Below are 72,089 nucleotides of genomic sequence, written 5' to 3' on the forward strand. Positions count from 1 at the left end.
ACCTTAATAATAAAACTAATTTTTGTCACATAAAGGAGTACTTGAATATTATTACTATAACCATAAAATCTTTAAATTTTATTCATTGCAACAATAAAACTTACTTACAAGACAGATTTTACTGTTAGAATAAATAATCAAAAGTAGCCCGTGATTTGCTGGATTTTGACATCCAAGTAATGAAATAAAGGCCATTGTACGTAGTTATACAAGACATATGTCATTACGATTACTAACACTAATTAGGACGTAGTCGGGAAACCATTCTTTATTATTGAGCATTTTATACTACTATTAATAAGCGAGAACCGAGAGGAGCTTCCGGTTCAAGTGAATTTCCGAAAAAACTCATAGAATTTTACTTTATTCCATTTTTGTCCATGTTTTCTATTAGCACCCCCAACTTATACAAAAGCCCAACACCTGTGAATTCATATGGACAATTGTGTCGTATAAGAAGTCCTAATCATCTGCTCATCTTCTCTCCACCGTGGTCTCTATTTTTTTGTGTCATTTTTTGATCTGCTCGATTGTCTCAGTTGCTTCTCTTGCCAGGTGAGTGCTAAAATTTGTTATTCACTGTTCAAATTGACAATTATTTGGGTCCTTTGTTGGGTTAACTCTGTTTTTGCTGATGTTTGTGTGGTTACTTCTTTTATGATTACTGCAATTTGTAGAGTCTTATATGTTTGAGTATAATGGGAAAAAAATTAAATCTGTGTTGATCAAAACTCTAGGAGTTGATTTTGCCTTTGTTAAAGTATTGGGTTTTTTCCCTTTCGATAAGTAGAGGGATATCAAAGTATTGCGCTTTCCTCTGCCATGAAGTAGTAAATTAGGAAGTTGATTTCAGCTTATCTTCTCAACAAAAGGGAGAAATTGCAGTATTCTTTTCAACACAAGGGTGGAATCTTTTCCCAAGAAGGGATTTTAATGATTGGGAAGTGGAAAGACTATGTATTCTGCTTCAGAGGTTAAACAACATAACCTTGGATCAAGTTTGCACTATACCTGATGCCTCAAAGTATTACCTGATAGTCTCTACTGAGTCTATTTATCCAGCGGAAAGCTGTAGCAATACAAGGATTGTTTGCTGACATAAACTAACTACTTAATCTCTAATAAAGGCCAAACACTGTGTGTATCGAATTTTAGCTTAATATGCTCATCCAGCCCAAAGATTTCAAGTAGAAGAGTTTACCAAGAGATAAGTGTTAAAGATAAGCAATTTTGTAGTTTATCCTTTTTAAATATGCTCATCCAGCCCAATTACAATTGAGAAGATGACAAATGGGCATACTCATAGCCATTTGTATTTGTCAACGTAAAACTTTTTCAGGAATTACTTGAATGACATCTTAAGAGTTAATACAGTATCCTTTTTGTATCCGCTGCAATATTTCGCTCACCTGTAGTACAGTAAATATCTAACTTTGCCAAGTGCGTGTCCTCATGCTGAAGTTTCAACTGAGTTTCTGTATTGACATAATGATCTACCATGAAGTTGAGAAACTTTCAAGGAGTAAGCTAAATATCTATACCTATATTATATTAAAAGCACCAAGGCCCTTAGCGAAATATTGTTCGCCTTTTTTACCCTTTAAAATTTAATTTACAATGAACAAAATAGTAATTTAAGTTACTTTTCTAATATTTAGGACTTTAAAATTAATAAATTTACTTTTCTAATATTTAGGATTTTAAAATTAATAAATTTTGGTTATTATATCTTTCATTATTGAATTAGGTCCTGATATTTAGGAGTTAAATTCAATTGAGATTTTACTTCAAATAAGGAAATGATTCCTTTTATTTTAAAATAGTACTATTTCGTATTATTCTACGAACACTAAAAGATCTAATATCTAAGGTTTCTTTACAATGCAATATAACTAAATCATTATCGGCAAAATACAAACAACTCTACATAATACAAATAAAATATATAAACATATGTAATAGGAAAAACTCTAAGTACCTGCTACTAATATTTTTAGGAGGTGCGTGTATGGCCAATCTTTTCATTCCCAATCTTTAAAAGACCAAAATATTTGATTTTTTATTTGTATTGTTTGATAAATATTTAAAAATCATGCTAAAAGCATTTTTATTTTTTGTTTTCAAGTCATATGAACAATATAATTTTTGTAAAATATTCCGACAGATGTCCCCTTAAATTACATTTAGGCATCTAAAAACTTTGGTGAGACATAATTTTTTCATTTATTGAGCTAATTAATGAGAACAATATCCATTATTTTTAGGAATTTTTCTTTGAATTTCATTTTATAATCTTATATAACTCAATACATAGTCTAATATTTACGTGATTCTTAAAAAGTATGGGGTACACGCGCAAAGCGTGTACCCTGAGACTAGTAGACATAATGGGTAAAAGCACCAACTGTCACACCTCCTTTTTACTACACCCCCGAGAAAGGGGTGTAAATATAAGGGAGTTTTTCCAATTAAAGGACAATCAAAACGGGATTATTTATATTAAATTCAGAGTCGCCACTTGGGAGATTTATGGTGTCCTAAGCCACCGGTTTAAAATCCCGAATCGAGGAACGATTGACTCTGTAATACAGTCCGCGAACCAGAAATCCGGATAAGGAATTCTGTTAACTTGGGAGAAGGTGTTAGGCATTCCCGAGTTCCGTGGTTCTAGCACGGTCGCTTAACTGTTATATTCGGCTTAATTATCTGATTTAGAACGATTTGAACCTACGTGCAATTTTAACTTTAACCGCTTTTTAATTAAGAAAATTATATTGAAACGGGTTACGCGCACGTATACCCATTTGTTTGGCGCGTCAAAAATCATGTCACGCGTACGTGTCCACGATTAATAACGTTTTATTAATGTTAAGAAAATTGGGCCAAAATTGCGCATACTCCGATTTTGCTTTTAGAATCGTAATTATGTCACGCGAACATGTACACAACCACGATAGTATTTTATTAAGATTAAGATTGTTTTGCCCGATGTTGCGCGAACGCATACGTTGGTCTTAATTCTGGAACCCGTAATCATGCCACATGAAATGCACCCGCGATTCGCGACATATTTTATTTAACGTTGTTAAGATTTGGATTTGGGTCACATAAATGTGCACCCGAGTTTAGGATTAAAATGCGCGCCTAAAGCAACTACGCGTTTTAACTTTGCGAGTGCCATGGAGTTTTGCTGAATGGCACGCCTCGAATTCTAAAGTTGAGTTGAAAATTAATTAAAGCGAGGGTCACGCAATTGTCATTTTTGTTCGGCATGACTCAATTAAATTCTTACATTAATTAGTTAATTCGCTCCCACCTATGAAACTGCGCTTACTATTCTAATTTGCAGCCTTAATTACTCATTAATTAAATAGCCATTTGCAAGAATAACTAGCCTTACACTAAAGTAGAGATATTTACGAGAATAACCACCTTTTGCATTCTTGAGCCTTAGGCTTGAAATGTGAAATTTCAACAATTAAATGACTTTTATCATGGCATTACAACACCCAGATTTTATTACATGGACTAGCCTAAACCACTTAAAGCAAACTTGCATAATTAATAAACCAAACAATATTCAACATTCGAATGCAAGCAATTTACCTTAAATAAATATACTACTAGTGTAAATGAAGAAAAAAAATGAAGTTGATATTAAGCCCAATGCATAACATGACCAAAACTCAAACCGTTCATTCTTCCGATTACCCGGATTCCTGTCTCATTCAGCAGTAATCCCAACAACCCAACTAATGACTATTCTTTTATACTTCTTCAATTAACGAATTGATGGTTTAATTAACACAAGGCTGCCCAGTTTAGGCTCAAACCTGAGCCCATCAGCCTACCTTATTTTAATTACTAATGAGTCGAGATACTATCTAAATCCTGAGCCCAAAGGGAGCCCAGTATCATGTTACAAATGCCAGCCCAATTCAATGACACAGTGTAATGGCCACGCAGGGATTCAAGGTCGAATCCCTGCGCAACATGATCGACTCATAGGTTTTCCAAATTACACCAATGGCCCTTTGAACATATAAAAGTAAATAAATTTGCAACATTGTATAAACATAGATACCACTAAACTAGAAACACCCCTGAAATTAATAAACCAAATTCCATTTTTAGTAATTACACATCCATTATGCATAGCAGATCCAAATATATTACGGCAAACTAAGAAGCTCTTACTTAATACATGTTTAATGGAAGGTACATTTAGATCAAACTCACTAAATTACTGCAGATATGGATTGGAATGAATATCATGCAATCCACAGCCATGAAACACATTCACAAGATGTTATTCACATATTAAGAATTGAAACACTACTGAAATAACTAACTATATAATCACATCTCTCCTTTCTAGCACGGATTTTATACTGAATCACATTTACAACTTAACTTTGAACACACTCCTTTCAACAATATAAATATAGAAACAGGCATACATGCTGATCACCAAATGTACTAATTATCCAATCTCATAGATACCTACGACTTTCAAACATTGCCAAACATTTAACATGACCTTTTATGCACCTTTGACGCCCCACAATGAACTACCCAACTAATACTACAACAACAGTCCATACTCAGATCAAACAGAAAGAAATATAAGAAGATCAAGCTAAGCTAAACAATTCCGAAAGTGCAGAAACATTGAATAACCAACTGCATTAGTACAAATCTCTATTTAAAGGAACCAATCTTCATATTTATTCATTCTCATACTTTGGAAGGTGAGATGAATACCTGGTAACAAACATTCATTCTCATACTTTGGAAGGTGAGATGAATACATGGTAACAAACAGCAACACAAAAAGAGAAAAACTGAGTTGAGATCAGAACATAAACAGCAGAAATCGACAGCAGCGACAAAACAGTCCCAGTTTTAATCCAAGAAAAACAGCTATTAACCCCAGATAGTTCAACGAAACAGTATATGGAAGATGATTTCAGCCAATTCGAAATTGAAAACCAGAAAATAGAAATCAATGAAATAGTAATTTCCAGTATTTCCCCCCAGTATTTTCAGAGTTATTTTCTTTGTATTCTTAACTACCAGCCTCTCTCTTCTGTATCTTAAGCTCTATCTCCCCTTTCTTCTTCTGATTTTCAGCTCCCTTAAATGGGCATTCAATTAGTGCATTTTCCACTACAACTTATCTTCTCCATTTTAAATTATCCACTCAAATTAGTGCTTTTAGTTAATTCAATAATGCAAATACTACCCTACCACTATTAGAAGCTTCTCAATTAGTGACCACTTGCAATAAACTTATAATAATCAATTCTTATCAACACAATTAAACAAGAATTTAAACCAAATTATTAAACTAATCCTAATTATTCTGACTAAACCTAGAATACGAAGGACTCAGAGGTTACCATAATTAACAGAAGAAATCAAGAATTCAAATGACATGAATAATAGCTAAAGAAGCTCATGAATAAACCAGACCAAATCGACGAACAATTTTTAGTTCGACACAGAAACTAAACTAAAAAAACAAGTCGAATCCGACCAAATAACCATTCTAAAAATAAAAGAAAGGAGTAGAGGAAGATAATAAAAAAGAATTAGAAAAACTAAAATCAGGACACCTACCTCCAAATGATTGAACCCCATCTTGAATTAGATCTTCAATTTTTGAATATGAAGCCGGAATAGACCATAATCGAGTGTTCTCGACTGAGAACACACAACTAAGGTCGATTTCGAACTCAAACCTTCTAATATTTAACCGATTTGAAATTTGGGATTTTAGGGTTCCTTTAAGATTCGAACAATTCTGGTGTCATTCGAAGGGTGTGAAGTGGGGATTTGGAAAGAGGGTAGTGAGATGGTCCTGGGGTATCGATTTGGGGCTGGTTGGGTAGGCTAGGGTTCGGGGTCCGATCTTCGATCCAAGATTCGAAGAGTTATGGGGTGATTCGAGGAAAAGGGAGTGTGGATTTGGCATGAGGAGATAAAAGGGAATCGATGGTGTTAATTTGGGGTTGTTTCGGCCACCGGAACTGCCGTGAGGCGATTTCTAGTGGGCGGAGGGCGGTGGTGTGAGGTGGTGGGAGATAGGGGTGTCTCTGAAGAGAGACAAAAGAGGGGGGGTTCTGAGAGGGGTAAGGGTTTGGGGGGTTTGATATATTAAATGTTTGATTTAATTAGGGCCGTTGGATGATTGGAAACCAACGGCTCCGATTAAATCGTAAATGGGAACGGGGTCGTTTTGGTTTCAACTGGGGCGGTCCGGGTGTGGGAACGGGTCGGGTTGTGGGTGAAGCTCTGGACCGTTCGATCAAATTAATTCAATAGCCCAGATTAAAGCATGTCCAAACGACGTCGTTTGGTTTAGTCTGGTGATGGACCGGGTTAGGACGGGTTTGGGCCGGACTGGGGGGGGGGGGGGTTTCAGGTGTATTTGATTTGGGCCTCTTGAATTAAATTGAATTTGGCCCAAATTTGACTTCCTTCTCTTTCATTAATTCTTTTTCTTTTCTTTTCTTCCCTTTTCTTTCAAAAATTAAAACTTAAAAATCCTAAATTAAATTATAAAAGACCTAAATTAGCTTAAAAATATTAATTAACTTTAAATAATACCTATCACAAATAATTAAACACTATATTAAAAGAAAATCACACAATTTGACCAAAATACAAAAATATGTTATTTTTTGTGAATTTTCATTTTTGTAAAACATCTAATTAATAATTAATTCCAAAAAATATAAAAAATCAAATCTTAAATGCAAATGCTATATTTTTTGTATTTTTAATGCATTAATAAAATTAAACATGCATACAAACATATGCAAACAATTAGGAAAATCGCACAATAATTCCTAAAAATAACACACAATTTTGGGAATTCTTTTGGAGTAATTCGTATGAGGCAAAAATCACGTGCTCACAGCTGCCCCTCTTTGTCCGAAAACACGAAGAGTTTTCGTGTAAAGATAAAGTGAGCGGATACGAGCGATTTTTGCTTGTTTGAACACTCCGTGGGAAGCATTTTTTGAAAGATTTGACCAAACCTCTGCTTCAAAGGTTTCCTACATATCCTTGGCTATAAAAGAATCAGGTCAATATAGTTCGGGAAGTTTTGGTAGCTGGGACTACCATGAAGATGTGGTTTTACTGTTACTGTTGTTGATGCTGCTGATACTGCCTACTGACCTCCCTATTACACCATGACAAAAATGAAGAAGCTAGACTAAGCTATAATCTATGCTTTACAAAGATTTATTTCCAAACTTGATCTTGTGACTGATGTTGCCTCGTTGACTTGTATTTTCCTCAGAAGTTCCTTTGTGGCTGACTTGAATGGTATTCTTTGAAATGCTTTCCCTTCTTCTCCAGGCGGGCACCTGATTGCTGAACCTTTTAAATGTCTTCATTTAACTATTGTTTCCTTTCCTCTGTTTCCCAGGCGGGCTCCTGATTATTTGAAATTTGAATTGCTTCTTCCCTTCGTTCTCCAGGCAGGCTCCTGACTACTTGAAATTTGAATTGTATTCGCTTGTTCTCCAGGTGGGCTCCTGATTGCTGAGACTCGAAATGTATTCCCTTGTTCTCTAGGTGGGCTCCTGATTGCTAAAACTTGAATTGTATTCCCTTGTTCTCCAGGTGGGATCCTGATTGCTGAGACTCAAAATGTATTCCCTTGTTCTCCAAGTGGGCTCCTGATTACTGAAACTTGAATTGTATTCCCTTGTTCCCCATGTGGGCTCCTGATTTCAACAAAATAGACAAAAGCAAAGAAAAATTTCTGCCCCAGTTTGGTAGCTGGGTATATATATGAGTGTAAACTAAATCATGTTACCAAACATCAGTAAGAACTTGAAAGCTGAAACTTGAATTGTACTCCCTTGCTCTCCAGGTGGGCGCCTGATTGCTGAAACTTGAATTGTTGTTCCTTGTTCTCCAGATGGACACCTGATTACTGAATCTTCAACTGCTTTTCCTTGTTCTCCAGGTGGACGCCTGATTGCTGATACTTTAACTGTTGTTCCTTGTTCTCCAGGTGGACGCCTGATTTCAACAAAAATAGACAAAACAAAAGAAAATTTCCTGCCCCAATTTGGTAGCTGGGCGCATTTGTGAGTGTTAAACTGAATCATATTACCAAATATTACTAAGAATTTGAAAGCTATGTCCCATTATACAGGGGGGTCCTGACAACTCTTAACTAAACGATAATTTTAAATCTAAGATATATCTTTTAAAGGTGTGACTTCCGCTAAATCTTGTTATCTAAGAGGGTCTTAAACTACTCCCCATTATCCAGGAGGGTCCTGACAATCAAAAATCAAGTCTTATCTTAAGAGTGATAATTTTACAGCTAAATTATATTACCTTACAACAAAACTTATGCTAAACCTCGTTAATGGAAATCTTAAAGCTAGGTCTCATTATTTATGAGGGTCCTGAAAACTCCAAATTGAATCATATCTTAAACATGCAAACTTTGAAATCAACTTATATTCCTTGGGGTACATTTATGCTAGATTTTGCTACTTATGATTGTTTCGATTTTTAAACTAGGGCCCATTTTCCAGGAGGGTCCTGAGAATTTATACGATCAAACCTGCATGGTACTTGCTTTCTTCACAGGGTGCTTCCTGAAATAAACGTCATCTTTGCCCCTGTTTCAAATCAAAGAAAATCTTGTCCGTTTAAAACGTGGTGGTTAGTTGTGGCATTCTTGCTGGGGGTGGTTTTCTCTTTGCCATGCTTTGCTTCGTCCGACTGCCTTGAACTGGTCAAAAAGACTATTTTGACCTTCTGACTGATCCCGGACTGTGGGGTTCCCCAACTGTTATTTTTCACTTCTGACCCTTTTATTCGTAACCATACATCTCTCATGACATTACTGAACCATTCCACCGATTTAACCTTTGCTTACACCCTAGGTCCCAATTTTCATCATACTATCTCCAGCATGTCCTAGCCGTATTTTGCTTTGTGCAATTTTGAATCTGGTAGTATACTTTGATATTCCTTCTTATTTGTTGGAACAAGGCTAACCTTGGAAGAGCTTTGGAGGAGTAAAAATTAACAGCAATGAAATGCGACGATTTTGAGAATTAAGAATAAAGAAGAAAATCCAAATTTGGATGACTGTTGGAGATAGGAAAAAGGAACTTATCTGAGTGGAGTCATTGGCACCAATGATCATGGTATGCATTTTGGATTAATCAGCCCAGTCTATTTAACCAATCTCCTTTCCAATTGTTTTACTTTGTTCTCCAAAATTTCCACAACCCAATTTTACTTTCCGCCAACTTACGGACCTTGTTCGACTTGTAGTGCCCTGAAGGGTTTTCACCGACAAACCTCTCTCATTCGTTTGTTCCTGAATTCATTGTCGCCTTATGGTGCCCGCGAAGGTTTTCACCGATAAGACTCTCTCATTTTTACTTTTCCTCAGCTTTCGTCGCCTCATGGTGCCCGTGAAGGTTTTCACCGATAAGACTCTCTCATTTTTATTTTCTCTCAGCTTTCGTCGCCTCATGGTGCCCATTAGGGTTTTCACCAATAAGACTCTCTCATTTTTATTACTTTTCCTGCTTGGACCAGAGTGTTATCCTGATATTAATCATCTCTATTTGCTTAACTTGGCATCTCTCGAAGACTGATCGGAAAGGTCTTTCTTTGGATCGTAATGTGGGATTTTGGATGGGGTTAGAAAGAAAGGGTATCAAAGGCTCAAAACAATTTGACAGGGGTTTTAAAAATTACAACTCTTGGAATCACATTTCTTAGTACAACTTCTGCCCCAGTTTCTCGCTTGGGGATCTTTTGATATTTTATTTTACTATGACCGAGCCGTGAGGCTGCCTACGTATCCTTAATAGGAATCAGGTCAAACGTAGTTCACACATGAATTTCCTTGTTGTTATACTTTCTCTTTTCACTTCTTTTCTTTTCTCTTTTCTCTTTTTCTTTCTTTTCTCTTTTCTCTTTTTCTTTCTTTTCCCTTTTCTTTTTGTTATTGATTCCAAAAGAGGGGTATGAAAGAAACAAATGCGGCTCAAAAGGGGGAACAAAGGATAAAGTGTTTAGATAGCAGAACGAATTGCCTTTGTCATTTCAATCTTCGAAACAATGCCAAATACAAACAATCAAAATACAATGCCAAATACAAACAATCAAAAATTATAACAAAGAAATCATACATAATATCTCTTGACTGCATCGGAATTGATGGTCATGTCTATGCATTTTCCTTCGATATTTGTCAAATATAGAGCGCCATTGGACAATACTCTGGTTATAATAAATGACCCTTGCCAATTCGGGGCAAACTTGCCTTTTGCTTCAACCTGATGTGGAAGGATACGTTTCAGCACTTGTTGACCCACTTCAAACTTTCGGGGACGCACCCTTTTGTTGTATGCTCTTGCCATTCTCTTTTGATATAACTGGCCATAACATACTGCTGCCAATCTTTTTTCATTAATCAAGTTCAATTGCTCCAAACGGCTTTTGACCCACTCATCATCATCAATCTTAGCCTCAGCGACAATCCGAAGGGAAGGAATTTCAACTTCTGCAGGTATTACTGCTTCAATGCCATATACCAATAAATAAGGAGTTGCGCCTACCGAAGTACGAATAGTAGTGCGATATCCCAACAATGCAAATGGTAATTTTTCGTGCCATTGCCTCGAACCTTCTACCATTTTCCGAAGTATCTTCTTTATGTTTTTGTTGGCTGCCTCGACTGCTCCATTCGCCTTGGGACGATATGGGGTAGAATTGCGATGTGTAATCTTAAACTGTTGACATACCTCTTCCATCAAGTTACTGTTAAGATTAGCACCATTATCTGTGATGATCACCTTTGGGATTCTAAATCGACAGATGATTTTGAGTGAACAAAATCGGCCACTGCTTTCTTGGTCACTGATTTGGAAGTTTTGGCCTCAACCCACTTGGTGAAATAATCAATGGCTACAAGAATAAATCTGTGCACGTTGGATGTTGCTGGCTCAATTGGTCCAATGACATCCATGCCCCAAGCAACGAAGGGCCATGGTGCCGACATTGTGTGCAATTCCGATGGTGGAGAATGAATCAAATCTTCGTGTATTTGACACTGATGACATTTGCGCACAAAATTGATACAATCTCGCTCCATGGTAAGCCAATAATAGCCTGCTCGGAGAATTTTCTTTGCCAACACATATCCGCTCATATGTGGTCCGTAGACTCCCGAATGTACTTCGGACATGATAGTCGTAGCTTGTCTAGCATCTATGCATCTTAATAATCCAAGGTCTGGTGTTCTCTTATACAAAACTCCTCCACTTAAGAAGAATCCATTTGTCAACCGTCGAATTATTCTCTTTTGACCCCCGTGGCTTGCACTAGATATATCCCCATTCTGATGTACTCCTTGATATCGTGGAACCATGGTTCGCCAACAAGTTCTTCTTCAATCATGTTACAGTAAGCATGCTGATCTCGGACTTGAATATGAAGAGGATTGATATAAGCTTTGACCGGATGGTGCAACATTGATTCCAGAGTAGCCAAAGCATCGGCGACCTCATTATGGACCCTTGGAATATGTCTGAACTCCACTGATCGAAACCGTTGACAAAGATCATGCAAACATTGTCGGTACGGTATGAGCTTCAAATCTCGCGTTTCCCATTCTCCTTGAATTTGATGTACCAGAAGATCCGAGTCTCCCAAGACCAAGACTTCCTGGATATCCATGTCTGCAGCTAGTAGACCCAAAATACAGGCTTCATACTCAGCCATATTGTTGGTGCAATAAAACCGAAGTTGAGCCGTAACAGGATAGTGATACCCTGTTTCAGAAATAAGCACAGCTACTATTCCGACTCCTTTCATGTTGGCAGTCCCATCAAAGAAAAGTTTCCAACTTGGTTTTTCAATTTGATCCAGTTCATCGATATGCATCACTTCTTCATCGGGAAAATAAGTTCTCAATGGCTCATAATCTTCATCGACCGGGTTTTCGGCTAAATGATCGGCCAATTCTTGGGCTTTCATCGCAGTCCGAGTCACATAGATGATGTCAAATTCTGTGAGCAATATTTGCCACTTCGCAAGTCTCCCTGTCGGCATAGACTTTTGAAAGATATACTTCAACGGATCCAAGCGCGAAATGAGGTAAGTAGTGTAGGATGACAAATAATGTTTCAATTTCTAAACCACCCAAGTTAGGGCACAACATGTCCTTTCCAGATGAGTGTACTTAACCTTATAAGCCATGAACTTCTTGCTAAGTTAGTAGATAGCTTGTTCTTTTCTGCCGATAATGTCATGCTGCCCCAGTACACAGCCAAATGAATTTTCTAAGACTGTCAAGTAAAGAATCAAAGGACTCCCTGGTTCTGGCGGAACCAGCACAGGTGGGTTTGACAAGTATCCTTTTGTCTTATCAAATGCTTCTTGACACTCATCAGTCCATTTGACCGCAACATCTTTCTTCAGCAATTTAAAAATAGGCTCACAAGTTGTCGTGAGCTAAGCAATAAACCTGCTGATGTAGTTCAACCTCCCTAACAGACTCATCACTTCAGTCTTGCTCCTCGGAGGTGGCAATTCTTGGATGGCTTTGATCTTTGATGGGTCCAACTTGATGCCTCGCCGGCTGACTATGAATCCCAACAGCTTTCCGGATGGAACACCAAATGCGCACTTGGCAGGGTTAAGCTTGAGGTTGTACCTGCGAAGTCTCAGGAAGAATTTCCTCAAATCCCCAACGTGGTCGGCTTGACGCTTTGACTTTATGATCACATCATCCACGTATACCTCAATCTCTTTATGTATCATATCATGAAACACCGTAGTCATTGCTCTCATGTAAGTTGCCCCGACGTTCTTTAAACCAAATGGCATTACCCGATAGCAATAAGTTCCCCATGGCGTGATGAATGTCGTCTTTTCTACATCTTCTTCATCCATTAGAATCTGATGATACCCGGCATAGCAATCCACAAAAGATCCTATCTCATGCTTGGCACAGTTATCGATCAAAATGTGGATATTGAGTATTGGGAAGTTGTCCTTCGGACTTGCTTTGTTGAGATTGCGGTAATCGACGCATACTCTAATCTTGCCGACTTTCTTTGGCACATGCACGACATTAGCCCACCAAACAGGATATCGAGTGACCCGAATGACCTTTGCATCCAACTGTTTGGTGATTTCTTCTTTAATTCTCACACTCATATCAGTTTTGAATTTCCTCAACTTTTGCTTGACGGGAGGAAACACTGGATCAGCGGGCAATTTGTGGACCACTAAATTAGTGTTGTAACTCGGCATGTCATCATATGACCACGCAAAAACATCTTTGAATTTGATGAGTGCTTTGATTAACTCTTCCTGGATCTTTGGCTCGAGGTGGACATTTATTTTAGTCTATCGGATATTATCTGTGTCTCCTAAATTGATGGCTTCTGTATTATTCAGGTTGGGTTTGGGTTTTTCTTCGAAGTGAATTAACTCCTTACTAATCTCTTCCAAGGCCTCATCCTCATCGTATTCTGATTCGTAATCACAATCTACTTCTTGAACTATTATTTCGGAATCAGATTGATTTTTAAGACTGGGCTGAGGATTCCTTATGCATGCCATATCACTAGAGCCAGCGTAAAAAGAACTGTACAAAAAAGAAAAACAAAAGAAAAATTATCAGGAATGATAAAGAAAGGGAAACTGCATTTCATTGAATGAAACAAGGTTTGCACACTTCAAACAGAATGAAAGATAAAAATCTGGATTACAACCCTGGAATAATCCAGACAAACTGAAGAAAAATCAAAATAAACTACCAAGACTCCTTTCGAATGGGGAGAGGAGTGACTTTCCAATTATTAAGTTTTGTTTCTGGCCCAACAAATTGAATTTCTGCGTTGCTAGGACCTTCACCACTTTCCACCATGTTCACACCGTCATACAACTTTTCAAATCTTTCAATTAACTCCTCGTCAGGAGTAATCATAGAATTAGGATTTGTTGTTACTGGGCGACTTCTGGTACTGGACTTGACAAATGATTTGGAAAGACGTGGGACTGGCTTTGGAAGGACCCATGCCTTCTGTTTTAGCTTTCTGGCCTTTCTTATGTCTGCGGCAGTGGGCTTGAATCCCAAACCAAATGTTCCCAAGTTTTCGGGAAGAGACACCGGCTGTATGATGCCTTGCAAAGATGAGACAAAATCTTTACCCAATACAAAACCATTCTTCAACATCTCATAGGCTACCATGACTGATGCGGCGGTTATCTTTGGATTTGGAATGTATTTCCCCTCCGGAACTTTCTCTACCGACATCGAGTCAGAAACCTGGTAGACCCCTGGTCCCTGGTCATCTTCCACCTCAATGACTGGTACAATGGCATTGCTGTGAGCACATAAACTGTCTTCCTCATGCACAACTATTTCTTGTATATCCCATTCAAATTTGACTACCTGGTGTAATGTTGATGGGACTGCTTTAGCGGTGTGGATCCATGGTCGACCTAACAGTAGATTATAGGAAACAGCTATATCCAGCACCTGAAACTCCATTGTGAACTTGACTGGCCCTATCGTCAGCTCCAGCATTATGTCCCCAACCTAATCTTTACCTCTTCCGTCAAATCCCCGCATGCAAATAATGTTCTTATGGATCCTCTCATCTTCTATTTTCAACTTGCTTAGAGTGGAGAGAGGACAGATGTTTGCGCTTGACCCGTTGTCAACCAATACCCGGGTCACCACAGAGTTTTCACATTTTAATGTGAGGTAAAGAGCTCTGTTGTGCTCAGTACCTTCTATAGGCAATTCATCGTCAGAAAACGTGACTATGTTTGCTTCGAAGATTTTGTTGGCTATTTTTTCCAAGTGATTCACGGAGATCTTATCGGGAACGTGCGCCTCATTCAAGATCTTCATTAAAGCTTGACGGTGCTCATCCGAATGGATCAATAATGACAATAGGGAAATTTGAGCAGGCGTCTTTCTTAATTGTTCCACGATAGAGTAGTCCTGTAGCTTCATCTTCCTCAAGAATTCTTCTACTTCTTCTTCATTTACGGCTTTCTTTACGAATGCTGGATTATTTTTAGCTCTTCTTAACTCCTCGGGAGCAAAACACCTTCCCGAGCGAGTCAAACCTTGTACTTCACAGATTTCTTCTTTGACTTCCTTCCCTTTGTACATCACTGTTACCCGTTTGTAATTCCATGGAATAACCTTGTTGTTGATTATTGGTAATTGGGTTACTGGCTTGATGATAACCTGATCTGCGCGGGCTCCTTCCACGATTATGATGGGTTTGCTGGCCGCTCCCGGTACAATCACCTTTACCCCTTCCTATTTTGTTGCAACTTTGCTTAAAGACCCCTTCTCAACTGCCACAGATGGCTCAACACTCTTTTTCCTCTACTTGAGCACCAACTTCTCATCTGCTGATTGTTCATCTGTCTTGACTCCACTAGACTGAATCATCATGATGGTCTATGATGGCTTCTTGGGTTCCCCCTCCGCATGCATTATTTCGATCATATTTGCCTCCTGATGGGCTGGCATCGGATTCCTGTTGATATTGGGTGCTTCGGGAGCTTGAACTTCAATTCTATTGGTATCAATAAGCTCCTGTATCGCACTTTTCAAGTGCCAGCATTTTTCTGTATCATGACCCGGAGTACCAGAACAATACTCACAGCTGACAGTATAGTCAAGATTCTTTGGATGAGGATTTGGCAGTTTGGACTGTATCGGCCTTAGCATATCTAGTTGTTTTAGCATGTGGAACAGACCAGTGTATGATTCTTCCGACGGAGTAAAGATTTTCTTTTTCTGCAACCTTTCACCCTTGAGTGCTTGACTAGGCCTGAAACTTGGTCCGGGAGTGTTTTGGTAGGCTCGTGAATGTGGATAAGTATTTGGTAGGACAGGAGCACGCCATTGAGTGTGGGCAGGAGGTTGGTTGTATGCTTGTGCATGGTGGACGAAAAAATGAGGTTCTGGTGGGGGATAGTAGTGTTGGGGTGGATTGTGGTGATAAGTTTGTTGGTGGGGTCGAGGTTGATTGTAGTGGTAAGGTGAACCTCTGGATCCGGACCAAGTTCCTGAATCAACCATTGCTGCTTCCTCTCTTTTCTTCTTCCCAATCCCTCCTATGCCGCCCTGAATAGCCTGAGTAGTTGCTTTGATAGCCGAATAGCTCATGATTTTATTCGACTTGAGGCCTTCTTCTACCATGCCCCCCATCTTTACTACTTCTTTGAATGACTTTCCCACAACTGAGACCAAATGACCATAGTATGTAGGTTCCAAAGCCTGTAGGAAGTAATCTACCATCTCACTTTCCTTCATTGGGGGATCTACTCTTGCTGCTTGCTCCCTCCATCGGAAACCATATTCTCTGAAGCTTTTACTGTGCTTCTTCTCAAGTTTAGTCAAGTACTGTCGATCTGGAATGATCTCAAGATTGTATTGGAAGTGACAAGCAAATGCTTACGCCAGACATCCCAGGTGTACCATCACCCATGCTCTTGGCGGGTATACCATTCCAATGCTGATCCACCCAAACTCTGACTGAAGTAAGCCATTAACAATTCATCTTTTCCTCCAGCTCCCCTCATCTTGCTACAAAAACCTCTTAAGTGGGCTACTGGATCATCGTGCCCGTTGTATAGATCGAACTAGGTCATCTTGAAACCTGCCGGTAATTGCACATTTGGGAACAGACATAAGTCCTTGTAGGCCACACTGACTTGCCCCCAACCCCCGCATGTCTCTGAATGATTGTTCTAAGCTTTTAACTTTCCTGAACATCTCCTCATGTTCGGTATTTTTGACTGGTTTATCAGCTTCTATCGGGAGGTCAAAGCGAGGAGTATAGGAATGGGTTTCTGGAGCTTTGAAAGTGGGCTCCGAGGAGTAGTATTGGTTGTCCTGGGCCTGGAACATAGGCTCGCTAGGAGATTTGTGGAGTGTAGCTGGTGGAGGTGCTACGAAGACAGGAGTTACTGGTGGAGGAGGGTATGGAATTGGTTTAGGGGGTGGAGATTGTAGTGTATAAGAAGTGGTGCCCCGGTAGTGTTGGTAAATGGGAAAGCTCGGGGATAGAACGGTGGCAGGATGATCCTGAGTTTGAGCCGGTGGTGGAGTGAAGGTAGTGTTAGCCGGGTAGGCGGATGGCGGTTGTCCTTTAGCCCAAGCCTGATACATTTCAGCCATTTGTTGTTTTAATTTGTACATCTCTTCTTTTATGGCGTTAACGTCCAACTCTTCTCCCTTCATGACACTAGTGTCTACATTTGGGATAGACATGATTATTTCTCCTTTGGATCTGGTTTGGTAGGGGTGGGTTGCCAGTATGCTTAGGTGTACTAACTGCTTGAATTCTGGATAATGACAACCAAACTTGTTAGTGATCAGAGTTTAACAAATAGACAACCACACATAGGGATGCAATGCACCTAGGCAATTAGTCATTTCTACCATGTATTTGCTCGGTTGTTTGTGCCATCCCAGCTTTTCCTGACCTTTTCCTTTTATTGTCACTCACGCCTATCTTTTATTTCCCTCCCTTTTTTCATTTTATTCCTTTCTTTTGGTTGTGGTCGAATCTTATGAAGATTGCCTACGTATCATGACCCTGCATGAATCAGACCGAGCGTAGTTCTGGTGGACACAATTATTTATTATTTTTTAATAAACGAACAGTACAAAGACAGAAATGACATTACATTTGGACAACACTTTAAGAAAATGGTTTAAAAAGACTCAACATGGACTTAAACTAAAACATGACTATTATATGAAGAGTTCCAACAACTATGACTACGCTTCACTCCACAATCTTTTGCTTTTAATCACTGGAACATCTGCTCACGGTGGGGCTTGACCCGGCTGACCTCCTAGTGTACGGTACATCCTCTCTAACTCCATTGCAAGATGACGGGCAAAAGTAGGTGCATGCTCTATAAACCTTTCATAATCCATCCCTTGGAAGTTTACGTAACTTTGAGAAGTATAAACGGCCAAATCATGGATTTGTGCTCTGAAATCTTGGAGATTTTGGTCTTGATTTTGCAATTGCTGTTGGCGAGTGGTGGCTATATCTCTTATGTGGTCTTCGCGATCTAAAGCTGACTCCAATTGAGCTCGAAGTCTGGCCTGATCGAGTCTTGCATGTGCTCTCTCCCTATCAATATCTGTGTGCTGATGTTCTCTATTGTACCTTCTCATTTCTTCCAACTGTGCATGGAGTTGAGCTTCTGAATGTATCCAATGGTCCTTCTCTCTCTTGAATTGAGCCATTTCTTCTTCACATCTCATTACTTGGCGTTCCTTACTAGATTTGGCCTCCTCATTTAACTGTATGATTTTCTCCTTAGCTTTGTCTAACGCCTTTTCAGTCTTTCTCAAAATGGAGTCATAATCTTGTATTTTTTCCATCATATTGGCAATGATTTTCTGATCTTTCCAACTTCTCACTGGCGCTTCAGAGGCTTTCTTCATCAGTTGAAACTGAGCGCGGAGAGTTTTATTCTCGCTAATCACACTATTCTTTTCACCTTCTGCTTCTTGTGCTTGTAAGTCTTTTTCCAAATTGAGGTTCCTCAGGCTTTCTTCTAAGGCATGAATAGTTGCTTTGTACCCTTTTTCCTTTTCACCCCAAGCCAACCGTTCTTGGATTGTGTCATCAAAGGCTTGAACATGCGATCTTTTTATGGGCCTTCTAGGATCAGGTTCTGGTTCATCATCCACACAGGATCTTTTCTCAAACCACCTAGCATATCCCGGATTTATCTCGCCTTTCGCAGAATCTGGAACTTGGGTATCATCTTTCAAGTATCGACAACCATTCCAAATCCGCTGTATTAAAGCCTCATGGAGAGTGGCTTCGGGGTGTAGCTCAATCACTTGCACACTCAAATCTTCATCATCAGGAACCACTTGGTATCTCCCTAGTTGTCTTAGAACTCTCTGTGGCGCATATGGCTGGATGCTTCTTAAACCCAACAGCAACAAATAACTCTTTAAGGTTGACATGTGTATCACCTCTCTTACCGGGAGCCATCCCAAAGTCCACTCAATTTGACTTGCCATTAAAGATCTTAAATGGGATATCCAGGCTTCCACCCCTTCTGGAAATTTATAATCTTTTATTCTTTCTTCATAACTCTCAATAAAATTGTCCTTGCTCGGACCATACTGCATGAACTTGGGGTGATGTCGGAGATGTTCAGTCAACCACATTTGCAATAAAATATTGCACCCTTCGAAGAATTTTGCCCCGGATTTACACAAAGTCAACGCCCGATAAATGTTTGAGAGAATGATCAGGGCAAGAGTGTGATGTTCCTTGGTAGTGAGGACTTGTACGACTCTGGCTATGCGAATATCAATCGTCCGCTCTTTGTTTGGGAAGACCTTGATTCCCAGAAAAGCCACCATGAAAGCGAAGCGTCGGTGAATCTGCTAGGTGTCTTTGTTTTGTTTGTTAGTAAGGCCCTTCTCATGAATTTCAAATCCATCCGGCTTTCCGAACCTTGAATATAGGAAGTTGAAAGAACATCACCCTTTGACAATGTTGCTTTTTCTGATTTGATTACTGATATTCACAAGACCAAAGAATCGGTGTACTGAAGGGAGCCTTTGGGAATATAAGATTCTGGTTTCTCAAATCTCCGTCAAAACCGGAATATCCAGCTATTTCTTCTAATGCGGGAGTAAGCTCGAAATCAGAGAAGCGAAAGACATTGTGAACAGGGTCCCAAAAAGTCACTAGTGTCGTAATCAAATCATCGTGTGGTTTAACTTTCATAATATCTGTGAGAGCTCCCAAATACTTAATGACCCATTTCTGACCATCTCCTCCTAACTCACGCCACCACATCTGAAGCCGAAATAGAAACTCATCTGCATCTGTGAACGGTGGGTTTTGGACGGTGCTCATTTTGTACCTGTGAGTGATTTTAATTTTTTTTTAAAAACCAAAATCAAGACTCATTTTGAAAAAATCATTAATATAAAAAAAACACTTCGATGAAGAAGACTTAAAGGCTGTGTTTGCTAACCGGCAAAAAATTTTATTTTTATTTTTTTTTGAAAAAAAAAAAAGACCAAAGGCGGTTGTTCTTGCAAAAACAGCCTTCCGGCGCCCTTTTGGGGACGTTCGGCATATCTTGGACAAGAATGGCATCGCCTTACTTATGAAAACACAATAAAATTTACGCACCCACATTTTAATTATTTATTATCTATTTTATTTTTTTATATTTTTTTTAAATAGTTGGGCCCGATGTGGGCTGCCTACGTATCTTACATCCGGCGAGAATCAAACTTACGTAGTTCGTAATAATAAAACTATTTTTAAAAGAAACACAACATTTCCTTTTCTTTTTCAAAATTTCGACAGAATTTCAACATATTTTGGAATATATTTTTTTTCGAAAACAACCAATTTTCTTTCTCGATTCTCACATTGATTTTCCTTTTCTAACTTTTTCCTATAAGCTGGTCAACATGCAAATCCAAAACAAATGAATGCACAAGTAGCAAGTAAGATGCATTAGGATGGTCTTTTCATTTCGGGTATACCTGTCCTAGACAGACCCAATCCCTGTGTTGAGTCTCCGAAGTCAAATGCACATGATACAAACAAACGTTCCTACTAGAGATCCGGCATGAAGCTGAGTTATTTTAAGTGTAAAACCTGGGGTATACTGTTCTAGACCTGGCTTACCCAAGCGGACATCTTGAGCCGAAGTGGGGGCAACGTACCGGGAGCACGAAAGTCTACCTGACCTAGTTACTTGGCCCAACTTCGTTCTATTTGGTATGACTTTTAACAGAAAGGTCGGCCACGCGCACGTGTGCACCATAAATTCAGAAGACTCAGAAAGAAGAAGGGTTTCGTAACAGTTTATATATACAGTTCAGATAATATCAAAGCGGTAAAAAATAACATTTAGCATATTAAGACCAAACATGTGAATAAACCAGTTAATAAATAAAGCCAAATATAACAATTATTCTAAGCTCAAATTCTTGAACCCTGAACCAGAGATTCTGGTTTCTCATCTCCAGCAGAGTCGCCAGAGCTGTCACACCTCCTTTTTACTACACCCCCGAGAAAGGGGTGTAAATATAAGGGAGTTTTTCCAATTAAAGGACAATCGAAACGGGATTATTTATATTAAATTCAGAGTCGCCACTTGGGAGATTTATGGTGTCCCAAGTCACCGGTTTAAAATCCCGAATCGAGGACGATTGACTCTGTAATACAGTCCGCGAACCAGAAATCCGGATAAGGAATTTTGTTAACCTGGGAGAAGGTGTTAGGCATTCCCAAGCTCCATGGTTCTAGCACAGTCGCTTAACTGTTATATCCGGCTTAATTATCTGATTTAGAACGATTTGAACCTACGTGCAATTTTAACTTTAAACCGCTTTTTAATTAAGAAAATTATCTTGAAACGGGTTATGCGCACTGTAAGCACGTGATTTTTGCCCTATATGAGAAATACTCCCAAAAAATGCAAAATAAAATGATTTTCCTTGGTGTGCAATTTTGAGTATTTTTGTGACATTTTTGGATTATTATTTGTATTTGTCTGTGTTTGTTTATTTGCTAAATTAATAAAAAATACAAAAATATATCGCATTTGCATGTAGGATTTAATTCTATAATTGTTAGTAATTAAATTAGTTTTACAAAAAATTAAAAATTACAAAAAAATATGCATCTTTTGCATTTTTAGCATTTAATGTCCAAATGAACAATTTTATGCTTAATTATTACTTAATTGTGCGTTAATTGTTATTGGTAGTTAATTTGCACTTTTATAACTTAATTTAGTTCTTAATAATAATTTAAGTATTTTATAATTTAGTTTTAGAAAATAAAAGAAGAAAAGATAACAAAAATACAAATAAAAATCGGATTGGGCCACTTCTTCAATTTTCAACCCCAGGCCCAAACAATTGTCCACGACCCAGTCCACTTCACACGGGTCGACCCGGTCCGCCCCATTAACAAAAAACATCCGTCCAAAGTCCAAACACCCCTATCTTGCAAAAGAACGAAAAAAAAAACCCTAAAACCTAAAGAAAACTACCCGCCCCCACGCTCCATCTTCTCCAAAAACTAAGAACCACCAAACGACCTCCCATGGCTGCCCTTAACCAGACGCTTCTGCCTTCTTCTTCCTCGACCTCACCATCGCGAACGTCCCCCATTGACGCAGCCAACAACTGCTCCAGCTCCTCCGTACTGCTGTTTTCTCGTCGCAGCTGCTACCTATAAATCGACCTTCTTCGAACGAACCCAACTGTTGTTGCGTCGTCCGCTTCAAGCTCGCGCTACTGCTTTTGTCTCTCGCTACTGCCCTTGTTTCTGAAACCCCATGGATGCCATGTCTGCAGCTCGTCGCTGCTGACTCCATGGCTAGCCGAACGCACGAACAGCTGCCTCACTTCGTCTTCTTCAGAGCTTGGGCATCACCATGGCCAGGCTGTTGCCGGACTGCTGCTGCTCGACTTCCAGTTCCTCCGAGCTGTCGCTGTTCATCACTTCTCCTTCGTCCAACTGCTGTATCTTCAGACGAGCTGCTCGTTTGAGTTTTAGTCGAGGTCGTCGAGCGTCGTTTTGAGTTTGTCAAGTTTACAAGGGAGGTGAGTTCGTCGTTGAGTCCGGACAGATTTATTCCCATTTGAGTTTTGTCAAAACAGTTCATACATATGTCGTGTTGATCCGGTTAGTAGTTTTTGAATTTTATGTTTGTCCGTATTTTGTTTTGATATTTTTGAATCTAAAATCGGTAAATGTTTGTTTTGTTTATCGTTTGAATTAATTTTTAGTTCATGTTCATGTGTTGTTTGTTAAATTAATTTTTCAGATTTCAAATGGAAGTTAATTAGTTATTTTTCATGTTTATTTCATGTTTGTATTGTTGTTTAAGTGAATATTTGTTAGTTTTATGTTTGTTAGATTCAAATTGAAATTTAATTAATTATTTCTTCAATTTGTTTCATGTTGTTTCCAGAAAATATTAATGTTGTTTGAATCGTTAGAATCCGTCATGTGTGTTGCTTAAAAACAGATTTAATTCATGTTCATCTTTGTTTGAAGTTCATGTTTAAATCCAGCGATTTAATGTGAGTTTATGTTTGTTTTGATTTGTTAGTTTAATTTGAATCATGCATATTGTTGTTTGTATTATTGTCTCTTTGTTCATCCATTAATGATCTAAATTAACCAAGATTGGTTCCCGATATGGTTGATTTATTTCCATTAATTTGGAGTTTGTGTTGTTCATCATGTTCATGTAAATTGTTGTTGAAGATTGTTGAAAATTGGTCATCTTGACTATATTTTGGTTGAGTTATGATTAATTGATTGTTTAGAGCAGAGGGGTAATTTGGTAAATTGCATTGCATTCGGGGGTAGATTTGTAATTGTAATAAGGTCGGAGGGGTAGTTTGGTAATTGAACATTATTTTGATTCTTTATGTTAAGCATGGGGGACAAATATAATGGGGTGAGGTTTTTGATGTACTTGTTTAATATAATGGGGGACAAGACAAAACATAATGGGGAGGAATCTTGTATTTGTTTAATGTAGGCATGGGGGACATATTATAATGAGTTGGGAATCTTGTATTTATTTAATGTAGGCATGGGGGACAAAGTTTAAAATAAAGAAAATATTAAGTAGTGGGACAAAGCATGCCATTGGGGGAATAATTTTGGGGTTGGGAATGGAAGACTTGTTTTGTTATATATAAAGTCATTCTTGACTTGAAAAGGGGACTAGAACTTGAACCTTGAGAGGATTTTTTGAAGAGAGTTTTAGAACTTAAACATTATTGGAAGACTTAGAGATTATTATTGAGAGATTTTTACACTTGAGAGAGGATAGACTTGAAACATTTTGAGAGTAAAAGAGAAATGCAATTTGAACTTTCACTCGAATAATTTCCGTTTGCTTTTCTTCGAGTGTTATTCAAAAATCCGAAACTACTGCATCTTGTATCTTTTCTCTCTTCTGCTTTGACTGCGATTGCACTTTTGCATTGCTGATTTTTCAATCCGTTGCTGGGTTATTCTACTGGTTGTTACTGGTTTGCGGTGTTGATGAACCTGCTGTTGCTGTAGTATTATTGCTGCTGACTCCTACTTCTTTTGTTTTTGTACTGCTGTTTCCAGGTACACATTTATACAATCTCGGCTTGAAGCAAAAAATGAAATATTAATCAGGCTTTGTTCCAGTTGAATTTCTTTTGTTTGGATCTGTGTTTGAATATTAATTTTCCTCTCTTTGTATAAAAATGTAGTCGATTAATTAATGAGTAATGAGGCTGCATATGTATGATTTCTTCATCTAATAATGCTAGTTTAAATTATTTGAAGAATAGTTAATCTGCTTTGATATTATTGTGTATCCCTCTCATGTTCTAGCATTAGTAAATAATAGAATATAAAAATGAAAGCAGTTTTTCTTTGTACAAACTCGATCGCAATTTTTACATTGCATTAGCCGTAAACTAATAACTAATAAGTTACGTTTTCAGCATGTAAATAATTAAGAGATTTTCTTTTATTTTAGAGACGAACTCAATAGAAAATATAGTCACTATAGGTTTATCTTTTAAAATAAAAATGAGACGAGCCTCGCCAAATAAATCACAAACCGCCGGGGCCCTCAATAAAATACATAACCATTGACTAGACTTTGGATTTGGCCGTTTAATGAACCTTCACGGCCTCTTCCTAAAATAACAATACGTTAGACTCTTTAGGACGCGCCTTAATAAATCTTACCTTCTTAAACTCGGGTGCACATTTATGTGACCCAAATCCAATTCTCAACGGAGTCGAAATGTGTTTCTAATCACGGGTACATTGATTGTGACGTGGTTCGAGATGCGTGTCCATGACGTTGCAAATTCATTTTAAAAAATAAGAATGAGATGAGCCTCGCCAAATAAAATACAAATTGCGGGGCCCTCAGTAAATATTTGCTTTAAAAATTGTTTAGACTTCGGGATGGACCGTTTAGTAAAATTCCACGGTCTTACCCAAAATAAATACGCTAGTCGCTCTAGGCGCGCCTTTAATAATTTAATTTCCTTAAACTCGGGTGCACATTAATGTGACCCAAATCCAAATCTCAACGGAGTCAAAGTGTGTCGACGACCACGGGTACATTGATTGTAACGTGGTTCGAGATACATTTTTATAACGTTGCAATTCTTGATAAAAATAACAGTAAATGATAAAAGCGGTTGAAAGATAAAATTTGCACATAAGTTCATATTGTATTTAAAATCAGATAAATAAGCCAAATATAACAGTTGAGCGACCGTGCTAGAACCACGGAACTCGGGAATGCCTAACACCTTCTCACGGGTTAACAGAATTCCTTATCCGGATTTCTGGTACGCAGACTATAATATAGAGTCATTCTTTTCCTCGATTCGGGATTAAAATTGGTGACTTGGGACACCCTAAATCTCCCAAGTGGTGACTCTGAAATAAATAAACTAATCCCGTTTCGATTGTCATTTAATTGGAAAAACTCCCTTGCCCCCCCGCGGGTGCGGAAAAAGGAGGTGTGACAGCTCTGGCGACTCCACTGGGGATAACTTGAACCACTGGTTCAGGGTTTAAGAATTCGAGCTTAAAATAACTGTTATAGTTGGCTTTATTTATTATCTGATTTTTACATGTTTATGCTTAATGTGCTAAATGTTTCTTTTTACCGCTTTAATATTATCTGAATTGTGTTTATAAAACTGCTACGAAACCCTTCTTCTTTCTGAGTCTTCTGAATATATGGTGTACACGTGCGCGTGACCCACCTTTCTGTTAGAAGTCATACCAAATAAGACGGAGTTGGGACAAGTAACTAGGCCGGGCAGACTTTCGTGCTCCCGGTACGTTGCCCCCATTTCGGCTCAAGCTGTCCACTCGGGGAAGCCAGGGCTAGAACAATATGCCTCAGGTTTTTCACTTAGAATAACTCAGCTACATGCCGGATCCCTAGTAGGAACGTTTGTTTGCATCACGTGCATTTGACTTTGGAGGCTCAACACAGGGGTTGGGTCTGTCTAGGACAGGTGTACCAAAAATGAAAATGACCATCCTGATGCATCTTACTTGATACTATTTGTGCATTTATTTGATCCGGATTTGTGTGTTGACTGACTTTTGAATATCAAAAATAATATTTTGAAATTGAAAAAAAAAAAGAAAAAAGAAATAGCGGTTAGGGAATTGATTGTTTATTTTTGAAAAAAAAAAACAATGCCCAAATACTGTCAAAACTTTGAGAAAATGAAAAAAAAATGTCTTATTAGTTTGTTTTATTAAAAGCAAAGGAAAAATAGAAAAAAAAGAGTTGTTGTTCTGTCTTGTTTTTCAAAAAAACAAATTAGAAAAAAAAAATAGTTTGTCTTGCCATAAAAATGAAAATGAAAAAGAGTCTTGTTTTTAAAATGGGTTTTTATTTATTTATTTGTTTAGATGCCAAAATAAAAATAAAAATAATAAAATAAAAAGAGTCGGGCGTTGAAAGTGGTTTTATTATTTGTTGCAAATATATATATATATAAATCCATTGAAAGTGGTTTTATTATTTGTTGCAAATATATATATATATATATATAAATCCAAAAAGTTTTTCTTTATTTCCAAAAAATGTATATATATCTTTATTTGTTGCAAAAATATTTGTCCTGCCAAAAAGTCTAGAAATTTTTCTTTAAAAATTGAAAAGAAATTTCAAAATTCAAAAAAAAATATTTTTTTTTTAGAAAGCATTTCTTTTATTAAAGGTAAAATTCCAAAAAATATTTTCTTTCTTCTTAGAATAAGAAAAAACAAAAAAACAAAATATCTTCCTTTTACTTCTCAAAGTTCAAATCAAAAGAAAAGGCATTCTTAGAAGTCTTTCTTTCAAAAAGTCTTTCTTTCAAAAAGAAAATCAATCAAAAATCCAAAAAAAAAAATATATATATATACTTCATTTCTTCTTTTAAAGCAATTCTTTTACAAATTCAAAAAAAAAAATTTAAAATTAGTTTATTTACTTTATTCATGACCTGCTCGAACTACGCGGGTTTGATTCTCACCGGATGTGAGATACGTAGGCAACCCTCATCGGGTCCAACCCCACCTTTTGCTAAAATAGCCAAAAGCAAATAAATAAACTAAAACAAATAATAAAAAAAAAAACATATCAAAATTTCAATTCTGTCATAAAGAGGTCAGGTGATGCTGTTTTGTCATGAATAGCCGAATGTTCCCGAAAGGGACGCCGGAAGGCTGACTTTTCATAAACAGCCACCTTTGGGTCATTTTTTAAGATTTGGTCCAGTTGACCCACACAGCCTTAAAAAATCTTCGTCCCCGAGGCGTTGAAAGGCCGTGTTTGCAATGTTGAGTTTTCCATTTTTGAAAAATGATAAAAAGAGTCATAAAGAAGTCGGGTGATGCTGTTTTGTCATAAATAGCCGAATGTTCCCGAAAGGGACACCGGAAGGCTGACTTTGCATAAACAGCCACTTTTGGGTCATGTTTAGGATTTTTGGTCTAGTTGACCCACACAGCCCTATAAATCTTCGTCCCCGAGGCGCTGAAGGGTCGTGTTTGCAACACCAGATTTTATTATAATTTGAAAAGAAAAAAAAACAAAGAGTCAGCGGTCAAGTGAATACCGTTTGAATTTTAGTCAAAATAAGCCGAGCCAGCTTCGGCCGCGTCTTAAACCGTTCTTGCCGAAAGGCTATTTTCGTAAAAGAACGGACAAGTTTTGTAGAAGTGTCATAAAATAATCCTCCCCGGCCTCAAAATTCATATGGAATTTGGAAGGGGTCACGTTTGCAAAAATAACCGTTCGGTTGCATTTGTCGAACGGAGAAAGGAAGCTGGCCATTTGCTTTGGAGTTTGTAAATCTTTTAATTAGAACACGTGGGTTGTTTGATTTTCGAGTTTGTAAGTCATCTTCAAACCTTTGAAACCCAGTTTGTTTTAATATGAAAAAAAAATAAAAAAAAAATGTTGAGTATTGTTTATCTTTTATTGGTCCGAACTACGCAAGGTCTGATTCACGCGGGGGCGTGATACGTAGGCAATCTACATAAGATTCGACCGCCATTAATAAAGAAAAAGATTCGACCGCCATTAATAAAGAAAAAGAAAATACAAAATAGGATAAAATACAGGGGTTCCCAAAGTACTTTGAATGGGCAAATAAGCAAGTCGGGATGACGCATGTTGTTCGAAGCAAAGCATGTTAGAAATGGTTAACTGCCTAGGAGCATTGCATCCTCAATGTGTTGTTATCAAATCTGTTAAACTCTAACGCTAACAAGTTTGTTGTTTTCCGACATCCAGACAGTTAGTTGTTAAAGAATTCTCGCAACACACCCTTACCAAACTAGATCCAAAGGACCGATAGCAACAAGCATGACTACTTCAGAGAATAGTACCGAGGAAGAAAGGCCGATGAGCCAGTTGTTAAAGGAAGCGATGGAAAAAATAGAAAGGATGGGATTAGAGATGAATGCAATGCAGCTAGCTCTAGCCAAAGCACAAAAGACCCCTGAGCCACTAGGGCATATGCCGGAATACCCTCACTCTGGCCCCTCAACTAGCCTCCCGAATCACCGTTGTCTTCAGGAGAGAAGCCCCCATGATTCCCAAGCTCCACCGCCCCATCAACCTCTCCCAATACCAAATGTTCCCACTTTTATGGGACCCACATCAGCCACCCTGCAAAGATCAAACAGCGAGCCATTGCTTCAGGCTCCCGATACGCAATACTATCCCCCTGAGCCTACATTCCATGCCCCCGAACCATATGCCTACAATCCACATTTGGAGGCACCGGCAGAAATTGAAAAGCCGGTTAAAGCCCCAGAACAAGATGAGGTATTGAGGAAATTCAAAAGCCTGGAGCAGTCCTTCAGGAACCTGCACGGATTGGGCAACCAGGTCAGCATGGCCTACAAAGATCTATGCCCTTTCCCGGATGTCCAACTCCCGGCTGGGTTCAAGATGCCTAAGTTTGATCTATATGAAGGGCACGGTGATCCCATGGCGCATTTGCGGGGATTCTGTAGCAAAATGAGAGGGGCAGGCGGCAAGGATGAGCTGCTGATAGCTTATTTCGGCTAAAGTCTGAGCGGATCGGCATTAGAATGGTATACCAGGCAGGATTCCAGCAGATGGTACACTTGGGATGATCTGGCGCAGGCTTTTGCAGGTCATTTCCAATACAATCTCGAGATAGTCCCTGACTGTCTCATGTTGTTGAGGACCGAGAAGAAGCCTGGGGAAAGTTTTCGCGAGTACGGGTTCCGCTGGAGAGAGCAAGCGGCCAGAGTCGATCCTCCCATGAGAGAAGGTGAAATGGTGGACTACTTCTTACAAACCTTGGAGCCAACTTACTTTGGTCATCTAGTGACGACAGTTGGTAAATCTTTCAACGAAGTGGTAAAAATGGGCGGTATGATCGAAGAGGGACTCAGGTCCAACAAAATCCTGAGATATTCGGCAATTAAAGCAACCACTCAGGCCATCCAGAGCGGTACTGAGGGTGTACTTGGGAAGAAGAAGAAAGAAGATGTCACGACTGTTGAGTCTGGTGCCTGGTTCGGATCTAGAGGCCCGTCACCCTACTATAGCCAACCACGACCCTACCACCAAAATTACCCACGCACTCCATATAGCCCTCCACAACATTATTACCCACTGCCAGATCCCCATTTTTCCGTTCATTATGCACAAACATATACCCACTCTCCAGTACACGCACAATGGCGTGCGCCGGCTCCCCAAAATACATACCCACCTCCACCAAACATATATCCACTTCCGAGGGCCTATAGAAATCCTCCAGGGTCAGGTTTCCGGGGGAATCAAGCTTTTAAGAATGAGAGGAAGCAGAAATATACTCCGCTGGGAGAATCCTATACTACCGTGTTCCACAAATTGAGGCAGTTAGGCCTATTGAATCCTATTGAGCCCAAATTACCAAATCCCCTTCCTGAAAATCTTGACCCTTTAGCAAGTTGTGAATATTGTTCGGGGGCTCCCGGACACGATACTGAGAGATGTTGGAAGTTGAAGAATGTCGTGCAAGAGCTCATCAACACAAATAGGATCGAGGTTCAGGTTCCAGAGCCGCCAAACATTAATGACGATCCGTGCCGGTGAAAATAGTTCCAAAAAAAAAAGATCAAAAAAAAAAATATTGAAAAAAAAAAGAAAAAAAAAGAAAATTCGTGGATCTGAAAACAAAAATCAACAATTGGACGGCTACTCCTCTACCTATCCGAAGGGAGTCTTGGTAGTGGGCTCTGATTTTTCTTTCTTATTTTGGATTATTGCAGAGTTGTAATCCAGTTTTGTTTTAGTGTGAAACTCTGTTATCCTTTATTTTTATAAAGTGAAAGCTTTTCTCTTCTTATTTTGTTTTGAGTCTATTTTCTTCCTTTTCTCTTTCTAAACAATGCTCTTTATACTGATTCCAATGACATGGCATGCACAACAGATCATCAACTTAGTCTAAAAATCAATCTGATTCCGAACTGATTGTACAAAAGGTCAATCACGATGACGAATCGAAATACAGTGATAATAAAGCCTTCAAAGAGACAAACAGAGAGTTAAGCTAGTTGGAGGAGAAATCAAAGCCCAACTTAAATGACGCATAAGACATCAATTTAGGGGATGCAGACGATATCAGGAAATTTAAAGAGGGACAGCAAGTGTTGAAACGGATCCTCCCACATCAGGCCAAAACAAAATGGCAAATTTGTCCCGAATTGGCAGTGGTCGTCTATTGTGACCAAGATGTTATCCAGTTGCACTTCATGTCAGACAGATGTCGAGGGAAGATGCATCGACATGGCTATTAATTGTTGTTTGTTTGTTTATACTTGGCATTTATCGGAGAATGAAATGACGGAGACAATTTTTTCTTCTATCCAAACATTTTAACCTTTGCTTCCCCTTTTGAGCCTTATTTATTCTTTCATACCCTTCTTTTGGAATCAGTAATGAAAATAAGAAAAAAGAGAAGAAAAATATAATGATAATAAAAACAAAAGAAAAGTCAAAAAAAAGAAAAAAGAAAAAAGGGAGTTGTGAACTACGTTTGACCTGATTCCTCAAAGAAGGATACGTAGGCGCCTCACGGCTCGGTCATAGTGTAACCAAAAAATAAGAATCCCCAAGCGAGAAACTGGGGCAGAAGTTATGTTTGTAATGTTGGGAAAGAAGTTCGATTCCAAGAATTGTAATGGTTTTTACCCATCAGAATTATTTTGAACCCTTTTTTATGCCCTCTTTTTCTTTTAGCCATAAACAAAAAACCCATGTTGATGTCCAAAAAAGACCTCCCGATCAGAATCCGAGGAAAGACAAGTCAAGCAAATAAAAGCAGAGAAAGTCGGCAACAAATTGATAACCTAAAGAATCCCCAGCAAAGAGTCATATCGGCACCATAAGGCGACGAGAATTGAGAGAAATGAGAGAGTCTCATCAGTAAAAACCCCTCGAAGGGCACTATGAGGCGACAAGGATATAAAGGGGGCTGGCAAGACAAGATTGGCAAAAATGATCCGCATCCAGCGAAAGTTAGGCTTTTGCGCATCCCCCGCAAAGTAAGGCCGTCAGAAAAATTGATTGATATAAATAGACTGAGTTGGTTAATCCGGAAATGCATGACATGATCATTGGGATTGATTGTACCATTCAGATAAGTTCTTTTCTTTTTCTTTCCCCAACATTTATTCAGAAAGACTTTTTCTTTTATCCCTTTAAAGTCATCACTTTTCATTTTTTGGGATTAAAGTGTTTTTCTCCAGTAGTTTGTTTTTAGAAGAATTTTGTTTTTCAGAGCTTACTACTAATAGCCAAAATGCTGCGAAGCAAAAGGCGAACAGGACATGCCAAAGATAAGGCAATGAAACGGAAAAAACATTTGTTGCAAGACCGAATGATGAGTTGGTCTAAATGTCAAGGGGGTATAATGAAAAAGGGGTCGAGATGCAAGAGCATCCTTGGCCGATCATCGACCAAATTCCAAAAAGGTCGGACAATGCGGAGCAAGGAAAGAAAAGGGGGAAAACCACCCCCACCGGGAATGTGATCACCAGCAGGGACGTGATCCCCAGCAGTAATATCATCCCCCAATAAATAGTACCATCCCCAGCAAGTTCTGATAGTGTACTGGAACACCGAAAAAAAGAAAAAAAACATCCCCAGCAGGAGTGGCACGACCACCCACCATGTTTTAACTAACAAAATCTTTCTTTGATTTGAAGCAGGGAAAAGAAATGTTATAGATGGCGGAAGGACATGCCATAAAGAAGATCATCAAACCGGGGCAGAAAATTTTCTTATCGCGAAAATTTTCTCAAAAATCAGGTACCCACTTGGGGAAGGATGGAAGGCAACGCATGTCTGGATAAAGTGATATCCCGAGCAATTTTCGGAGGAATGAAACACTAATTTTGAGGAAAGAAGTCTGAAGGGAGATGATTCAAGTAAGAGGAAAAATGACTGAGGAGGCAGGAAAGAATAATGCCAATAGAATGTTATACTTTAAGGAATGTTGAAGTTGGGAGCCCGCCCATATAACAGAGGAATACATTTCAGTCTTTATATTTCAAGCGTTGAAGTTGGGAGCCCGCCCATAATAACAGATGAATACATTCAGTCTTTACTTTCGAGTGTTGAAGTTGGGAGCCCGCCCATAATAACAGAGGAATACATTCAGTCTTTATATTTCAAGTGTTGAAGTTGGGAGCCCGCCCATAATAACAGAGGAATACATTCAGTCTTTACTTTCAGGAGTTGAAGTTGGGAGCCCGCCCATAATAACAGAGGAATACATTCAGTCTTTATATTTCAAGCGTTGAAGTTGGGAGTCTGCCCATAATAACAGAGGAATACATTCAGTCTTTACTTTCGAGTGTTGAAGTTGGGAGCCCACCCATAATAACATAGGAATACATTCAGTCTTTATATTTCAAGTATTGAAGTTGGGAGCCCGCCCATAATAATAGAGGAATACATTCAGTCTTTACTTTCAAGCGTTGAAGTTGGGAGCCCGCCCATAATAACAGAGGAATACATTCAGTCTTTACTTTCGAGTGTTGAAGTTGGGAGCCCGCCCATAATAACAGAGGAATACATTCAGTCTTTATATTTCAAGCGTTGAAGTTGGGAGTCCGCCCATAATAACAGAGGCATACATTCAGTCTTTATATTTCAAGCGTTGAAGTTGGGAGCCCGCCCAGATAACAGAGGCATACATTTCAGTCTTTATATCTCCAGAGTTGAAGTTGGGAGCCCGCCCAGATAACAGAGGAATACATTCAGCATTAATTTTCAAGTATTGAAGTTGGGAGTCCGCCCATACAACAGAGGCATAGGTTTCAAGATCAAGTCAGAGGACAATAAAACAGAGGGTTACAGCAGGAATCCCCTACAGGAAACAATAAAAATCCCCAGCACCGGGAAGCAGAAGATTGCAACAAGAGATCCCAGCACAAATTCAGGCGCATGAGTCAAAAGGAAGAAAAGAGGCATCTTGAAAGAAGCAGCTGGTGAACATTAAATCATGCCCAGCATAACAAGTCTGATGAAGAGAGTCGTACCCACCAGAGGAACCGCCAAAAAGCTTGATGAAGAAATCCATGTCCCTAGCGGACCGAGCAAAATGATGAAAACTGGTATTCAGAAAAGCAAAAGGCCAGTATCATGCCCAAATTCAAGAAAGAAAAGCACCGGAGGAAACACAAGCCGACAAGAAAGCAAGGCAATAAGAACAAATTTTAGTCTAGCCTAGCTTCTTGTTTTCTTTTAAGCACGGTGTAACAAGGAGATCGGTAAGCAGTGATAACAGTATGCAACAACAGTAACATTGCAGTCCCACGGTAGTCCCAGCTACCAAAGCTTCCCGAACTACATTAACCTGATTCCCCTTTAGCCAGGGATATGTAGGAAACCTTTGAAGCAAAGGTTCGGTTAAATCTTTTTCAAAAAATGTTTCACACGGAGTACTCGGATAGGCAAAAATCACTCGCTTTATCTTTGCACGAAAACCCTTCGTGTCTCCGGGCAAAGAGGGGCAGCTGTAAGCACGTGATTTTTGCCCTATATGAGAAATACTCCCAAAAAATGCAAAATAAAATGATTTTCCTTGGTGTGCAATTTTGAGTATTTTTGTGACATTTTTGGATTATTATTTGTATTTGTCTGTGTTTGTTTATTTGCTAAATTAATAAAAAATACAAAAATATGTCGTATTTGCATGTAGGATTTAATTCTATAATTGTTAGTAATTAAATTAGTTTTACAAAAAATTAAAAATTACAAAAAAATATGCATCTTTTGCATTTTTAGCATTTAATGTCCAAATGAACAATTTTATGCTTAATTATTACTTAATTGTGCGTTAATTGTTATTGGTAGTTAATTTGCACTTTTATAACTTAATTTAGTTCTTAATAATAATTTAAGTATTTTTATAATTTAGTTTTAGAAAATAAAAGAAGAAAAGATAACAAAAATACAAATAAAAATCGGATTGGGCCACTTCTTCAATTTTCAACCCCAGGCCCAAACAATTGTCCACGACCCAGTCCACTTCACACGGGTCGACCCGGTCCGCCCCATTAACCCATTGACCCAAGTCCAAACACCCCTATCTTGCAAAAGAACGAAAAAAAAAACCCTAAAACCTAAAGAAAACTACCCGCCCCCACGCTCCATCTTCTCCAAAAACTAAGAACCACCAAACGACCTCCCATGGCTGCCCTTAACCAGACGCTTCTGCCTTCTTCTTCCTCGACCTCACCATCGCGAACGTCCCCCATTGACGCAGCCAACAACTGCTCCAGCTCCTCCGTACTGCTGTTTTCTCGTCGCAGCTGCTACCTATAAATCGACCTTCTTCGAACGAACCCAACTGCTGTTGCGTCGTCCGCTTCAAGCTCGCGCTACTGCTTTTGTCTCTCGCTACTGCCCTTGTTTCTGAAACCCCATGGATGCCATGTCTGCAGCTCGTCATTGCTGACTCCATGGCTAGCCGAACGCACGAACAGCTGCCTCACTTCGTCTTCTTCAGAGCTTGGGCATCACCATGGCCAGGCTGTCGCCAGACTGCTGCTGCTCGACTTCCAGTTCCTCCGAGCTGCCACTGTTCATCACTTCTCCTTCGTCCAATTGCTGTATCTTCAGACGAGCTGCTCGTTTGAGTTTTAGTCGAGGTCGTCGAGCGTCGTTTTGAGTTCGTCAAGTTTACAAGGGAGGTGAGTTCGTCGTTGAGTCCGGACAGATTTATTCCCATTTGAGTTTTGTCAAAACAGTTCATACATATGTCGTGTTGATCCGGTTAGTAGTTTTTGAATTTTATGTTTGTCCGTATTTTGTTTTGATATTTTTGAATCTAAAATCGGCAAATGTTTGTTTTGTTTATCGTTTGAATTAATTTTTAGTTCATATTCATGTGTTGTTTGTTAAATTAATTTTTCAGATTTCAAATGGAAGTTAATTAGTTATTTTTCATGTTTATTTCATGTTTGTATTGTTGTTTAAGTGAATATTTGTTAGTTTTATGTTTGTTAGATTCAAATTGAAATTTAATTAATTATTTCTTCAATTTGTTTCATGTTGTTTCCAGAAAATATTAATGTTGTTTGAATCGTTAGAATCCGTCATGTGTGTTGCTTAAAAACAGATTTAATTCATGTTCATCTTTGTTTGAAGTTCATGTTTAAATCCAGCGATTTAATGTGAGTTTATGTTTGTTTTGATTTGTTAGTTTAATTTGAATCATGCATATTGTTGTTTGTATTATTGTCTCTTTGTTCATCCATTAATGGTCTAAATTAACCAGGATTGGTTCCCGATATGGTTGATTTATTTCCATTAATTTGGAGTTTGTGTTGTTCATCATGTTCATGTAAATTGTTGTTGAAGATTGTTGAAAATTGGTCATCTTGACTATATTTTGGTTGAGTTATGATTAATTGATTGTTTAGAGCAGAGGGGTAATTAGGTAAATTGCATTGCATTCGGGGGTAGATTTGTAATTGCAATAAGGTCGGAGGGGTAGTTTGGTAATTGAACATTATTTTGATTCTTTATGTTAAGCATGGGGGACAAATATAATGGGGTGAGGTTTTTGATGTACTTGTTTAATATAATGGGGGACAAGACAAAACATAATGGGGAGGAATCTTGTATTTGTTTAATGTAGGCATGGGGGACATATTGTAATGAGTTGGGAATCTTGTATTTATTTAATGTAGGCATGGGGGACAAAGTTTAAAATAAAGAAAACATTAAGTAGTGGGACAAAGCATGCCATTGGGGGAATAATTTTGGGGTTGGGAATGGAAGACTTGTTTTGCTATATATAAAGTCATTCTTGACTTGAAAAGGGGACTAGAACTTGAACCTTGAGAGGATTTTTTGAAGAGAGTTTTAGAACTTAAACATTATTGGAAGACTTAGAGATTATTATTGAGAGATTTTTACACTTGAGAGAGGATAGACTTGAAACATTTTGAGAGTAAAAGAGAAATGCAATTTGAACTTTCACTCGAATAATTTCCGTTTGCTTTTCTTCGAGTGTTATTCAAAAATCCGAAACTACTGCTTCTTGTATCTTTTCTCTGTTCTGCTTTGACTGCGATTGCACATTTACATTGCTGAGTTTTCAATCTGTTGCTGGGTTATTCTACTGGTTGTTACTGGTTTGCGGTGTTGCTGAACCTGCTGTTGCTGTAGTATTATTGCTGCCGACTCCTACTTCTTTTGTTTTTGTACTGCTGTTTCCAGGTACACATTTATACAATCTCGGCTTGAAGCAAAAAATGAAATATTAATCAGGCTTTGTTCCAGTTGAATTTCTTTTGTTTGGATCTGTGTTTGAATATTAATTTTCCTCTCTTTGTATAAAAATGTAGTCGATTAATTAATGAGTAATGAGGCTGCATATGTATGATTTCTTCATCTAATAATGCTAGTTTAAATTATTTGAAGAATAGTTAATCTGCTTTGATATTATTGTGTATCCCTCTCATGTTCTAGCATTAGTAAATAATAGAATATAAAAATGAAAGCAGTTTTTCTTTGTACAAACTCGATCGCAATTTTTACATTGCATTAGCCGTAAACTAATAACTAATAAGTTACGTTTTCAGCATGTAAATAATTAAGAGATTTTCTTTTATTTTAGAGAAGAACTCAATAGAAAATATAGTCACTATAGGTTTATCTTTTAAAATAAAAATGAGACGAGCCTCGCCAAATAAATCACAAACCGCTGGGGCCCTCAATAAAATACATAACCATTGACTAGACTTTGGATTTGGTCGTTTAATGAACCTTCACTGCCTCTTCCTAAAATAATAATACGTTAGACTCTTTAGGACGCGCCTTAATAAATCTTACCTTCTTAAACTCGGGTGCACATTTATGTGACCCAAATCCAATTCTCAACGGAGTCGAAATGTGTTTCTAATCACGGGTACATTGATTGTGATGTGGTTTGAGATGCGTGTCCATGACGTTGCAAATTCATTTTAAAAAATAAGAATGAGATGAGCCTCGCCAAATAAAATACAAATTGCGGGGCCCTCAGTAAATATTTGCTTTAAAAATTGTTTAGACTTCGGGATGGACCGTTTAGTAAAATTCCACGGTCTTACCCAAAATAAATACGCTAGTCGCTCTAGGCGCGCCTTTAATAATTTAATTTCCTTAAACTCGGGTGCACATTGATGTGACCCAAATCCAAATCTCAACGGAGTCAAAGTGTGTCGACGACCACGGGTACATTGATTGTAACGTGGTTCGAGATACATTTTTATAACGTTGCAATTCTTGATAAAAATAACAGTAAATGATAAAAGCGGTTGAAAGATAAAATTTGCACATAAATTCATATTGTATTTAAAATCAGATAAATAAGCCAAATATAACAGTTGAGCGACCGTGCTAGAACCACGGAACTCGGGAATGCCTAACACCTTCTCCTGGGTTAACAGAATTCCTTATCCGGATTTCTGGTACGCAGACTGTAATATAGAGTCATTCTTTTCCTCGATTCGGGATTAAAATTGGTGACTTGGGACACCCTAAATCTCCCAAGTGGCGACTCTGAAATAAATAAACCAATCCCGTTTCGATTGTCCTTTAATTGGAAAAACTCCCTTGCACCCCCTCGGGTGCGGAAAAAGGAGGTGTGACAGTAGCCATTGATTATTTTTCAAAAATCATGTCACGCGTACGTGTCCACGATTAATAACGCTTTATTAATGTTAAGAAAATTGGGCCAAAATTGCGCATACTCCGATTTTGCTTTTAGAATCGTAATTATGTCACGCGAACATGTACACAACCACGATAGTATTTTATTAAGATTAAGATTGTTTCGCCCGATGTTGCGCGAACGCATACGTTGGTCTTAATTCTGGAACCCGTAATCATGCCACATGAAATGCACCCGCGATTCGCGACATATTTTATTTAACGTTGTTAAGATTTGGATTTGGGTCACATAAATGTGCACCCGAGTTTAGGATTAAAATACGCAATTAGGATTAAAATACGCGTTTTAACTTTGCGAGTTCCATGGAGTTTTGCTAAATGGCACGCCTCGAATTCTAAAGTTGAGTTGAAAATTAATTAAAGCGAGGGTCACGCAATTGTCATTTTTGTTCGGCATGACTCAATTAAATTCTTACATTAATTAGTTAATTCGCTCCCACCTATGAAACTGCGCTTACTATTCTAATTTCCAGCCTTAATTACTCATTAATTAAAAAGCCATTTGCAAGAATAACTAGCCTTACACTAAAGTAGAGACATTTACGAGAATAACCACCTTTTGCATTCTTGAGCCTTAGGCTTGAAATGTGAAATTCCAACAATTAAATGACTTTTATCATGGCACTACAACACCCAGATTTTATTACATGGACTAGCCTAAACCACTTAAAGCAAACTCGCATAATTAATAAACCAAACAATATTCAATATTCTAATGCAAGCAATTTACCTTAAATAAATATACTACTAGTATAAATGAAGAAAAAAATGAAGTTGATATTAAGCTCAATGCATAACATGACCAAAACTCAAACCGTTCATTCTTCCGATTACCCGGATTCCTGTCTCATTCAACAGTAATCCCAACAACCCAACTAATGACTATTCTTTTATACTTCTTCAATTAACGGACCGTTGGTTTAATTAACACAAGGCTGCCCAGTTTAGGTTCAAACCTGAGCCCATCAACCTACCTTATTTTAATTACTAATGAGTCCAGATACTATCTAAATCCTGGGCCCAAAGGGAGCCCAGTATCATGTTACCAATGCCAGCCCAATTCAATGACACAGTGTAATGGCCACGCAGGGATTCAAGGTCGAATCTCTGCAACAACATGATCGACTCATAGGTTTTCCAAATTACACCAACGGCCCTTTGAACATATAAAAGTCAAAAACAATTGCAACATTGTATAAACATAGATACCACTAAACTAGAAACACCCCTGAAATTAATAAACCAAATTCCATTTTTAGTAATTACACATCCATTATGCATAGCAGATCCAAATATATTACGGCAAACTAAGAAGCTCTTACTTAATACATGTTTAATGGAAGGTACATTTAGATCAAACTCACTAAACTACTGCAGAGATGGATTGGAATGAATATCATGCAATCCACAGCCATGAAACACATTCACAAGATGTTATTCACATATTAAGAATTGAAATACCACTGAAACAACTAACTATATAATCACATCTCTCCTTTCTAGCACGGATTCTATACTTAATCACATTTACAACTTAACTTTGAATACACTCCTTTCAACAATATAAATATAGAAGCACGCCTACATGCTGATCACCAAATGTACTAATTATCCAATCTCATAGATACCTACGACTTTCAAACATTGCCAAACATTTAACATGACCTTTTATGCACCTTTGACGCCCCACAATGAACTACCCAGCTAATACTACTACAACAGTCCATACTCAGATCAAACAGAAAGAAATATAAGAAGATCAAGCTAAGCTAAACAGCTCTGAAAGTGTAGAAACATTGAATAACCAACTGCATTAGTATAAATCTCTATTTAAAGGAACCAATCTTCATATTTATTCATTCTCATACTTTGGAAGGTGAGATGAATACCTGGTAACAAACAGCAACAAAAAAAGAGAAAAACTGAGTTGAGATCAAAACATAAACAACAGAAATCAACAACAGCGACAAAACAGTCCTAGTTTTAATCTAAGAAAAACAGCTATTAACCCCATATAGTTCAACGAAACAATATATGGAAGATGGTTTCAGCCAATTCGAAATTGAAAACCAGAAAATAGAAATCAATGAAACAGTAATTTCCAGTTTTTCCCCCCAGTATTTTCAGAGTTATTTTCTTTGTATTCTTAACTACCAGTCTCTCTCTTCTATATCTTAAGCTCTATCTCCCCTTTCTTTTTCTGATTTTCAGCTCCCTTAAATGGGCATTCAATTAGTGCATTTTCCACTACAACTTATCTTCTCCATTTTAAATTATTCACTCAAATTAGTGCTTTTAGTTAATTCAATAATGCAAATACTACCCTACCACTATTAGAAGCTTCTCAATTAGTGACCACTTGCAATAAACTTATAATAATCAATTCTTATCAACACAATTAAACAAGAATTTAAACCGAATTATTAAACTAATCCTAATTATTCTGACTAAACCTAGAATACGAAGGACTCAGAGGTTACCATAATTAACAGAAGAAATCAAGAATTCAGATGACATGAATAATAGCTAAAGAAGCTCATGAATAAACTAGACCTAATCGACGAACAATTTTTAGTTCGACACAGAAACTAAACTAAAAAAACAAGTCGAATCCGACCAAATAACCATTCTAAAAATAAAAGAAAGGAGTAGAGGAAGATAATAAAAAAGAATTAGAAAAACTAAAATCATGACACCTACCTCCAAATGATTGAACCCCATCTTGAATTAGATCTTCAATTTTTGAATATGAAGCCGAAATATACCTTAATCGAGTGTTCTCGACTGAGAACACACAACTAAGGTCGATTTCGACCTCAAACCTTCCAATATTTAACCGATTTGAAATTTGGGATTTTAGGGTTCCTTTAAGATTCGAACAATTCTGGTGTCATTCGAAGGGTGTGAAGTGGGGATTTGGAAAGAGGGCAGTGAGATGATCCTGGGGTATCGATTTGGGGCTGGTTGGGTAGGCTAGGGTTCGGGGTTCGATCTTCGATCTTCGATCCAAGATTCGAAGAGTTATGGGGTGATTCGAGGAAAAGGGAGTAGGTATTTGGCATGAGGAGATAAAGGGGAATCGATGGTGTTAATTTGGGGTTGTTTCGACCACCGGAACCGCCATGAGGCGATTTCTGGTGGGCGGAGGGCGGTGGTGTGAGGCGGTGGGAGACAGAGGTGTCTTTGAAGAGAGACAAAGGGGGGGGGGGGTTATGAGAGGGGTAAGAGTTTGGGGGGGTTGATATATTAAATATTTGATAGAAGACAAAAAAGAAAATATCCTTAATTTTCCATCACTCTAAAAATGATGTATCCTTACTTGAATATGGAAATGGCTACTGTGAGGAAAGTAGCTATAGTGAGCTCAACTTCAAGCTTCAAACTTTCCTTGTTCTCGATTTAAAGATTCACTTTGATTCTCTGATTCTTCTTTCTCTTTTGCACATTGCTTTGTTGTGCAATTTGAAATCCAAGTCTCCAGAAATTTTCTAACTAATTTTCTTATATTCCTGTAGCCTTGTTGATATTGCTGGATAACACCTGATGAATTTAGACTGCTTGTGGGGTAAGCGATTTAACCATTGCTAGTGTAAATTTACATATATTTTTTTACCAATAGTTATTTATCGTCTTTTTAAAATTTTATACTTACAGGGAATGTTATGTAAAACTTGATATCATAGTCTAGCTCAAGATATTAACTATGTTTTTTTGTTAAGGTGTTGAGAAAATATTGAAACTAACATCATGGGAGGTTAACGTTGTAATTAATAACTTTATTATATATTATATATATTACTTTTTTTATATTTAAAATTTTCAATAGCAATTTGATATTTACTGATAAAATAACTTTTTTAAGATATTGATTTTTAAGACTTCTTGTGGGTAATAAGATATCAGATATACAGTCGTTATAGTTACTACAATTATTTTAAATAGGGATTTGTGTTGCTCGTCTCTAAAAGATAAATTACGGCCAGTTAAATGTTGGTCGCTAAAACTAATAAAGGACCGGAAATATATTTTTTCCATAATATATTTGTTGTCTATTAGGGAAGAGAAGAGTGGTCGCTAAAACTGTTTAACGACGGGAAAATATGTATTTTTAATAATATATTAATCGACTATTGGGACGAGATATGTAGTCTCTAAAGGTATTTAACGCCTAGATTTTTTGTCCGTCTCTAAAAACATTTAGCGACCATGTTTCTGAACTCGTCATTGTTGACCTTTAGCGGCGGACGCTATTGCGATGGGTTGCGACCAACGTTTTCCTGTCGCAATTGGTGTATTAGGACCAAATTTGGATCTTTAGGGACGAGATTTTCCTTCCTTAAATGTCATTTTTCTTGTAGTGAAATTAGGGTTGGGAAAGTGATGGAGAAGAACCATCGGGACTGATCAGGTGTATGCTTGTGTAAGAACGACTCAACGGCGTCGCACGCGGCGAGGATCTAAAGTGGAGACGAGGCAGTGAGTATGGTGGCGGCAACATGCAAAATGCAATGTGCATGAGTGAGGGTTTAGGGGGGTTTTAATGGGGAATTCTGACATAGGGTGAATTGGGGCTGACAATGAAGGTTCGAAATCTGCTATCAACGAGACGACATTTAGGATTATTCTTGAACAAAGACGACGGAATTTGGGGCTGAGCAACTTGAAGAGTTTGTTACCTTTTTTTCATTGTATTTCAATGTATCTCGTTGTATTCTATGTATTTCATTGTATTCATTGTCTTTTTTTTCATTGTATTTTCAATGTATCTCATTGTATTCCATGTATTTCATTGTATTCACTGTCTCGCTATATTCCTTGAATGTATTCATATGTTTTTTTAATTAGTATAATTTATGTATTCAAATGTATTAATATATTCAGATTTATAATTGAGTTTGTTGAGTTAATTTAGTAGCCTACACTACTGAAAAATTGGTCTACGGTAACGGTTTTACAACTGTTCCCATAGACTGTCAAACTGTTGCCATAGGTATATTGGAACGGTTTAAAACCGTTACTATATTGTTTACACAACGGTTTTTAACCGTTACCATATTATTTAAAGCAACACTTATGTAAGCTATTGTTACGGTTATGTATGGATATAGCAACAGTTTCTGTAAGCTATCGCAACGATTATATTTGTATTTGGAACGGTTTATAGATCAATTTGGAATATTTTATAGGATCTATTGCAACGGTTTACATTGTCTACTGGAACGTCATTTTTGTCTTATTGCAACGGTTCTGGTAGGCTATTGTATCAGTTCAATTAAAACCAAAATATAGCACCTGTTATAAATAAATATTTATATATACAACAAAATAATAATAACACTATTTTTAAATACATCATAAAATGAAACTATTAATAATATAAAATTATCCTTCAAGCAAATAATATCCATAAAGCAAATGTTGTACCTCAAGTGCATAAGTTTAGTACATTTCAAGAGAGTAAGTAAGTTTCAAAAATGTTGATAACAAAAGATTCCTAGAACATTCATCTATAACAATTCAAAATTCTATCTCAAGTAAGGTCTAGTTCTTCTTCATCATCCATTTCTTGATCTACTCCACCTACAAAAGAGGATAAATAAAGTTATTAACAGTTTTAAACTTCTGAATGAAACAACATGATCTGATTGTACTTCCATTACTTTTTCAAAGGAATAAAAGTAATGGAATAGCTTCAGCTAACTTTTATGAATAAAACAACATGATCTGATTGTACATTTCTTCCATTTGAAGCAAGAAATCAAGATCATTACACTTACACCCAACTAAGTTGTAAAAGAGGCTAACTTTTATGAACTATATATTAAAAAAAATATAAAAAAAAATAACTTCAGAAATCAAGTCTTCCAATCTGATACAGAGTATATTGACTAAGTAATAAACATCTAGAAAGGGCACATATGAAGCAAGAAATCAAGATCTTTGAACTTACCCAGGTAAATATGTAAAGACATCAAGTCATTGGAGTATATATATTAGACAATAGAAGAAGCAACTTAAAATTCAATTTCTTCCAATATTATTCCAAGATTACATTTGACAAAGTCAGAAACCTCTAAAACAAGTTAAAACATGTAGCAAGAAATCAAGATTATTACACTTACCCACTTAAATATGTAAAGGCAACAACTTTTGGACTTAAAATATTTTGAAAAATGAAGCAACAACTAGCAACTTTATAGTAGTACTTATTAAAAGCTGAGGCTGAAAAGCTTGCAGACAATGTTAAGAGTAAGCTTTAAATTTTGGGTAATGGCTTTCTTTGGATGTTGTTCTTTATCTATCCTAGCATTATTACCATTCTTGTTGTTATGAATTGCAGGCCACTCTGGTGGTCAAGCCACGATTGTGGGATCTATTGTGGTGACCAACCTCACAAAGGGGATAAGAAAAGGAGCTTGGGAAAGGTCAAAGGTATATTTTTTCTCCAAGTGAAGTAATTCCTATGTGTTGGAGACTATTTAAGTGCAAAAACACATTTATACTCTGACTTTTAATTTTATACAGAAAGTCTGCTACATGTTGTAGTTTTTAATTTGTTAAGAACTTAGTGTTTCAGTCAATTAATGTTAATGTTCAAACGTTTTGTTATTCAGATATATGTGGTGGAGATAAGGATATTGGATAGGGTTATTAATATACAGACCAATTAGAAGGTGTGATTTTGATACGCATTCTAACCAAGTCAGTGAAGTCCTCAGCAAACTTAGACACATATCTATATCACTGTCCAATTCTAAACATATAATGCAGTACTAATCCAAAATTGCTACAAGAATGAACCTTAGAGCTACTTCTTAGCAATGTACAATGCCCGAAAACGCAGGAACCCTAAACAAGACAATCAAGTTTGACACATAAGTACCAAGTCCCAACCACAACTACAACCTCAACCATTGACTCTCAGTCGGTCACAGAGAAGTTGGATACCAATAATATTGAAATAGGAACATCAATAGAAAGAAAAAAGGATATTACCATATCCACCCGTGCAGATTTGACTTAAACCAAAAAATAGCTAACTTGAGAGCTCACCCGTACAGATTTGCTGCCAAAATTACTGCAGAAAACCGATCAGAAACAACCTAGATTTCAACTTTTAATTGCTGCAATTCTGCTGTTAAGTTGCAGCTCAGCAAGAAACAAGACAGTATTAGGTTTTTAAACAGGAAGAAACAAGACAGTATCAGCAAGAAATATGACATTTTGACATTATGCAATTCTCCTATGGCAATCTTAATTCCATGAATTTAAAGAAAAAGCCGTCCTTTCTTATTAATATTCAGTATATTTTATTTTGTAACACCAACTTGAGAATTTTTACTAATTAAATTCCACATGGACATAGGTTCTACCTACCCTATATATAAATGTAGATGCCTTACCAAACTAACTCAAGCAGGCTTAAATACATCTCTAGCTCTCTGCTTCTTTCAAAAATTGGAAAAAAATATCAAGAGAAAATTATAAAAGAAAAGAAAATGGGTTGTTGGTCTGCTGAAAATGCCACTAAAGCTTTTCTCAAAACCATGAACATGGTAAGTACAATTATGAACTTATCATATCTGCAATCTGATATACAATTCAAATAATTTTTTCTCCTCAAGTTGTTACTAATGTTATGTTGATCTGATTCAGGGAAAGAGAGCTACAGAACCAAACGGAGCAGAGTTCATCTCCGCGCTCGCAGCAGGAAATAATGTACAACTTATGGTAGTTGCTTGTGCAAATGTTGCAGACTCCACCACCCTTGCACTGGTGGCAGCAACTCAATAAACAAGAGGATGCGTCGTAGGAGAAGGGCTGATGCTGACCAGAATTGGTGCAAAGGCGAAAAAGGTTACGGCTCAGGTAATAGAAAAAAGAGGACATTGGATTGTTAAGGTAGATAAATGCATAGGAGAAGAACATGTATACAGAGTAAAATCTCCTTGAAGGAGAGTGGTTGAAGCCTAAATCTTGATACATTATACTTACTACCGGATACAACTAGTCTTTTAGAGAATTTTAGTAAATTGGAATTGTAAATACTTATTTAAAGTAGAACACTTCAGCTTTCATGGAAAACTACCAAAATTCAAATATACGGGAGGAGAAATTTTGATAAATATAAAATGTATTTTCCAATATTCTAATCTGATAACTTTATGGATACAAAAATTGTTCTCATAGACATTTACTTTTGAGTTCCTAATATTAATTTAATATTTTAATTCTTTAGTTCTAGAAGTAGAATTCTCCCTAATAGATTGGGAAGAAACTACATTATGAACCCGCACGTTCTATAATTTGAAGGAAGCAAGAGTTAAGGCATCATGACATTTGCATTTGATTTTGTTTTACTTTGAAAGATCATATTTTAAAAAAAAATTCAAAACACTAGGACTGATCATTCTGATACTTCTTCAAGCTAACATCCTCTGTTTCTTTTGGCTAAGTAGGATTGACAGCTAAAGTAGAATGAGAAAGGTGGCATCTTTCTTTGCAAGTATACAACAACAAAGAGCCGTCAAGGCAACCTCAGAATTACGCAATGATAAAGGATCGGAGGCGAAGTTAAAAAATGACTAAACTAACCAGACTTAGCCATCTTACTAACTTTCCTCTAAAAAAAATAGAAGAGAGAGCAGTGGTAGAAAAACAACAGAAGGGGTGTAACATTTGGAGTATGTACTGACCTTGATTGTTAGTCCCAGTAGATATAGACGATTGATTAGTTGCATAGCAGCTTGTTGTGCAAAGGAAGCTTCTCCAGGTGAACGAGCATTGAAAGTTAGCATGTTAGGATCAACCCGTAATCCTGGATTCATTCTCCATTCGAAGCTCATCATTCTCATAGGGTTCAAAATGGTCTTTCTTTAACTGATTTTTATACTTTCTCCAAGCATTTTGAATTGATTAAAAAACCCACGTTTTTGCATCTTCATGAATGTCATATTTTCCCTACAAATATAATGCATTTAGGTTAGTATAAACAATATGAAATATCCACACACACCTATTAAATATTGTGAACTTCAAACCTTGATATATTTCCACAAATCTTCTTTTGTCTCAAGTTTCCTCCAATTAAACACATTAAGAGAACAAAAGGTTGCATTCCTTGCCAATGTACCGAGGAAGCTACCCAACTCTGCTACCTCTTCATCCGTAGGACCTATGGGTTGATTGTTCTGATTTAGCATAATTTGCTTGCGCTCTTTCACTCCATAATAGTACAAAGCAAAGATAATCACCAATCACTATTATTAGTTAATTTTATTCACTCCACAGATATACTCATCTGTCCATCTTAGGAGATTCATCCAACTTTTGCCACCGTAATCCATAATTATTCTATATAACATATTCAAATCACCAAAATTGATATTCAAGGTAAGCAAAGTTAACTCTTATCCATATTAGGCTCAAATTAAGTATAATGAAAAAATCTAAATAGCCACCTGATTACATGGATTCTTTATTTACTTTGATGTACTAGATAGCAATTAGATGTGCTTATATCAGATACTCATCTATAAGTGAGTTCATGTAATATAAATAACCACAATTCGCCTATAAAATTTAGCCCAAAAATAGCTCCGGATGGAATCTAAAACTGATCAAGAAGCTTATGATTTCCAAATAGTGTTAGTACTTTCCACATTGAGAAGAAAACATATGATCAGTTTAACCTACGTAGAGATATGTATCACTTTGTGTATACAATTTTAATGGTGACTTCGACAATAAGAAATCATATCAGCTATGAGTTCAGAGTGTTCTGAAAGAAAAGAAAGTTGCAGCAGCATATATCTGCTCCTTAGCAAATTCCAAGTCAACATTATATCAAAAAAAGATTTCACGATTGAAAGCCCTTACCATTTTTCAGTTAACACGACTTATTCAGACAACATTGTAATATATCAATTGAAGGTAAGTTACAACGACAAACACATAAACTGGAGTTTCTGGCTTATGGTTGCTAACAATGAGAAACTATATCCTTTAGTTTCTGGCTTATGGTTGCTAACAATGAGAAAAATCATTAGCGTGGCAAAATAAGGGATATGGATATCTACTTGTAACAAGCAAGCATATTCGGGTTTTTGCTCACCTTTTAACTTCAGTATATAATGAAAAGATATTAAACTGTGCTAAGTAAGGTCACATATATGCTACGAACTCATATATAACAAGAACAAAAAGGGAGAAATTATAGTACAACAAAATCCTAATAGAACTCTAACTTAGATTAAAAGCTTCAGTAGAAAAAACTCACAGCTTTAAAGTTGTTAAGTTGAACAAGAAACAAAAATTTAACAAAGACAACTAAATCAAACAGTGATATATCTAACAAAATATAGAATCAAACCCTATCAATTGTACTACGTAAAGCATAATTTTAATGAAATTAATAATTTCAAGCACAATAAGAAGACATGCACCAGTGTGTTTAATCTCCATTCAATTATACTATGCCGCTCAAATACTCCCAAAAATAAAAATCAGTTGAATCGGATAATAACGAATATTAATACTAAAATATTCATTCAAAAACACAACTGTCAAATGCGGTTATCTAAAATTTAAATTAAAAAGATATTAAAAAAACTTACCGCGATTTATCCCACGGCTATCAGTTGCAATTTCTTCCTCACTAATGGAATCTACAAATTATGGCTCAACTATTGAGAAATTGCAAAAGGAGGTGGTCGAGCTTAGTCGAGAAAAAACCCTAAAATTTTGGGGCTATTTGAAAATGTGGAGCTTGGATTAATAGAAGGAGGTAGTTGTTTCAGGTGGAAGAGATAAAGTTTATGGGTGAAGAAAAAAGAAAATTAAATCTTGGAACTAGTCAAAGAGCTGGAACGATTTTGTTGACGGAGGGATGGTGGTTGTTGTTGACGGCCATAGAAGGAGGTGGTTGTTGACGGCCATAGCTGTTACATAGTCGAAGGTTCTACTACGGACGTTAGACGGCGGGATGGTGGCAGAGTCAGCGATTGATGGCTGCCTTTCGATGGTTGTTACAGAGTCGTCGTTCTGGGTGAAATCCCTTTTGATAGCCTTTAGTTGTTTTTAATTTTATTAGGTATAGGAATTAATTAAGACAATATGTAAAAATAGGGGTTCTAGCGCGAGTTTTACAAAAATTCAAGGGGGCCAAAAGTTCTAGATGTATTCCTTTGTTTCACGCCTAATTTTGCTACTGTATTCATGAATACAGTAGCTTAAATGCATCGAATATACTCTAGCAAAACTGAAAACATAGCTATAGGAAGTAATATAGTAAATGGTAGCTATAACTAGCTAATAACCACTAAACAATAGTGGTTTCTAAAAATTTATCTAGTTTTAAGCATGTTGTTTAAAATATTTCCATAGTTAATATAATATATTTAAAGATTAGCCAATTTCGCTCAAATTTCAGACACGACGTCCTAGAGCTTAAACCACAAAGTTTAAACTTCTGGACATCGTGTCCTAAAGTTCGAAAATTGTGTCCAGAAGTTCGAATCTTATGTCCTGAAATTTAAATTAGTAGTTCAGAAATTCAGGACACTTAGTCCTGAATTTCATATTAGCAGCATCTTGAATTTGAAATTCAGGATATTTTAGTCCTGGGGTTTGGATGAATTGACTAATCTTTAAATACATTACAAATTGTAGATATATATTTAAATATCGGACTAAAAAGTGGCTATTTTTGCGTGTGCAATAGCTCGCAAACCACACTGGAGATATAAATCGCACTAGACAATCCCGATGCGGCGAGCTCTGATTGTGGAGACTGCTGGTGAGAGGAATCGATCTCAAATCTCTCATATAGGAAACCACTCACCCAACCTTGACGGGCAACTTTTGTATCTTTGATACGCAAGAAATAAGTAAATTTTTGTGTCTTTTGATACACAAGGAACAAGTTCCTTATTTGTCTGCACCTCAGATACACAAGGAATAAGAAAACATTTGTATTTTGATACGAAATAAGCAACGAAAGATCATCCATTTTTTAATAAAAAGATTATTTAGTTGTAATATCATGAAACTATTCCTGATTAACAGGAAGTAGTAAATCTGTACAAGTTCTCTCCAAAACGAAAGAGGCCAATAAAACTAAAAAACAGAAAAGTGAAGATCAATTATAACTTTTTTTCTCTGTTTCTCCTTTCAGCTTCCTTAACATTTTAATTCATTATCTCTTAGATTTAGCCATGCTCCAGGCATCAAGAGTCTCAATTGTAATTGTTTCAGTGCCATTGTTGAAAGCAAATAAATGTGCTTTGTCATGGATGGCTAATGTCGGATATACCCTTGATGTTATGCATGTTTTCCCACCAGCACCAAAACTTTCTACTACCGAGTGATCAATCTGCAAAAGAGAAAAAAATGTCAACAAATTATCCACGCCACAAAAAAGACAAATAAAAGAAAGTGAGAATCTAAGTTTAGGGCCCGTTTGGCCATAAAAATTATTTACTTTTTTCTGGGATTGTTTTTTTTTTTTCTAAAATCAGCGTTTGACCATGAAATTCCAAATTCAATTTGAAGTTGAATTCCGGAAAGCTATTTTTCACAATCTTCACTCCAAATTACTCACAAAAATTCAAAAACAACTTCAAGTTGTATTCATATCCAAACACAATTCCAATTTTCAAATACTATTTTCAACTTGAAAGAAATTTCACTTTTTCTGGAATTTCACAATTCTTATGTCCAAACGTCACTTAAATACATTTTTTAGGAAAAAAAAAAAAAAGAAAGCTTACCAAACTCCTTAGAGACAGCTTTTTGTCTGTTAAATCTACATCAACGTATCCAGCAAAGGAAGGTTTGTACATTTTCTTACTATCCTTAAGAGTTGACCTGTCACCAAAAAGGGGGAAAAAACAAATAGAACAACAAGGTTAACAAATAGCAAAAGCTTAAAAACAATAACATTTTAATAACAATTTATGTATGAGACATAAGGTGAGTTTTTTTTCTTTTTTTTTGGGGTGGGGGGTGGGGGTGGGGGGGTTTAATAGATGTCTACATAGTAAGAAAACAAACCTTGAGGCATCAGAACACATGAGAACTTTGTATTTATCTTGAACTTTGAACACTCTAAAGAAAACAGGTGTATACTCTTCCAAATTTTCAGAAGACAAAGTTAGAAGCCCAAATGGGCCAAGTCCACCTTGAACATTTGAACCCCTAATAGCACATACATCTTGTGCATAAAGATCATCCCAACTAGAATCAAATTCTTCTACATTGTCCAAACTTGAAAAGGAAAATGTCACTTCAACATCAGCCTGCCAATTAAATTAACACTCAGAAATTAGCCTTAACTTTGTCTTGTCACATTAAGAGGGCAGCCCGGTGTACTAAGCTCTCGCTATGTGCAGAATCCGGGGAAGGGCCAGACCACAAGGGTCTATTGTACGCAACCTTATCCTACATTTCTGCAGAGGCTGTTTCCACAGCTTGAACCCATGACCTCCTGATCACATGGCAATAACTTTACCAGTTATGCCAAGGTTTCCTTTCTTGTCACTAATTTCATAAATAAATGAAATGGATAAATTTATTTGGAACTAACAATAAAAAAAGTTCAAACCTGTGCAGGTGTGATTCCTTTAACTTCAACCTTTTCTCCCTTGTTCAATTTTTGATTTCTTAATTGCACCTCATTCTTTCTCAAGGTTTTTAATTCTTCAACGGGCCATTGAACCAACTGTTTGCCACTAGGATCAAGCCATATTTTACGCGGAATAGCCTGAATTCCAGCCCATCCTTTCTTGACATCATCAATAGGGAAAGCATCCGATTCATTAGCCCAACCCCACAAAATTCTTCGATTTTTGCTTGGGTCATAAAATGTTTTTGATGCATAAAAATTACCATAGTCGAGTCTCAATCCCTTCCATCCATCGATCGATGTATTATCCGGAATGTACCTATCTTTTTTTGTGTCATACGTACCGACTGTGTAGTACTCAAACCTAGTCAAATCAAGACTAACCTTAAGAACATGTTTAATGTTGTCACCATCAAATGATGTGTCCAAACCATTTGAATGTTCCAATGACACTGGAAAAAAATCAGGACACTCCCAATTTCCAGTATTGGCTGATGTATGAAGTGGATGTTGGGCTTTGGTCCATTTCATAAAGTCCTTACTCCTATACAATATTGCTTTTCCTCTATGTTTTCTAACACTACCAACCAAAATTCTCCAATGCCCGTCACGGCCCAACCAAGCGGTTGTTGGGTCGCGAAATTGGGTTTTGTTGATGCTCTTGTCCGCAACGATTAACGGGTTGTTATCGGGCTTGATCCACTTACGGAGAAATGGATCGGATAAATTAGCTGGTATGGCGTAGTTTTGGACTTGGGTATTTTTGGCATCTACTATTCCAGTGTAGAGGATAATGGGCTTGGGCTTTTTACCAGGAAGAATAGTGGCTGACCCGGACCATGTACCGTATTTGTCGAACACTTTGGACGGATAAATTGCAGGCTCTAAACGGGCCCAATTAATCAAGTCTGTGGATACTGAATGGGCCCAAACAATATTGCCCCATACTGCACCTTTAGGATTATACTGATAAAATAGATGATAGACTCCATTGTAATACATTGGACCTGTTGGAAAAAAAAACAGATTAATGTAAATGATTATGATTTTAGCTAAAATTTAGTAAAAACAGTAATTATGAAACTTGATCTCACCGTTGGGATCTAATGTTTGTTGTTTGGAAGCATCCGAGCCAAGACCATAAAAAGGAGTAAATTGAAAATGATTAGTAAAAACATTTGAATGCAATTGAAAAAAATTGTATAACAAGAAAATTATTGAATAGAATATTCAGATCAATCTCATAAAAAAAAAAACACGGAAACCAATTACAGAACTTAGTGAGTTGCTATAAACATTTTATGCAAGATTAAGCCCGGTGCATGAAGCATCCGGCATTCACATAGAGTTCGTGGAAGGGTCGCACATCGAAAACGTGAGGTGGTGTGATATAGGTAGGATGCCCTAATGCATGCATTAGTGGCTGATTAATCTGTAACTTATAGGTCATCCGAATACAATTTAACTTAATCTTTCATTTCCTTTAAGGATCAAATCGAATACTAAATTTTAAAAGAAAAGCTTATTTTTTTATAGTTTATTTAGCTCTTAATAAAATGATACAGCCACAATAATGTTAAGATCAAAAAAGTATCTATCAACAAAGGCGGGCCTAATTTAGAAGTTATGAGTTCACATGAATCAATAACTTTTGCCGTAATTCTGTATTAAGAAATCTACTAAATATCTATAGATATTTGAGTGTATCTAATGAAAATAAGTAGCTAAAAGCACATAGTTTGAAATTTTGGGAAGTAAATTTCACTGTCACTGAACAGATACAGAAATCTAGGAAATACAAAAAGATTATTTGTCTTTTTCAGCATTTAAACGGAGAAATCTACTACTCCTATTTGGTGTTGAAGCTAGTTATGGGAACCAACTCATGCAAGCCCCACTATGTTAGTTCAAATAGCAGAAACTCTTCCACTATTGTGTTTCAAACGAGAAATATTTAAGGTAAAAAAGACAAGAATACTGATAAATTGTTAATTTCTCATCCTTCAATTAATTCTGATTCTATTCAATTATTTATTTATTTAATTATTTATTTATCTGCAACATGAAAAGAACATTCATTGTTTTCCAGGTGGGGAGAGATGTCAGTCTCATGCATGCAATTTGAGCCCAAACTCATTTAACTCGTTCAATCAATTCATAGTTGGGCTGGTCATTGATCAGCTCATTTATTGAATCAGCTTATTTTGGCTCAATCCATCTTAGCTCATCTAAAGTTGGACTAATTTTGGTCCAAGTTGATCCATGAATAACTTTATTAAAATATCTTTAAAATATTTTTTTTTGTTTGATATGTTATATATGACAATTACAAAAGAAAAAAATTCTTATTAGATAATTAAATAATTCAGAAGAAAATAACACATATCAATTAAAACTTGATAAAAGTTGAGCGAGTTGGGATATGACACAAAGTTTAATCCATCTTAACCCAACTCATATCAATCTAAGTAACTTTCAGGCGGGTCAATAACCCACTCATTTATTGACTCAATCCATTTTGAATTGCCCAACATCAATCCAACTCGCTCATTTGACACCCCTAATGCAACATGAAAATCTCAATATAATAAATAATAAATTAGTCAATTTGTGGATTGAATAATGGCATAGTAAAATTCAAAAGAAACCACATAATGTAATCAGCCACAGCAATTGATGAGGAACTAAGAAGGTTAGCAAAAATTCTTTTTTGATCGACTGAAAAATTAATGTCTCGTTTTGGATAAGCAAGTACTACCTCCTAGAATTTATAATAAGGATTATTTGACTAAACTACCATTTATCTCCTCTCAAATTTTAGTAATATCTGTTGAGAAAATTTGGAAAAAAAATAAAGTGCATAGATTATTTATTAAAACAAGGGTCTACACTTGCTTCAGAAAAAAATTTATTTGTCTAAAACGACATTTAGAATGGACAGGATGTATACCAGACTACCAGTGTAGTAATATTAATTAAAAAAAAAGGTTTATTATTTTTGTAAACACTATAAAAAGGTTGGGTGATTAGCAGAAAATGGAATTGTGCTTTTTCTTCTGTTTATTATGCAGGATATATAGCTAAAACAAAACCCAATAATTTCACATAATCTATGTCCAATTGACCATAAAAATTGAGTACTACAATGATAAGAACAACAAAACAATAATGACATGATTATTCCCTAAGGCCCTTCCCATTTGTGTAGCTTTAAAAAATCAAGCAACATTAATTATTTTTTCCAATTCCATCTTTACTATTTCAAGCAGGTAATACTCTCTCCATCTCATATTATTAATCGTGGATACTAAAAATAGTTGTATCAAATTATTTGTCACTTTAAAAGTTCAAGACAAAATTAATTTTCTTTTTTCTTTTTTTACCCTTAGTAATAATTATCCTTGAAGATTACAAATACCTTAATTATGGATAACTTTATTCAAATACCAATAAAGAAAGATTAATTTTTCTTAAGGAGCGTGTACAAGAGACACACCATTAATATAAACCGCAGGGAGTATCATTAATAATCATTTATAATTAATGCTATTCAACTACTATTTTCTAGGAAGAGATAATGATAACTTAGTCAAATATCATATATAACACATGATATTAAATGATTATTAATTGTAGTGTACCAAAAACTTAATCTACGAATGAAAAGGATGGGAAGAGTATAATTTACAAAAAAAATTATATTAATTTTCTAAAGTCTCATCTGCTCTATACAATTCAGTGATATCATCACATTTGCATAAAAATGTACGAGGAAAAAGTGATATAGAAGAAAACAAAAATCATAAGACATCGCACCACACATACATAAAACATTAGATAGAAGAACATATCAATACAAACACCCTTTTCTTATACATGAGTGCGAATAATAATATTTTTTTTAAAATCAATATTAATATATACACTCGACCTCTTAAAAATAATACAAAGAAAATATCAATTTGAGATGTAAGATAAAACCTTAAAACCACCACATCATCCCTAATTAATACATGTACAAGATAAATTATATCCATAGGACGATATACGTAAAATTCTCAATGTAAAACTATATATTTATATGAATATAAACAAACAAAGAAGAGACTTGTGGAGAAAAACATACCATTGATCCAATGTTTAGGGGGTTGAAAATGGTAACCAGTTCTATGGATTTTTCTTACACTCACAGCACTTGAAGATTGCAATTCCATTAACACTTCATGTGAAGCATTAACCCCATTATTATTGGTAAAAACTACCACAAAAAACATCAAAAAAACTGGCAAAGACCAAAGAGAAAACTTCCGTAAAAACTCCATTTTCCTTTATGATTTTGACAAAGAGTTTTCTTCCTTTTTAAAAATAATAATAATAATATTAGAGAGAAAGAAACTGAGGAGGAAGAAGAAAGGGTGTGAAGAGTATTTATAGAGAAACAATAGAAAGAGATGAGTCAACCAAACAAATAGAAGGAAAAAAAGGCTGAGATTATTATAATAAGATTTAGGAATGGAAACTTAATCGCGGATTTATCTATTAAATGGATAGGAATAGGAATTAAATTTGGATAAACTTTTCATTAAAAGTTATGTTTAATACGGAGCGTCTGTTTTGGCAAAATTCGTTTGCCGGATTTTTCTCCCACGATTCTCTTGCCATTTGCCAATCTTTCTCTGTGCGTGTTTTTTTTTTTCTTAACTAGTATTAGTACCCGTGCGGATGCGTGGACACTAGTCATGTCAGATAATTAAATTATTTGGATTGTATGTAAATGATTTTAAAATTTATACTTTCTCAGTAAATATAGATAATCATTGGATGTTAACTCAATGAAAAAAATTAACCATTTATTCTATTTTTCTTTTTTGATACCATTCTTGCCGGTGTCATTGAATCTTAAAAATAATCATGAAACAAAATAATAACTCATATTTATGGCAAAACAATCAAATGTTGAGACAATAAATGACTCTTTGGATACGGCTTAACTCTTTTACTACTACTTGAACTCTTATTTGGTGTGTTAATATCTGTTAAAAAATATTTCTTTCTTAAAATTTCAATTTCTAAAATATTATTTTTCAATAATAATTATTTTTATAATAATGTAATTGAAAATATTATTCTTAATTCAAAACTCATTTTAGTTAAAAAAATTAACCATGTTAAAAATATAAAAAATTCTTTAGCTAGTGAATTTGTTTTACTCCGTTTTGATATTTGACATTAACCATGTTAAAAATTATTTGAATTATATGTAAATAACCACATTTAAACCTTCTAAGTAATTATAGATAATCGTCAGATATTAATTAAGAAACACTACATAAAAAAGGACTAACATTTTCTCAATTCTCGTAGTGATAATTTATTTTTGCAATATTCTCATATGTGTCATTGGAACCTAAAAATAGTCACAAAGTGAAATAATAACTCATATTTATGGTAAAGCACAAAGGTTGACACGATATAAATGATTTTTTGATTACGACGTGACTCTTATACTACAACTTGAACTCTTATTTGGTATGATTTTTATCTTTCAAAAAATATTTCTATTTTGAAATTTCAATTTTCAAAAACAATCATTATATATATATATATATATATATATATATATATATATATATATATATATAATGATGCAAGTGAAGATATTATCCTTAATTTAAAATTCACTTTAATGACTCCACTTTTACTTTAAGTTTATCGATATCTCTAGCCCCAAAATTTGAATTTTTTATACCCTACATATATAATATTTGTATACTCGTGTGTTGTCGGTATATCATCTATTGATATTAGCTGTAAAAAGTAAACAATAAATATGGCCGGATATTATGTAAATATTCCATAAGATTTCGGTTTTTTGAATTTATCCATGATATAACTTCTATTATAATAATTTTAAAACTCTCTACTAATGCTCAAAAATATCTTATCTTTTTATTATCTTTGAATTAAAAAAAAAGTAAAGAGATTTTTTGAAATAATTTGTTTGCATTTAAAAAAAAAATATTTTACGTCATACCAATTTTTTCTTTATATATGCTCTTTGTTACACTTAAAAGTCGCTATAGAAACTATCAATTAGAAACCAATTTATCTCTTGTTGAGTTTGAAAAAAAAAATCTTTCACATAATCTAATGATTCAATATAATATTCTTCAACGAAAAAAATATTATGCCCTTGCAAATATTGGCTTGACTACAGCTAAACGTTTGGGTTTTAGCTTATACCCTTCAATTCCTTGAATGTACTAAATTGACATTAATGATAGCAATTGTATATCAATAGTTTTGTTATTTGTTTGATGTCCATTTATGCAAATTGACTCTTTAAACAAATATTCTTCAAGAAGAAAAAAGAAATAATTTTTTTTAATATTGACTGATTTTGTGATATTTTTCTCTAGCATGTATGTTTACTTTATTATATATGTAAGTAAACTTTTATTTGGTTTTGTAAACTCTTTTTTGTTATTTAGATAAACATAGACGTGTACCCTATATATTACATTTATTTTAAAAGAATTTTATTTTATTCAAATCTAGCTACAATGTTTCAAAGAACTATACTTATAGGATTTTAAATGTGAAAGAGTTATATGTCGAGTTTTGTTTTTTGCTAGAGGCGAAGTAGTATTTAAATAATTATAAAAAAAAATAACAAAAGTTCCTAATATGATTGCATATGATCATTAACAGAATTAATTATGATAACATGATAAAAAAAAAAAAAATTATTTTTAATTTAAATTTGAATTTTAGAACTTTATCTATAAATTCAAAATTATCTTTAATTATATATATATATATATATATATATATATATATATATATATATATATTATCATATTTATATTTAACTAAAATAGTCAAATATAGAATAAAGTTACCATATACTATTGACATTATTAGCTTGCCACTTGGCTACCATAATGTCAATTATATATGGTAACTTTCTTGCTTTAATATATATATATATAGATTTGACTCTCACTGGATTATATTTCTTCACATATTTTTGGATGTTTTAGCTAATTGTTGTTATAAAAATATATATATTATAACAAAACATAAAATTGGTTCCGGAAAAATTTAGTTTTTATAGTGAAGTGTTGTTATATAAGGATATTATTATACAGAGGTATGACTGTATATATATATTTTTATACTTCATCAGCTCTTTTTAAAAATTTGTGAAGAATTAATTTTAATAGTCGCTCACTAAATGTTTAAATTAGAAATAGTCGGTGAATATATAATATATGTATAATTCATGAATTATGTATACTATGTGTATAATTGTGTATAATGAATTTATAGGTTATTCATACCGACTATAAAAAGTAAACCGTGAAGTTGACCGGCTATTTGTGAAAAAGTCAATTATTTGTCGCTCCAAGCAAGTAAATTTGGTCTAGAATAATTATTATTTTAAGAAACAAAAAAAAATACTCCTATTAATTGTAAGACTCCAAAAGATATACGGTCATTATTTTCTCATTTAAGTAAGAGATAAAGATAATTTAGTCAACTTTATTACAATTAGTTTTATTAAATATTTTTCTTAATAGTTGTGCCAAAATATTAAACCAGAGGAGTACTTCAATTCTGCAAATTTGCTTAACATGCATTGATTTTCGAGGCCCAGGAGATGTTATTGCCACGTAATATTTTAATGTAATCTCTAAATTTTATAACTGAAACACTTTTGGATCAATTTTATGTGGCACAAATTTATTTCCGAAAGCAATAATTTTACGTTAATACTATCTCATTAGCAGTAAATAATTTAGAGGATTTACTTCTCTAATACACCTTCCGAATTCTTAGGTTTCATGTCTAAGAAGTGATAAGTGAATCTCTAATTTCTAAGTTTCAGATAAAAATAATTCGATTTGATTTGCGTCTAGCGAATATAGTCAGACATGTCTACAACAACATTCTTATATAACAATACTTTACTATAAAAGTCAAGTTTTTATTGGAATCAATTTACATATTATAATATATATTCTTTATAGCAGCATTTTGCTATAACAATCAAAAATATCCGGGAAAATGAAACTGTTATATAGAGATTTGACGGCAATAGCATTCTTGCTTGGTTTGGATTAGTTCATTTTCTAGTAAGTTGGAACATTCATTTGGTCAAAACTTTGGAGATTCTGCATATCCATTCCAAATTCATACTAAATCAATGGAAAGGATTAGGATTAGCTCCAGTAAAATTAGCTCCAATAATTTTCAATGGAGCGGTGGATATAAGCCACGTTTGCAAGTAAAATATTAATGGCCAGGATGAATTTTTATGATACTCTTCAAGTCTCTTTTTTTTTTTTTTATTTCAGCTTTAAATAATAGGAGAATTTAATAACACAAGATATTTATACAGAATACTCTTTCAGTTTTACTTTACCTATTCTATGTACTAGATAAGTATTTTAACAAATTTTTAAATAAAAAAAAGGACACCTAGATTTTAAAAATCATTGTCAGTGTTCACAGAAGAAAAATATACGTATTTACTTTTGTATTTATTTAACAAAAAGGCATACTTCTTCAATTTTACTGCACTTGTTTTTTATTTGTTTTCGTACTCCATTGATTTTTATTTGTGATTATAAGAAGTATATATTAATAAAAGAGGACAAATTCTTTTTCTTTTCCTCTCTTTTTTCCTTCCGAAAAGTGGATAAATTCCACTACTTCTTGTTTATAAACAATTTTGAATGTATAGGACAACTAAAGCAAAATTGAGAAGTATTTTTATGCAAGAACCATGGGCTTTAAAATATAATTTAATGGTGAAATAAAAAAATGGAATGAGTATCATAGAAATTGATCTAGGCCATTAGTACTTCTATTTCACACGTGGCATACATCCATTGCTCCATTGAGAATTAATGGAGCTAATTTTACAGTAGCTAATCTTTTCACCTCAAAAAAATAGTCGCATGTATAACTTTTATATATATATATATTTTATTTTTCTGTATGTTGTACACAAAAAATAAAAATAAAAAATTATATACTTTTACGGCTACTGATTATAAATAGTTTCGGGCTAAAATTGATCTTTGCTCAAAAATATTCTCTCTTTTTTCAGACTGTCATATCATTGCATATACACTTCCGCGAGAGAAGATCATTTATAGCTCATCGGCCCAAACATATATCACCCGCTAGTCCAAAAATTGCAATATACATTTTATAGCCCAAAAGTAATTCTAGGGGCTAGCTCAAAAGTAATTAACTAAGAGGCTCAATCTGCTATCCCGATCCCTATCCTTTCCCCGTTCTCTTCTATCATCTCGATCGGTTGCCTCTCTCTCTGTAATTAGCCATTGATTTCTCCATATACTGTAAGAACCCAAACAACAGCCTTTTTTATCAATTTTATTAAGGGGTCGTTTGGTAGAGTGTATAAGAATAGCATTAGTAACAACCCTTCCACTTTTTTTTTTCTTTTTCTTTCTTTAATGCTTTCGCCGGAGCAATCTATGTTTGCCGGTGGAGCTGGTGGAAGCGGTGTCGGTGAGTATAATCGGCGGCTAAAAAAGGCGATGATGATTTTGTCATTCCCTTCTGAGCTTATTAATCAATCGGGGAATTTTGAGATAACTCGACCCATATCTTGGCGGGGCATGCTCCCAGTGGGTTTTTGCAACCATGGCGTCGTTGGATTCTCTTTTTTTGCCTGAGGTTAAACACAAATCTGATCCTCAATTTATTGTTACTCTCTGTTTCATTTTATATACAATGAGGCTATGATAATTTTTGATTTTCTCTTCATTGGAAGATGAATCAAACATATTTTACGTATTGAAACATGTTTCTGAAAGTGATAATTGGAAACAAAATACATACTAAACAAAACTATCACTATACAAAAAATATAAAAAATAGACTATGATTATACAAAATATATACAAAATAGACTGTCATTATACAAAAAATATACAACATAGATTATAACTATACAATTTATATACAAAATAGATTGTCACTATATAATTTATATACATTAAACTGTCATTATACAAAAAAATATATAAAATAGAGTGTCACTATACAAAGAATATACAAAATAGATTATCAATACACAAAAAAATATACAAAACAGACCGTCACTATACAAAAAATATATAAAGTAGATATTTCGAGCTATTGGATGCAATAAGTTTGGGCCGAAGGCCATTTCTTGTAAGTGAAAAAAACATGGGCTATTAAACTTTTTGAGGGGCTATAGAGGGTAGTTGTCTCCACTTCCGTTGCTTTTTCACCAAACAGTAAAAAAAAAAAAAAAAAAAATAGCCCGGTGCACAAAATATTTCGCGTTCATGCAGATACAGGGTCCTAGAAAGGGCCGCACCCGAAAGCTGATATTTGTATCTAACTCTTACTACAACAACAACAATAACTCAATAGAATCCCACTAGTGGAGTCTAGGAAGGATATAGTGTATGCATAACTTACCCCTACTCCAGAGGTAGCCTCAGGTAGGGAGGCTGTTTCCAAAAAAAACCTCGGCTCGATAGACGAGCTAACTCTTACTCAAACAAATCGAGTTTCAAAAGCCCATTTATCAATCACATTTTCAGGCACACCAGTCAAAAAGCCATCGGACCTGTGAAAGTCACATCTTTGACTAATATACACGGGCTTCTGATAGGATGTCCTGTTTAAGCAGCAGCCAAGGCGCCAAGACCCGTTGTTGACAAATCAGGTCAACCGCTGAGTAGAATTCGACAATGGGTTTGAGTCGGTGATTGTAAAACTTCCTTTTATCGATCTTGATTCGCGTATAAATTCCGGAACTATGGACCTAGCTGAACCGGAGAGCCCCGAAGTCCCACGGGTATCATAGAATTACGTTAGGTACCAGATGAATAGGCCCGAGAAAACCCCTGTATAGCTTCTTCGATTTCTCGATAAAGAGCAATATGACCAACAGTGGTTCGAATGTATATAAAGAATAACGCTAGCACCACTACTAACATATAGAAAATAGGCTACATGTTCATTAAATATTTGACATACTACATTATCATCCAAGATTATTTGAAATATAGTCAAAGTGCTGCAGTTTTTTCTTTCGAAAATAACTTGTTCCCGTTATGTTTTCTATTTTTTATCAGGATCATTTCTCACCAATTAAAATCAGGAATTCAGAAGCAATAAGGCAATTGAAGGAACCATAGTTTTTGTTATATTAACTCTTGAAGGCATGTCTTGAATGGTAATTCATTAAAATAATATGTTATTTAGCCAAGACTACAATATTAATCGAAATTCCTTTTGAGCAAGTAAAGCACAAGCTCCTTTCAGTTTCATTACAAAAATTTCTGTGATCCTGTACTTAATGTGCATATATCTAAAGAAGTTCAGCAAGTCAGATTGCAACAACACAAGGTGACTCAGGGTTCAACTATAACTCTTGCTAGTAGTATTACTCGCGCAAAATTATCGTTTATACTTATCCATGGGCCAAACAGGATGTGCAAAAAAATCTGAAGGTACCATGGTAATTTATTTCACAAAACATTCTTCTCATGATGTACACACCTAAACGGTCAAATCTGAGAGCCTCGAAACATCAACTCCTGAGAGGTCTCGAAACATCAGAAATATATTTGAAAAAGTCAAAGGTGATAAAATCAATGCGTAGCCAGCCCTATCATTTTCTTGTTTACCCACCATCTAGTACCTGAGACATTAGCAGTTAAGCATTTTACCTATGCTCCAAGGGAACCGAAATATATCCAACATATTGATAGGAATGTCTAGCAGTCCTGATTTTCCAGTCAGTCCCTCGTATTATAATGAACCCGGGAACATAAAACTTCCCATAGGTAGAGCAAAGCAGGATATCAATCACATAGAAGGCTCTCGTAGTGCAGTGGCCAAATTCAGTTCGGGTTCTAATTCACCTAATGGGGTGAAGAAGCAGTCAACCATGTCGGTGGTAACTTCTTCCAGCCGCGTTGGACCCCACTGAATGTTCAGTACAAGAACGAATAAGTTTCCTTTTCTTCTCTTAGCTAAAATAAGAGAGAGGGGAGAGGGTGGGAAATTAAGCATTCATGGAAGACTGTCCATTACCTTTGGAGCAAAGTCCTTGTCAACCAATCGAGCACGAACACCCTGAAAATGTTTTTGAGGATAAATATCCTACCTTAACATAAAAAATCTCAATGGAAAAAATGCTACATTTGCTGGTATATGAAATTTAGTTTTCAAGAGCTCATTGGTTTGAGTTACAAAAAAGGGCAGCCCAGTGCACAAAGCATCCCGCGTTCATGTCGGGCGCGGGAAAGGCCTGCACCCCAAAGGGGAGTAATGTAGGAAGTCTACCTTGATGCAAGCACATGTGGCTGATTCCACGGCTCGAACCCATGACCTATAGGTCACACGGATACAATTTTACCATTGCTCTGAGGCTCCCCTTCCATTTGTTTGAGTTATAAGAAAATATAATACTGTCATAAAAAACTCTGCAATACTAATTAATAGATCGTTTACATTCCACCATGAAACCTACATTACTTAATGCAACCCTGTATTGCTAATACAAAAGATGGTTTCCGATAAAAACTCTGCATAATCTGCATGGGTGATCTTTCATGATTACGGAATTTATGAATGATTTTAAGCGGAATAAGATGTGAATCATCTTCAGTTCTAATCCAGTTATTGCCAATATGTTTATTCTTAAGATTGCAAATCACTAGATTACCCTTTTTATTCCAGTTTTTACTTTGGCAAAAGATAGGGAGGTACAATGCAAAAAATGCTAAGTGATTTCTTCCCATCTGCCTAAGCCTTGGTGACAGAGTTACCTGGTAGTTGTTGGTGGGAGGTAGCAAGTATACATTGAAATAGTCAAAGCACGCGTAAGCTGGCCGGACACCAATGTTTTTTGTGTGTGTGTATATAACCTCACATTTAAGGTACAATGATTTACTTCCAGCACTCAGAATTTTTTCCTCCTTCCCTCTCCCTCCACATTCTATAACGAATATGGTGCACACAAACTTGTACAGTCAAGTGTTAGAGGAAGACATACCTCACAGAAATCACCGGACATCCGTTTGGACACCCAATTAACGGATATGCGATATTCACGAACTAGACACTGATCAAGGGGTTGAAATCTGCCTTCTCTAATCTACATTTTGGCAGCAAAAATGAAGTTTAAACCATGAAAAATCTGGAATGCAAAAGCAAAGGAAATGGTTAGCAGCTTACTGATTTCAAAGCCACTTTCAAACTCAATGGAGAGGCTTCTTTTATTTTATTAAGAGCTGCATTACACCATTCATCATGAGATTCTGCTGCCTCTCTTTCCTGCGTTTCACGACAGAGTAAACCAAGTGAAGGAACTCAGTGCAATTAAAAAGGAGAAATAAGCAAATGTTATAAGAATAGTAAAGTCCATAAAGCATGTCTAGCAAAACCATCCTCCACAACCCCTAGCAACAGAAATCAACCAGAACTTTAACAACAGCTAAACCAGATTTCTCATACTGAGATCAGAATACACATACCCTTTTAAGGCAACACATTAAACCAATCAAAAGCGCCAGCTGAACAAATCCGAAGATCAATATCCAGGAGGAAAGGTCTTAAAATAATGTCCTAATTTCTATTACCATGCTTTAAGGCATACAAAAAGAAGCAAGAAAAAGAGAGGGAAAAAAAGACGTAGAAACTAAATAAGGCCGATCCATAGCCAGAATTGCTTCACAATTATCTTTACAGCATTGGCTAGTCAATATAGTCTACCAAAATCACCTATTGTTCAATACTTTGTTGGAAAAGACAATTTTTAACCCTTTTTGGACTTTTTCTTTATGAAGTTTTTGGACTAATTTTTTCTAGTTTTTCAATATATTTCAGCTTCAATCTTCTTATTGGACATGATCTCGGCTAAATACTTGTCAAAGCATTTGGTGTAGCGTATAGCAATAACCTATGTATGGCTGACTGAGATTTCTAGGTCATAATTCATAGGCAGCTCTAGTATTTCTCAATTTAATATATGCAAGCACTAAATTTGATAAGCTGCTCCAGACTGTTAACTGTTGTTGAATAATGGTACAACTAAAGAGCAAGATTAAGATGGAAAACTTCGGTTGATTAAAATCTTCAAAATACCCACTATTTGGGACCTTCCATAACATAGATGGCAAATCTTCTGGAACAGGATGAATATAACTTGGTTTTATGAAGTAAGGTATTATACAGCTGGCATCAAGAAGATGCAAAGTAATACCAGGATGAATATAACTTAAATAACAAAAATAGCATCCTTGGGACTACCCTTTCAAATGGACTTGAATAATACTGATAGGAAATGGTGCTATCCAATTTGGTTTCTAGTGTTTCAATACGTGCTTCTCAGGGTTCAACACTTAAACGCTTGACACAACATTCTGATAATTCAGAGATTTAACTTTTCTCTGGGAATTTATAGTAGACCTTGTTATGCCACAAACCCAAACCTTTGTACATATTAGCTTTACCAGAATGCTGAAAAACATAATTCTTGATATTATAGATCAGTACAAGTTATGTGTCTGCATTTGTACATAGAGAAAGATAGGACAATAAGAAAGAGAGAGAGAGAGTGTGTGTGTGTGTGTGTGTGAGAGAGAGAGAGAGAGAGCACTTACCAGAACTTCTATAATTTCCTCAATTGTATCCTGGCTAAAGCACTTATCGATTTTCTCAAACCTGGATCACAAAAAGGGGTTAAGAAAAAGGAAAAGAGAAAGAGGGCAGACAAAAATGAAATGTGATAGAAAAAAAACGAATTTTCTTGCAAGCAAAAGAAAAGACAACATTGGCATCTTTAATGGATGTAAAGATTCATCCAAAATTTCACCGAAGACCAAAAAGGGTTAAAGAGAACTTTTTCGACTAGTGGTTCAGAAAGGCACCTGTGGACTTGGAAGATGATACGGAAGACCAAAGACCCCCCCCCCCCCCAAACACAAACACAATAGCTTTTTTCTGATGGCTAAATCACATATAGAACTGTTTAATTCATGAAAACCTGCAGAAAAGAGGCATCAAGATCTGGAGTAGATGCTTTTTTGTTTGAATCAAATGACACCATGGGACACCCGTTCTTACACAGCAAAAAGACATGACAAATCTGGTGTCTGTTTTTGAACTTAGCTGGAGTATAGTGGGTAACTTCTCAAACCCCAAAATGGTACTTCAGTTTATGGAGCTGTTGGAATATGAGAGTATACAAGAATCAGATGGATCCGGGACACCATTTAGTGGAAAACAGTCTCAGGATTAGAGGGAGGTTGGGTATCAGGAGATATCCATTCCAGTGCAGCATTTCTTGGGAAATGGACCAAACACTTCATGGAGAGATAATATCTGTTAAATACGGGATAGTAGATAATGGATGGCTTTCTGGTTAAGGGGCCAATATTTCTGGAGTAAAGTTTGTGGAAGGGGATTATGACGAGAACGTGGAGATTCTTTAGAGGTATGTATGAATGTTGGACAAGGAATAGTGTTTATTTTGTATCATAGTCACCTAACTTTTAAAAATTCCATGTTTTCAGTTTGAGTTTGCACTGGATATAGCACATATATTAACTCGTATTTATTGTTATAGCTAGAACACTCATTAATAGAATATTGATGCTATGGCCAATGCTTACTAGATCACATAAGTTCACCACATTGTTACCCATATTCTCCTCTCCCTCCAATTCCATCTCATTTAATCTTCGTGTCATTTTTCTGCCACTACCTTTTCTTTCCCTCTTTTTTTTTTTGGGCGGCTTGCGTTCTCTGAAATCTCTCCTTTCCCTTTTCTTAATTTGCATTATTATTAACAAAAACTCTGTGAGTGTGTGTGTGTGTGGGGGGGGGGGGGGGACGTAGAACATCCAAAAGATATTGCATGTTCATACCTACATTAATTTAAAGTACTGATATATCGTACCACCATGAGTTTCTAAAACATGTCACTGTCGTAAAACCTATGTTACTCGAACTCTTCAAAAATGTTATTGGGTGTGTGTCGGATCCTCCAAATTTAGTGCATTTTTGGAGGATCCGACACGGGTGCAGCAGCACTTTTGGAGAGTCCAAGCAACATAGCTTAAAACTTCTTAAAAGAATCATTTAACTGAATCCTACAGTAATCTACTCTCGTCCCCTCCAACTCCATAGACTTGAGCAGGCCCCGCAGCATTCACAATGAGCATGTCGTAGAAAATAAAATGATGGAAGAAGGTTAACAAAGATAAAACATTACTTGTGCAGAACACTCTTGCTATCTGGGTAAACAAGGTCACCATACTGGGCTAGAGAATTTTCAATGACAAGACGATCATCTGTGATCAATTTACCGAGACGTTCTTCCATCCAAGGAAGCCTCTGTTGAAACAGCAAACATCAAAGCTACTAAAAAGGAAGAATAGGAGTTGAGAATATAGTTAAAGATTAACTTATTACTAACTTCTTTGAGTGAATAGTGGGTAGCAAGACCACACGCAATCATTTCTACACCATTAAGCTTTTCTCCTGTTAAAGCCAAATACTCCCCTGCAAAGAGATGCCGCTATTAAACTCTAGCATCAAAGTTTCAATAACAGTCAAAGTAGTCAAATACATTGATATGTAAATTGCTTTAACAATCAGCATGTTTTCAGCAGTACTAAACTAACAAAAGGAATAAAGAGAATTCATCAGAGAAATCACTGTCATTTAGTGGTATGAGAAAAGTGATCTAACACATCAACATAAAAAAAGGGAAAATTGCAAAAAGAGGAATACCAAAGACAGTAAATGCGCATGATTCCCAAAAAAATAAAAATAAAAATCAAAGGGGCAACTGGGAGTCTGGGCCAGTATTAAGTATTAACCCCTCAAAAAATGATGATTTGAGCCCCCCCGGGAAATCCATATTTATGGATGACTTAAATGGTCAATGCAGATATCAATGCACCTCATCATCAGAGAGACGCATCATCAGTTCAGCAGGCACAAAAAGATTTGAAAGAAATGACATCAAAGTAGGAAAACAATAAGATAATAACAGAACAATGTGGCACTTTTTCTGGTCCGTGTATCAACCAGTGCAGCCCCACACACAAATCTACTTATCAGTAATATTTTGTTCAAACTTGCCTAAGTAGCCAGGAAGACGAGATAGATAATAAGAAGCCCCTGCATCAGGATGAAAACCAATTTGAGCCTCAGGGGTAGAATAAACCTGCAATGATTTTGCCATTTCACTTTGTAAGTTTAGGGCATCATCAGTATTATGGGAACATCATGTCAGAAAATTTAATAAGCCAGCATATCATACAAAATGCTTTCTTCAGGTAGAAATCATGTCATGGTTCAAAGTTTGAGCAATGTCCTATGGTGAGTATTACAATTATCACATATACCACAATATCATGTCAGCTAAAGTTTATTGAGAATTGCATGTCTCACACAACATAAAGTGTAGCCCATTCAGCACCCAAGGGTGTGGCCTAGTGGTCAATGAATTGGGTTGAGAACCATAAGGTCTCAGGGTCAAATTCTAGTAGAGAATTTCTTCCCATTTGTTCAAGTCAGGATGGACATATTTACCTGGTACTTGTTGCTGGTGAGAGGTAGCAGGTATCCCGTGGAATTAGTCTAGGTGCATGCAAGCTGACCCAGACACCACGGTTATCAAAAAAAATGTAGCCCATTCATTAAAGAGAATACAAGTTGGGCATGTAGGAACAATGAACCACACAAATCAACAAGGATATAGAAGTTTTTTCGCTAGACAGGGAAATCAGGTGTTAGAGTCAGCACCATCGAAGAAGGTACGTACAGTTCTATCAGTTACAACGCGAAACATTCCTGGAAGCGAAATACCTGCCCCACTTCCCATTGTGACACCATCCAAAATTGCCACCTGCACATAATGATCAATAATACTTGTTGACTTAAACATGTTTGCTACAGTTTGTCACGAAGTTAAATCAGAAGTCAAACTGTAAGATGATACAATGGCCTATAATGTAACACCCGGTACTTTCCAAGCATGTCTTAGCTATGACTTAAAGCATCTTATAAACTTTTAATGATCATGCGCTTAGTTGAGAAAAGAAGTCAGCAGCAAGATGCACAAATTAAGTTACTGGAGTGCACTGAAAGCAGAAAATAAATTTACCGCGATGCAGTAGCTTTCCAGTACATGGTAGCAAGGTTATTTATGGGTTTTTTAATTATGTTTTAGCCCTTTGACTATATAAGCATCAATCCCAATTCGGCTTTTTGATGCAGTGAAACCTCCCATACAGCTTTGATGTCTTCCAAGTACTTATGGTAACAATATATTTCACTGGGCAGATTTGACATATTTCTACCCAATTCGGCTTTTGATTTCATGGATTATATGCCAAGTTAAATTATTGAATTGTGCAGATAGAGATTAATGACGTGACAGTTAAAACAGGCATTTTAAATCCCTAAGATTGATACAAGCGGTGAGGCAAGGGAACTTTCTGCAGAGATATGCCAATAAGAGAAGAGAGATACAACAATTTGATGACAAAACTCAATGCACAACCTCACTGACAATGAAATATGCAGAAAGAGAAAAAGAACGAGGCATACTCACATTTGGCTTGAGATATGTTCCTAACAAGTAAACAAATTTATATAATGTTTCGAAGAACTTCTTGCACTCCTCAACCTTCCCTGCAGATAAAGGAAACCATGAAAATGTTTGCCAATAGTTTGTAGGCAATAAATTGCAAAACTAACTATTATCCTCCAGAGAAGAGAATGTTGTGAGCAAGCGTACTCATCTATTATATGATCTACTATTATCCTCTAACTATAGGAAATGCTAAGTCCATCTAAGACTTCAGTTGCAATGTAAACTGTAAAGTATAACACCAGCCATAAGAAGAAGCTAAGTTGATAAAATGTGATGATTATATTTCTGAGTTAGACTCGTTTGATGTAGACAAGGAGAGCTTCACAAACATGGCAGCTTTACAAGACAGTTCCCTCTTATGTAGCGAGGAAATCAAACAAATTCATTGATCAACATTTCGGACAGAAGGATTAATGATGATCCATTCTCACTTACTAGGTTGTGAGAAAGAACTGTTCCACTTAGGCATTCAATTTGTTCCTTATAGGGCTCCTTATTTTCACAATTTGCAAATGCCACATCGCCTTGATTACTGATTACACAGATAAGCATTTCTCTAACACAATACCAGTTCCATCTTATGCGGCAGGGTTCAGAGCTGAGTGCCAAGCTAGTCAATTTTTTGGCGTGAAGTCGGACATAAACTTCAAAAAGTTTTTTATAAATTTACATATTTAGAACTAGATAAAGTACCATATGTCTAACAGTTAATAATTCTAATTATTTAAAAAATATTTAAGTAAATTGTTGTTAAAAAGATCAATTCCACTCCCCAAATAGTAATAGTGCCACATAAAATGGTACTCCCTCCGTTCCAATTTATGTGAACCTGTTTGACTGGGCACGAAATTTAAGTAAAAAATGAAGACTTTTGGAATTTGTGGTCCTAAACAAGTTCAAATGGGGCCCAGAGTATTTGTGTGGTTATAAAAACTTCTCATTAAGGGTAAAGTTGTAACTTTAAGCTAAATTGTTACCAAATTTAGAAAGGGTTCATTCTTTTTGGAACGGACCAAAAAGGAAATAGGTTCACATAAACTGGAACAGAGGGAGTATTAGGTATGGTATTTGGTATTTTAAAATGAAATACCGATACCGTACCGAAACATATATCTTATTACACAATACACATATTATTAATTATAATATAAGTACAAAAGATCTAAAATTTTACTTTCCTTTATTCTCTAAGTTTATCAATTAACTCTAAGCAAGTAACAAGACATTTCTAATGATCAAATTTATTCCTTTATGTACAGTTTTCTCTCTCTAGGTTGATATTTGCCGTTTTTGGACAAAACTTTTGTTGACAAACATTTTTAGTTTTGTAGTTTTGAGTACTTTAGTTAAGAATATTACAGTCTATGACTCTATGCACTAGTTAGTATTCAAACCGAATAAACTGAAGTTACC

General features: G+C 36.0%; 2 protein-coding genes and 1 long non-coding RNA gene across 4 annotated transcripts in view; all 3 read right to left on the minus strand.

The window, feature by feature from the left end:
• Positions 1-43,698: 43,698 nt before the first annotated feature.
• On the minus strand, positions 43,699-49,451 carry LOC142181247 (uncharacterized). 2 transcript variants are annotated; one of them, XR_012709838.1, is made up of 3 exons: positions 48,975-49,451; positions 47,055-47,319; positions 43,699-45,436 (listed from the first exon to the last, which is right to left on the minus strand). It is a non-coding gene; the product is annotated as an uncharacterized LOC142181247 (long non-coding RNA). The 2 variants fall into 2 exon arrangements; XR_012709837.1 differs by having other exon boundaries at positions 43,699-47,319.
• Positions 49,452-50,372: 921 nt separating this feature from the next.
• On the minus strand, positions 50,373-56,417 carry LOC107801926 (beta-fructofuranosidase, insoluble isoenzyme 1-like). Its single transcript, XM_075254119.1, has 6 exons — positions 56,109-56,417; positions 53,077-53,085; positions 51,962-52,989; positions 51,412-51,656; positions 51,129-51,225; positions 50,373-50,731 (listed from the first exon to the last, which is right to left on the minus strand). The coding sequence occupies exons 1-6, from the start codon at positions 56,302-56,304 to the stop codon at positions 50,555-50,557; spliced, it is 1,752 nt and encodes a 583-aa protein (XP_075110220.1). The 5' UTR covers positions 56,305-56,417; the 3' UTR covers positions 50,373-50,554.
• A 7,000-nt stretch (positions 56,418-63,417) lies between these two features.
• The window catches only part of LOC107801930 (small ribosomal subunit protein mS47-like), a 10,318-nt gene continuing 1,646 nt past the window's right edge, over positions 63,418-72,089 (minus strand). Inside the window, exons 5-14 of the mRNA XM_016625347.2 lie at positions 70,635-70,714; positions 69,843-69,926; positions 69,158-69,242; positions 68,487-68,572; positions 68,283-68,404; positions 66,670-66,730; positions 65,243-65,341; positions 65,061-65,162; positions 64,097-64,138; positions 63,418-63,988 (exon numbers count right to left, since the gene is read on the minus strand). Of these exons, the coding sequence (XP_016480833.2) occupies positions 63,869-63,988; positions 64,097-64,138; positions 65,061-65,162; positions 65,243-65,341; positions 66,670-66,730; positions 68,283-68,404; positions 68,487-68,572; positions 69,158-69,242; positions 69,843-69,926; positions 70,635-70,714 (881 nt within the window). The 3' untranslated portion in view covers positions 63,418-63,868. The remainder of the gene's footprint in view (positions 63,989-64,096; positions 64,139-65,060; positions 65,163-65,242; positions 65,342-66,669; positions 66,731-68,282; positions 68,405-68,486; positions 68,573-69,157; positions 69,243-69,842; positions 69,927-70,634; positions 70,715-72,089) is intronic.

Source organism: Nicotiana tabacum, chromosome 5, assembly GCF_000715075.1.
Source record: "Nicotiana tabacum cultivar K326 chromosome 5, ASM71507v2, whole genome shotgun sequence".
In the NCBI taxonomy this organism is placed as follows: domain Eukaryota; kingdom Viridiplantae; phylum Streptophyta; class Magnoliopsida; order Solanales; family Solanaceae; genus Nicotiana; species Nicotiana tabacum.

Coding starts and splice junctions, on each gene's coding strand:
- LOC107801926 (XM_075254119.1), bottom strand. CDS start 56,304: ATGGAGTTTTTACGGAAGTTTTCTCTTTGGTCTTTGCCAGTTTTTTTG. Junction 51,657..51,961: donor AAGGAATCACACCTGCACAG/GTTTGAACTTTT, acceptor TTTAATTGGCAG/GCTGATGTTGAAGTGACATT. Junction 50,732..51,128: donor AGCTGTCTCTAAGGAGTTTG/GTAAGCTTTCTT, acceptor TCTCTTTTGCAG/ATTGATCACTCGGTAGTAGA.